The sequence below is a fragment of the Harpia harpyja genome, chromosome Z, assembly GCF_026419915.1.
Source record: "Harpia harpyja isolate bHarHar1 chromosome Z, bHarHar1 primary haplotype, whole genome shotgun sequence".
NCBI lineage: Eukaryota > Metazoa > Chordata > Aves > Accipitriformes > Accipitridae > Harpia > Harpia harpyja.
The window spans coordinates 33,280,897-33,352,985 of record NC_068969.1 but is presented as its reverse complement, the minus strand read 5'-3'; positions in this window follow the sequence as shown (position 1 = coordinate 33,352,985).

The window sequence follows — 72,089 nt, the reverse complement described above, 5'->3', positions numbered from 1 at the left end:
GGAATCTGCTCCGGCACCTGGAGCACCTCCTCCCCCTCCTTCTTCACTGACCTGGGGGTCTGTAGGGTTGTTTCTCTTACATGTTCTCACTCCTGTCTCTGGCTGCTGTTTCTGTCTATCCCGCAACTTTTTTTCCTTCTTAAAAATGTTCTCCCAGAGGCACTACCACCATCGTTGATGGGCTCGGCCTTGGCCAGCGGCGGGTCCGTCTTAGAGCCTGTTTGCATTGGCTCTGACAGACACAGGGGAAGCTTCCAGCAGCTTCTTACAGAAGCCACCCCTAACCCCCCCGGCTACGCAAACCTTGCCACACAAAGCCAATACACACATATTAAGATTTAAGTATTAGTAGGAAACACATGAATAAATATTTCTAATAATATCAAGCTTATATATTGATTCTTTCACAGCACAAAGATGCTGTAAATCTGGCAACTGGAAGTCTCCTATCTAGATGTTTTCATCTTGCTCAATACCCCAGACACTCCTACACCCTTCCAAAATGTGGCCAGTTTACTTCAAAGTCCAAATCCTTTGAAACTTAGGTTAGTTTAAGAAATAAATAAAAATCCCCAAACAAGACTTATGGTCTTGGGAGATTTTAGAGGTATCTCAAAATATGTGAAATGTTTCACAGTTTTTTCTGGGTGTGAGCATTTCTTTGATTATTTTATATACACATTTCTGTTGAACTTTTCTCTAGTGTGGGGCTTTTCTAGTCCCTGCAGTCCTTTAATAATAAGATTCAAGATACTTCCATTTCTATACTCTTCAGCCCAGTTGTCTGTCAACAAGAACTTGTACAAAAAAACTTTTCCATGCTCGTTGCAGTCCATGTTAGCTCTTCAATTTTCAGTTGCCATCTGGGTCATCTAGGGTGCTATGTAAACCTGTAGTTTTAAGCCTATATCCATACACCTTAAGAGCTTATGGAGATATACTTGCAGAAATACTCCTTTCATACTATTTAGCACATGTATTTCTAAAAAGCTAGTAACTCCATAGAGATTTTTTTGTTGACATTACAGTTGTTTTACTTCTGTTCCCTCCCCAGCATAGAAAGTGGATTTTCAGCTTTCTTATTGTTACATTGTCAAAATTAACAGTAAAAGCCATTTTCATAGAAGTTAACAACTTAAGCATGAGTTGGATTCAGTTTGAACCTGTCACATGCTGTGCCTTTTTCTACTGACTTGCTTTTAGCTTCATGCAGCTTCACTGTGCCATAAGTTTTTGCACATATCCTGTAAAATTGCATATTTAAAAAATGCCAAATAAAATACCTTCTAGTGTCCATGTTATCCAGAGCAGTGGACATGCCCCAGTGAACTTCTTGCTTCTGCAGATGTTTCCAGTTTTGAGAAGGTGGACACCCAGATCCCACCATGAAATTTGGGGAGGCTAAGGTGTGCATCTACAGTTGGCAAGTGTCTCAAGGTTCCGAGTTCAGCCATACTAAGACCAAGTGGTGGAGTGAGAAACTCTTAGGTATGGGTAAAAGTGACAGAATCAATACATGAAAGCAGTTGCAACATTCAAGCATTTTGTGAAACAATGCTTTCAAATCCATACAGACAAACAAAACACACACCCACGTGCACATATGTAGATATCCTTTCTGATAGGTAATCATGATAATTTCTAATTGTATCATTTGAAAATGCACCTCTGTATATATTTCCTGTGTAATTTTACATGTGGCTATATATTAATTTGTGACACCTTACATTGTCCTACTCAATTCTTAATCAGTCAGATATTGCCAGATATCTAGAAAAACCCTCTGTGGACTGAATTTCTGGTAGATTGGCATTCACCTTGACACTTGTCATATACTAAAAGAAAGAGAACGAAAACTTTATACCTTGTGAAATAGAGATTAGAGAGAACAATGATACTGAGGTACTACTGGAAGGACAGAGGTAGTTGTTATTCCAGAGCTGTGAGGATCAAGACTATATTTCCTGCCATATAATTTACTATAATTTGCAAGTCTTTTGTATTTCATACCCATTCTTATTTACAGGTATGCTGATCAGCAGTTTAATTTCTTTCCACTGAACTTTTTATTTTATAGAAGTGAAATATGGTTTCCTGAATCTAGTTCTAGTAGTTTTGGGGGAAAAAAATATTCAGCAAGAAAGGCAGCAAGGGAAATTAGACTGTATGCATAAATTAACTTAATGGTATTTATTTTTACCTACAAAAACATATGTGAAAACTGAAAATATTGGGATAATATTTTCCTGATGTGTGAAAACACATGCATCTAATTCTTGTTAGGAATAATTATTGTAGCATAGGAGTAAGCTCTGTTGCACCATAGCTACTACTACTAGACCGTAAGTCAGTTAGTTTAAAAGTAGCTAAGATAGTGCTATATTACCCTGCAGTCAGAGGCACTTTTTAAGTTGTCTTATGTATCAAGTTCTTTGAACTTATATTTGTAAACTATTTCTGTAGTAGGAAGGACTTTTTCAAGGAACTAACTAGTTCAAGGGACAAGGACAGGCATGCAGGTTTTTCCAGTCCTGGGATCCTGGTTCAAGATACAGAAGTGGTGACTGGCACCTGGCAGACCCAGCTCCTCCTGGGAAATCAATCTGATATATATATATATATTATATATAATATTAAATTGCCTTACTCTCCATACTTGTGCCAGCAGAGACTCTAGAAAGCTGTAAGCTACTAACATCCCATGCAGCTTCTAAATGATTTTTACTTCATTTGGTAAAAAGAGCTGTGACCCATTTAACCATGCCTTAACTTACAGAAATGACAGGTTAGAATTGCTTAGGCAATCTGGGTATTATTTTGAAAAGGCACTTTATTATGTGAAATTGGCTTAGTTACCCTTAACAAAATTTTCTCTGGAAAGTTCTTATATCTGAGCAAATGTAAAATTAACCAATAATTCTAGCCCTTAGCACTGAGCTGTAAAAATGACAAGAGAAGGTCATTATTTAAGTAATATATCTACAGAAATCTGAGCTCGTTACACCCAGTAACAAGCTAAACATGTACTGGCTCAAGCTTTTTCAAATAAATTATATTTCATTATGAAGATAATGTATTTTTACTAGTCCATTCTATGGGACCGGTGCAATTACCTGTTTGAAAAGACCCATAGGAAAATAAGGGTTCCAGATCTGTAGAAAACTACGCTAAGCTACAGATTTTATTTCTTTAATGTTTAAGAACATTTTAAGACAGATTTTGTATATGTGTCTCTCTATATATAAATGTGGAAATTAATTCTTTATCTTAATTTACTCAATCGTCAAAAAAAGTTGTTATTCTTAAGATGAAACCTTAGGCAGATGATAAAAGGGATGGGGGTGTTTTTAAAAAAATTCTAGAATTCAGTCCTTATCTCACTAAGATGTCTGGAGACTCATGCAAAGGTTCAAGTGGAAATTTTGAAAGAGCTTGTCTAGATTCCATGAAGAATAGTATCACTCATTTTATATCTCTTTAAGAAAAGAGGAGGAGAAGGTAGCAGAGCAGTTCTTAACAATGGTGAATATTTACAAGAAATACAATATTAAACTTTTTATGTTTCAGAAAGCTTCTCTGGTTTTGCATTTCATTTTATACCCACACATACATATAAATACACATATACAATACATACCCATCTATAAGTATATATGTGTATGAAAGCACTTCTTTTTATTACAAGTCTTCTTTATACTATTAATATAGGTTCATTAGGTTAGTATATAGGGTTAATTAAAAACCATTGACTTTTGGAGACATGTTTGAGTATTAACAGCTTTAGAATACCTTTTGCTAAACTGTCTCCCTAATAGAGTACTTAATTTGCAATAATAATTCTATTTATTATTTGTTAATATTTACTTTATGCTAAAATTGTTTCATAGTCAATGCTTACCACAGTTAGAAAACGTAAACATATTCACAGATACTTAAAGCTTGTGCATATAACCCTATGTTCTTGAGGCTCCTTGTGAGACTTTTATGAGATTTATGAAAAACAAAAAGGAAAATATTAGTTTTCTCATATTCTGGAGAACTTATTCCGCATTATAACACACTTCTGTTGCTTTATAATCAGTCATTCAGACCTAAGCCGTGAGCAATAGCATTCAAGACTGGACTTCAGCTAAGGAACAAAGGTCAAAAGAGGCATATAAGAGAAGCAGGAATTATAACTTCTTCGTTTATGTTATATTATATATCTAAATATCAGTATCAGCATCCTTTATACCATATTTTCTGAGAACATATTCTTATGCAAACCCTTTTGAGATCCCCTGTGAGGATATTTAACCTCATGATGGCTACTTGCTTCTGATGCTATAATGGTCCTGAACCAGCACTGTATTTTCCCTGTTTAGGGGAACCAGAGAGTTTGCTATCTCTAACCTTTCCTGATCAAATATTGGAAACAGCTCCATTCACTTAAATTCTGAACTACGGGTGTGAACTGGGCATAGATAACTTTGATTAAGCTGATGAACTACACAATTTGTACAGGTAGTGAATATATTTTTAAGAATGTAAGAATGTATGTAATGTGGAATTCAGTTTCTGTAAAGGGTTAAGGAAGTAAATAATACACCAATAAGTTATAAATGTAAATCATGTTTTTAAAGAGGGAAAAAAAAAAAGGAAGGATTTTTTGCCATTAGTTACAGACATTGTTATCTTAATTTTGGAAGCAACATGACTTAAGCATGGCGTTATCTCAGTCTACGAGGCACCCAGCTTTGGCAATGTTAAGTCCTGTGGCTGGGCACTAGATGGAGGTGTACAGAGGGGTTCCCGGAGCCAAGGAAACCCAAGGAAGAGCAGAGAGCCCCAACAGCAGCTGGTAGCTCTCGCAAGAGAGGCTGATGTGGCTTGGGTGGTGTCAGGAGCAACCACAGGAGATTTGAAGAGCCCTGGGGAGTGCTAGCGACCAGGAGCGCTGCGTCCAGGGCCAGCAAACAGGCATTGAGAAGGCAGAGTGGTTCGTGTTGCTGTTCGTGCTGCAGTTTGTTTGAGAAGGGCCATGCAGCCTGCAAGCAGGCTGACAGTCCAGGGAAGTGCTCTAGGTCTCTGCCAGGATGGTGGGCACTCACCTCAGAGTTACAACCAGTGTTTCTATCAAGAAAGCCCCTGAGATATCTGATGCTTCCACCCAGATGGAACTGGTAAGGAAGGAGACTTCAGTATAGATGGTAGGTTGCAACCAGTGCCCTGACCCTTCTCCTGGAGAAAAGGTAAGTACCTGCGAAAGACTTGCACAGGTTGATGACCTGTTGCACCAGGTGGCCCATTTGCAAGAAACAGTTAAAAGGCTGCCCTGTATTAGAGGGGCCAAGACAGAGATAGATAAGTGGTTTCAGAACCATTCTCCTGTGGTGGACACCGCAGAGAATGAGGTACCTTGGACCCTAGTGACCCACAAAAGCAGGACTCTGCTTCAGTCCCCACCCTCCAGCAGTACAACCAAAACCAGACATGAAGCTTTAACAGCTGTAGACACCCACGAGCAAGGTCTGCAAGGAGAAACTGTACCAGCAGCACACAGCGGATACCGCAAAAAGCAGCATTGACTGCTCGTAGTGGGTGACTCTCTGTTAAGGGGCACTGAGGTGCCCGTCTGCCGGCCTGACAGGGAGTCACGAGAGGTGTGCGGCCTTCCCAGAGCTCAGGTCCGAGATGTTGCCGAGAGAGTGCCACGACTTGTCAAGAGCACAGACTGCTATCCACGGCTACTCCTTCACGTGGGCGTGAATGACACCGCAGGCCAGAACCTGGGCAGAACCAAGGACGACTACAAAGCCCTGGGGGTGCAAGTGAAAAGTGTTGGTGCCCAAGTTACCTTTTCTTCCGTGGTACCAGTTAGAGGAAAGGGTGCAGCCAGAAACAGATGTACAATGCAAATCAACTTGTAGCTTTGTGGCTGGTGCCATCGTGAGGGTTTTGGCTTCTATGACAACAGGACATCCTTCGATGACTATAGCCTGTTAGCGAGGGATGGGATCCACCAGTCTTGAAGAGGCAAAGGAGTCTTTGGTGGCAGGCTGGCCAACTTGGTGAGGTGGGCCTTAAACTGAAGGACACGGGGGCGGGGTCCAAAGTGGCAACCCTCATGCCATTGCAACCAACTGGGGGATAAGCCAGGCCAACCAGAGCAGTGACAAGTGTTCCTTAGCTGCCTCCCAAGATGAGAACCAGAAGACCAACCACCTCAAGTGTATGTATACCAATGCACACAGCCTGGGGAACAAACAGGAGGAACTGGAGCTCTGTGCCCAGTCAGGAAGTTACGATATCACAGGAATAACTGAAACATGGTGGGACAACTCGCATGACTGGAGGATTGCGATGGATGGCTATAGGATGTTTTGTAAAGAGAAGCAGGGAAGAAGAGGAGGAGAAGGAGTCGGGCTCTATGTCAAGGAGAGCCTTGAATGCGTAGAAGTCAAGTATGGCGATTGTGGAAGCCCTGTCGAATGTCTCTGGGTCAAGATCAGAGGGGTCATCTCCGAGGGGGACCTTACAGTAGGCATCTGCTACCAACTTCCAAACCAAGACAATAAGGCCAACGAAGCAATATTTGGGTCACTTAAGCAAGCTTTGGGTGAACAGAACCTGGTTCTTATGGGTGACTTGAACTACCCAGACGTTTGTTGGAAGGACAATACAGCAGCTCACATGTCATCCATCAAGTTCCTGGAATGTATAGAGGACTGCTTCCTCATACAAACGTTAGATGTGCCAACCAGGAATGAGGCACTGCTGGACTTGCTACTCACAAACCAAGAAAATCTGCTGTGTCACATCTTGGTCAGTGAGAGCCTTGGCTGCAGTGATCACAATATTGTGGAGTTTGGGATCCTGCTGAGCATGTTGAAGGAAGTACTAAGGCAAAGGTTTTAGATTTTAGAAGAGCAAACTTCAGCTCACTCAGAGCTCAGCTGGGAGGGGTTCTGTGGGAAGCTTCCATGGAGGATAAAGGAGATAGTGAGTGCTGGGAGTTTTTCAAGAACACTCTCCTGGAAGCACAAAACCAGTTCACCCCCTTTAAAGAAAAGGGAAGCAGGTGAAGCAAGAGACCCCCTTGGCTTAACTGCCAGCTTCTGAGTCTGCTTAAAACCAAGAGAGAAGCATACCAGAGATGGACAAGCAGACAAGTACCCACTGAGAACTACAAGGGCATTGCAGTGTGTGCAGAGATGCAGTTAGAAAATCAAAACGTCAACTCGCATTGAAATTGGCCAGAGATGTCAAAAACTACAAGAAAGGGTTCTTCAGGTACATAAACAATAAGCAGAAACAAAAGGAAAATATTGGCCCGCTGTTAAACAGGAGAGGTGATTTAGTCACTAACAATGCTGAAAAGGCAGAAGTTCTCAGCACTTTCTTTACCTCTGTCTTTACCAGCACCGTTGGGCCGAGGCCTTGGGAGCAAAAATCCAGGTTGATACAAACACAGACCCACCGTCAGTGAAAGAAGACTTGGTATGTGAACACTTACAGGAGCTTGAGCCCTACAAATCAATGGGCCCTGACATGACCCACCTGAGGGTGTTGAGAGAGCTGGCTGACGTCGTTGCGAGGCCACTCTCCCTAATCTTTGAGAAGTCATGGAGATCGGGAGACATCCCAGAAGACTGGAAGAAGGCTAACATCACCCCCATCTACAAGAAGGGCTTAAAGGAGGATCCAGGAAATTATAGGCCCATCAGTCTTCAGTCCCTGGGAAAGTTATGGAAAAAATGTTCCTGGGGGCTATCGCAAGTCAAAAGAAACGATTGATTGGGAAAAGCCAGCACGGATTCACCAAGGGCAAATTGTGCTTGACAAACCTGATCTCCTTCTACGACAAAGTAACCTGCTCGGTTGATGTGGGGCGAGCAGTGGACATTGTCTACCGGGATTTCTCCAAGGCTTTTGAAATGGCTTCCCACAGCCTCCTCCTGGAGAAACTGATGCGTTACGGTCTAGACAAGTGGTCTGTGCGGTGGGTGGGGAATACCCCAGGCCACCCCCAGAGGGTGGTGGTAAGTAGCTCCTTTTCAAACTGGCGACCTGTCACAAGTGGGGACCCCCAGGGATCGATACTGGGCCCAACGCTGTTTAATATCTTCATAAGTGATCTGGATGATGGGGTCAAGTGTACCCTGATGAAGTTTGCTGATGATACCAAACTGAGTGGGGCAGTGGACACTTGGGAAGGGAGAGCCACCCTGCAGGAAGACCTGGATAGGCTGGAAGAGCGGGCTAACAAGAACCTTAGGAAGTTCAAGAAGGACAAGTGTTAGGTCTTGCACCTGGGAAAACATAACGCAGGAGTGCAGCACAGGCTGGGAGCTACCTGGCTGGGGAGCAGCTCTGTGGAAAGGGACCTGGGGGTCCTGGTGGACAGCAAGCTCAGCAGCACGCTCAACAGCGTGCTGCTGCGGCAAAGCAAGCCAACAGGATGCTGGGTTGCATCAACAAGGACATCACCAGCAGAGAGAAAGAAGTCATTATCCCACTCTACTCAGCGCTTGTCAGGCCACACCTGCAATACAGTGTTCATTTTGCTCCCTGCTATGCAAAAAGGATGTGGACAGGCTGGAGAGGGTCCAGAGAAGGGCCACAAAGATGAGCAAAGGACTGGGAAGCCTGCCATATGAGGAAAGGCTGAGAGAACTGGGTTTGTTCAGCCTTGAGAAAAGAAGGCTTAGGGGAGACCTTATTGTCATGTTCCAATATTTAAAGGGTGTCTACAAAGAAGTCGGAGACTCCCTTTTTACAAGGTGACACATGGAAAAGATGAGGGGTAATGGGTACAAGTTACCCTGGGGACATTCCGACTGGACACAAAAGGAAAATTTTTCACAATGAAGACAATCAGCCATTGGAACAATCTTTGCAGGGAAGTGGTGGATTCCCCAACATTGGACAATTTTAAGATTCAGACGTACGGGGTGCTGGGCCATCTTGACTAGATCATGTTTTGCCAAGAAAGGTTGGACCAGATGATCCTTGAGGTCCCTTCCAGCCTGGTGTTCTGTGATTCTGTGATTGATTATTGTGGTGGGTTGACCTTGGCTGAACGCCAGATGTCCAACAAGCTGCTCCCCTCCTCAGCAGGTCAGCGGTGGAGATAATAATATGGAAAAAAAAAAGTTATGGGTCAAGATAAAGGCAGTTTAATAAAGCAAAAACAAAGGTCATGAATGGAAGCAAAGGAAAATAAAATTTATTTATTTCCATCAGCAGGTGATGTCCAGCCACTTCCCAAGAAGTAGGGCTTCAGTATGCTTAGTAGTTTCTCTGGAACACAAATATTGTAATAACTAATGCCCTCCGTCCTCCTCCTTTCTCTTTGCTTTTATTGCTGAGCAGATGTCTTATAGTATGAAATATCCCTTTGGTCAGTTTGGGTCAGCTGTCCTGGCTATGTCCCCGCCCAAGATCTTGCCCACCCCCAGCCTACTTGTTGGGGGGGAAATGTTGGAGAGACAGCCTTGATGCTGTGTCAGCACTGCTCAGCAGTAGCCAAAACACTGGTGTGTTATAAACGCCTTTCTAACTACCAATACAAAGCACAGCACTACGAGGGCTGCTATGGGGAAAATTAACTCCATCTCAGCCAGACTCATTATGATCATTCAAATATAAAATGATTGAAATGAAATCCAAATATCTCTATTTGTTAATCAAGTTTCAGAGTTTTCTGTGTAAAGAGATTTTTTTTCCCCACCTACAGTTCAAACTGAACTTAAGGGAAAAAAAAGGGTATTATAAACTTTGAAAAAGCAAAGTTTCATTATTTAGACTGTGGGATATCTATTTCCTACATTTACAAAATGAAAAACTAAAAAAAGCCCAAAATAAATGGGGTACTTGAATTTTGGGTTTGTAAGTAATTTTCATGTCACAACATTAATGTAGTAGCCAGACATAAATCCTGAATTCCTGGCAGCCATTTCCATTTGATAAGTACATCAAAACTATTTCTTCTCTGAAGAGATAAAATAAATAAATAAATTCTAAAAAATTGCAATGGTGTTACTTCATAAAATTAAGGTCTCTGATCAACCTCCTCAATAGCTGAATTATTAATAATGGTTTCAGAGGATATGCACAAGGTGGGCTTTTCCTGGTGCTCAGTGTGGACAAGGTATGCTCTGCCCAGTGCTCATCCCAGGACTGAAGCTGGGGGGTTGTTCCTCTGCAAGCAATTTCCCCCTGTCCCCTATTCCCACCAGCAGGAAGGTGCTTCTCTCCCAGGATGACACTGCCACCAGCTCAGAAGTTGTTTGGTGGGACTGAGAGCCAATGTCACCACTTCTGGTGGACATAGAAATCCCCTGCTTTTGTTGTACCTGCTCCATGCCTGGAGCAATCCCAAAATTGCTCGTCCCCTACCCCTGGCTGCAGTTCAAACACACACCTGTGCCCAGTCCCATCCCATTTCTTATTCCCGGCGGTATTTCTCAGGATGACTCCTTGTGCCATTTTAGGAACTGATGCACTTGGTGGCAGTGGAAAGAAACTCTTTCTCTCCACAAACCAGCTTATCTACTTAGGGCATCCAGCTTACTCTTTAAGATATTAGTATGAACTATGTATAATATCATTCATGGCCTTAAAATAACAATCTTGATAATCCTATTAGATATGAAAAGTAATTCATAAACTATTTTAGATCTATTTAATCTACATCTATTGAGCACTATGAAGCATACATTGCATTTCAGTCTTATGGGTTGTCCTTAAATTGCTCCCTTCAAATATATGCTGTCTGGAATTGTTAACTGCAGATTTGCTACCTCAAGTGACACTGTTTGTATCCAAGGACTAAATGATTATAACATTTTAATCTGGAGATGAATGGTAAATAATGAAAATTGTACTTTTAGTGTAAGCTGTTGGACAGATAATAATTTATGACATAATTCATAAGGCCTGAAGTATTTGTGAATATTTTCATAAACAACCCAAGATGGACTAAAAAGTATGGCTATAAAGCAAGCTGTACTTCACATATTTCCAGAATATTAAAAATTACTCTGTCAACTCTATCACTCTTGTCATCCATTAACGCCCAGTCCATGCTGTTTGGGAAGTGCATATGCACTCCTCCCTACCTTGAGGTACCTTTGACATCTCGCTAAACAGGGCAAAGCTATTGGTAAGGATTTTGAGGGGAAGAAGGACAATACAGCATATTGCTAAAACACTGTAGCCTGCAATGGTCCCTTCTGATTCCTTCTAATGGCAGCTGCAGGGAAAGGAAAGGGTCTGTATATCCATATATGTAGGGTGTCACGTATGACTGACCCCTTCCATAACTTAGTGCAAAGTATCATGTGGTGACATTCCCATCTGCTCTTCATCGTTTTGAGGGAGATATATTCACAACTCATAGAGGCTCTATCCTGAATGAAGGACTGTTCTTGCACTTTTTGTATACAGGAAAGTTTTTTGCATCCTATCTATCAGAATGAATGGAAAAAAGTGTCTTATCTTTAGCAATATATAGAGACGTGTTGATAACTAGTGTGATTTTAATGTACATCACTAACATAATTGATTTTGTATCCTCTTTATATGGGAATGAAAGTAGTAAAAACCCTGCATTTTTTCATATTTGACTAATGATATAACACATTATTAGATATGTCAGTTTTAGCACTAACATGATTTGAAGGTTACTAATGCTTCATGACTTTGGTTTTCTACCTGGGCCTTCATAAAAGATGAAGATATTTCATTCCCACTGGCACATATGAAAGCTTTAATTTATCCATAAAACCTTAAAACACTGAATTCTTACAGATAATAGTTTCCAACTATTTATTGACATTCAATTATTACATAAGAAGAAGATGCTAATATGGTGCATAAGGTCACTAAGTTTACGTAAGAATATTGTTACTTTTTGGAAAGTATAGCAAAAACATATGCATATGAGCAAGTTTAATTTTGTTATGGGGAGGATAAAATTGTCACTAAATAGCCACTGCTATAGCCAGTAATAATCACAAAAAAGATATTCTGCCATTATAATATAGGCTGTGAGGTTATTCCAGGATCATGTATTTGAGATATTTGGGTCAGAGGTGTAAATTAATACAGGGAAAACACAGTAACTTTACAAAATGAAGACAGTGAGATTAATCTTTTCAAAATCTAAATATAAGAGTGTACAATATCTGCTAAAATCTTAAAAGAATTTATATTATATTTGTGATTTAGAAAACCCGAAATATCAAAGGGTGGTATCCAAAGTTCTTCCCTTCTCTATTGGTTTAGAGCTACCCAGATGGGGCAAAAATATTATTAATATGTTTTTAAATCTCTTTCTTTGGGCTACATATTCTTTGCAACATTTTTCAACCAGCTGAGGGCTACAGCTGATGAGATATAATGATGCTGGTCAAGTTAGCAAATAGTTGATATTCTAAAAAACTTTTTATTTTCAATTTGATTTGACTTAGTCACACATTTATTACTGACAGATATCTGATGAGTTGGAGACTCTATTCAAATATCCTTGACACTTAGCTTGTTAGCAAGTCTAATGGCAGTTCTCTAAGCAATGATGAATAAACTATTTGACCTCTTTAGCTGAAGTGGGCAAGACAGGGACATGAGATTGTTGTTCAGGAGTACACAGTTCAATTAAAGAGTCCATCTTGCGCTGAGCCAGGCCCTCCGCACAGTTTAAGACAATATCACATTTGCAGCTGTATAAATTGCCTTCTGAGGACTGCTACACCAGCCAAAACCCTTCTGGGTGTGGGAAGCTGCTGTGAACGCTCCCACTCCAAACTCCTGAAATCCAGTCTCAGCAGTAGAGGGTGAAAAATGTGGGAATCTGGGAACCATTAAATCAGTGCTGCTGCAAAATAATTAGCCTTCAGTGGTCTAATCCTGACTTTTTGTTCCACCAGTCAAGTGTAACAAATCTGTAATAACAGAGTCAATAGGGATAGAGCTCCACTGAACTTAGGCATTTTACTAGCTTATAACTGCTAAAGATGTGCTGTAATAATTGCAGGTGAGGTACATCACCTTGCAAAGACATTTTATCCATCATCGTTTTCCTTCTTTCTGCCTAATTTTGGATAAGCTAGCTACTGCTACATGATTTGTGAAGGATCACTGATATGCTAGCAAATGAAGATGCTATGTGGATTATTTTCATATCAGCTGTTCAATTTCCAGATTAATATTGCTCATTAGGTGGATAAACATAATGAAGTAAATGCAGTATTAATGCTTTGAGGGGATCCACAGTGGGGGTTCAGCAAAGATACCTTATATTTTGGGGAGGGACAGAAGATTGAGTCTTGCTTTCATGACACGTGATATCCTGTATTCCAAAATCTAATCCTTCATTTAAAACTAAGAACAAATCACTCAGTGTTGTAAATCCTATCATTACTGATTTCAGCAAGGGTATCCCAGCTCATAGCTACTGAATTCATAGTCATGAAGTCAACCTTTGTGTTATGTATGGGAGAAGAAAAGGGCTCATTGGTATTTGCCTGAGCAAGCAGTCAGAAGCAGTCACTGCAAGGTGTGAATACTCCCATTCATCTTATTAATGTCATTAACTCTGGATCTCAATTATGCCAGCTGATCTGTTAAATACAGCTATCTCTTTGATGACCAAGCATATGTAGAAACAGAAAAATTACCCTAGCTGATAGCATGGTATTCAGTGCATTAAGGTAAGGAATAATATGTCATAAAGATCTGTACACTTCAGTGCATATTTCATTATATTAGTGATATATTATGCTGACATCCTGAATGACACAAGGCTTATGAGTGAGCCCGGTTGGTTAGAAATGCCAGAAAAAACACCCTTTCCTTTTTTTTCCACTCTACATTTGACACCTGGTGCCAGACACAGTGAGTCACAGGAATTAACTGTCTGCCAAGTTCCAGCTGGTATGTTTCTGCTTCTGTGGCTGCTGAAACTTTTCACTTTTGCGAAAACGTGAAGTGTTTGCGCCAGAGGCTAACCAATAAAGAAAGATTTTGAACCTAAGCATGTCAATCACTCTTTATTGACTTGGCATATTTTTCATCTGACTACCAAATAATATTTATTGTTTTCTGTCTTTGTTCTTTAGTGCATGATGAGAGTGGGAGCAGATCTTATGTTCATTTTTCAGTTTCAAGCATTGGTGTTTTTAATATAATTCATTAATCCAGTCTGGTAGTTTTATTTATTTAATTTTGCTCCACAAAAATATCTGGCAACATATGGATGTATACCTAGGTTTTTTCAACTCTCAATCATTTAATTTGTGAGGTAGATTTCACCCCTAAGAAGACCTGATTGCATGTGGGATGGATGTTTCTCAGAAACAAAGCTGACTAATCAGAAAAAGCAGCAACTTCCAGTGATGTCATTCTCACTATAGACAAAGTAATAATGATTGGAACTGGCTCTTGTAAATTAGTCATAAAATGAGATATTTGATTTCCTTCACCACTGTTGCCACAGAATGTGAAAAACAAAATTGCATTTCTTTCTCATCCTGACTGAGCTTTGTGCCTGCAGCAGAGATGCGTTATAACTTACTTTTCTTATAATCTACAAAATTAATGTGAGGAAGCTGAAGAGACTGGGACTGTGGAGGAGTTGCTTGTTTCTGTTGGTAAATTAATTTTGTAATAGCTTGTTGCTCTGGACAGATCTCTTCTTCATCTGCACAGAAGATTAGAACTTCAGAATTTTTTCACTGTCTTGTGAAATGTCACTGAACAGATGGTGCTTTTCACTGTTTTCTTGATTAGAACCCAATCTGTCAAAGTGCTTACACACATGCTTAACTTAAGCACAGCAGCACTCCCATTTGTATCAGTTTTATAATCAATGTTTTGTAGATTTTGGGTTTTAAATAATCCTACTAGCTGAGGAAAATTTTCCTTAAAATTTAGCACTCAGTTACATGTTAGTTAACTAAAAAACTTATTTAAACCTCTGACTGCAAAGGGGCCATTGTCAGAATCCCTCATTTGTGAATGTACTTCAGTGTGGATGGCTGCATATACCAGCAACAGGTGAACATGATAAAGTAAGTAAGAACTGCATGAAATACAAATTAATAATAACAGCAGTCTCTCCATCAGAAATAATGAAGTTTTAATAGGAGTATATAACTAGATTTTTTAAAAAACCCATAGTGTTTGGGGTTGTATTCTCAGATAACTCTCACCAGCTCACATACACAAAGCCTTAAGTACATCACTTTTAAACAGGACATTTCCTAGCTCTCTTTAGCAGAAGACATTAAGCACTAGAAATCTCTTCCTGCTACAGGATTTGAAGTGGTGATTCCATCATTTGTGAGTATGCAAAGAATGAAAAAGTATTTGTAGTTTCTTTTAAAACTTATGAGAAAAAAGAAATTGCAGCTTGATGGGAAGGTCAGCATCTGAATCCCCTTACCTGAGCCTACAGGTTCTAAGCCATACTTCCTATTTTTTAAGGGCTTGTTCATTGCACCAACCTATAAGCTAACTATCTCTGCTAAACCTGTGCTACTGAACAATTCAATTTAAGGGTGGAGAAAGAAAACATTGTAGTTAGCGTGACTTTTCAGGTAGGACACTGTCATTGTACTTTTCCCAAAAACAATAATATAGATTTCACTAAATGCTTTTGGATGAAATATCATTTTCTGCAGGTGAGCAATGAACAAGCACAAACAGCACACAGTCATCCTTCTATTAGTTTGTGTCATGTGAGATTGCTTTGAATTTTTGCAAATACCATCCTATCTGTTTCTTGAATTTCTGGCTAGAGCAAGCATTCCTTTCTGATGTTTTTGTTCCGTTTGTTTCTTCAGGTTTTGTTGTTTGTTTGTTTGTTTTTTTAATACATCCAAGGCTGCACTCTTAGGACATCATTTGAAACAAACACATTAGGGTATGAAGCCACAGGTCTCACTGTGGAGCAGTAACTTCATGTTATTACATACAAAGACAATGCTCAGCTGAAACATGAAATCAGCTTCTAAAATCAGGAAGGACACATATTCTAACATCTATTTTCATAACAGCTATGAAAATAAACTTTAACTTTACCTCAACCTAACTTTGCCTTAAACCTTTGTCTCATTTTTTTCTTCACCGTAATCACTGTTTTCAGTCTATCATAGTATCTTGGAATTTAAATTGTGTGCTCCAACACTACTTTCCTTTTCTTCAATATATTATTTCTTTTTTCTTCCTTCTGATTACACCACTTGGAAAGAAAAATTGTTTATGATGAAAAAAAATCCATTTACAGCAGTAAGAAACAGTCACAGATCCATCGTTCATGAAAAAACAAAAGTAATGTAGTATTGAAATTATTTTACTTCAGGGCAGAAGATTTATCAGACTATTTCTTTGCATTGGATGCCAGTTCGTTCATTATAATGTATATATTATTTGCTGGATTGTTTCATTACACAAAATTAATTGTCTCTTATCTGGTGTTAGCCAAAACATCATGAAACACTGAATGTACTCATGGCCACAATATATTATAATAGATGTGTGTTCAAATTATGTCTGTGATTTTAACAAAATAAACAGATTTCAGGTGTTCTGTTCCAGGCCCTTCCACAACAGTTATTTCATCATAATCACTTCATTGCCATTTTATCCTTCATGTCATACTCCCTATTTGTTTTTCAATCCATTGTCTGTAGCCATACATTTTGAGTGCAAGCTTGATGAGGTAAGGAATATGCTATTATTGTACTTCTTCGTTACAAGTATAAAGTGCCTAGTACGTTGTAGCTCACATCTCTGCAGAGGTACAAATGAAATATGAACGATTGTTAGATGAAATAACAAAAGCGACTACATGCAGAAAATGTGCAAAAATGCTGTTTTAGTTGCACTAACAGTCATAATTTGAAAAAGCCCAAACTGCTGTTGTTCAGTCCTTATTCTTGAATATGGCATGGTGTAGGATTGTATTTAATGTACACCTAAAAAGGACTTCCGACAGGCACTTAGAATGATGGCACAGGATTTCAAGAAAATGTTCATTTTTTAGTTTTAGTTGCACTAACAGTCATAATTTGAAAAAGCCCAAACTGCTGTTGTTCAGTCCTTATTCTTGAATATGGCATGGTGTAGGATTGTATTTAATGTACACCTAAAAAGGACTTCCGACAGGCACTTAGAATGATGGCACAGGATTTCAAGAAAATGCTGAGGTTTTGACAATTTCTACTAATCAAATCTGACAAACACTGGATCCTATTTTTCCTGGGAGCAGACGTAAATATACTCAAATTCGTTAGCATAAACGATTTTTAATCGTGATTTTTAATAGCCAAATGCTTCAGAAATTTCCTTCCGTTCTTACTCCTTCGAGTTTTTCCATACACTCATGCTACACACTTGAAGAATCCCTGCCTGTTTTTTTCTGAATCAACTCTGTCAGGTGGGTGCTATGTTCATATGCGAACTGTATGTATGTGAAATGTAAAATTCCCTAACATCCATAACTCTGCAGAAAGGAAAACCATAGTAGAAAGTATTCAGCTTAGACTAACTGACCCTATATTTGGATTACATGAGAATTTTTCTGTCAAAAGGGTATGTCTTTACTAAGTACTTACCATCTTCAATGAATGAAAGAATTATGTTAGACGAAGTAGGAATGGATTTTGGTGGTGAATTATCAAGATCTACTTCAGATTTCTCTGCCCAGATTCAGTACGTGCTCCAGGCATGGTAATGTTGAAATTTTTCACTAAAATGACTAAAGTAATTTTACAAATTAACAGAAAGAGTGATTTTTCTCTTAAATTTATTTTCAGAAACATTGAAACTTGTGAAAAGTAATAGTAATGATAATAAAAAATAAAATCAGATGGAATTGTAATGAATAAAATTTCAACAATCAGAAGTTTGCAGCCATTGAGAACAGGAGCTGGCACAGTTTTTTACTTCTCCATCTTGACTGCAGCCAGCATGGACTCTCACTGATTAGATGATGCAGCCCTTTATAGAAGACATTTACTGAGGAATCTTATGCGAGTCATAACAAAACATGACAAAAGACAACAAGTAAATGTGAGCTCACTATTTTCAGTAGGTGCAAGCAAGCCTTGCCCAAAACAGCCAGGTGTCAGCTTTTGGCATAACAAGTAGAGTCCATTTCATTATGATGCTTGCTATGGTTATATAGGTTCTGCTGATGATTGGTTTACCTTAAGAACCCATTTGAGCTCCTGTGAGCCGGAATATAAGGTACTGCTAGCTCATATTGGCCTGAAAAATAGTGTGTAGTCACACCCAGTAAAGAAGTGATTACAGGGAAGAACTTTTTAGAGGATTAGGCCTCAGATTGCCTAGACTTCTTTGCTAGCATCTTGTTCTATGCAGTTTTTAAGTAGCATAAAGCCTTCAGCTTTTTTGCCTGAATAATCTTCTCATCCCTCATCAGAAGAGATTTTTACCAAGTGTCTGAAATAACATAATATCAATACTATGTTTTTTCAATTTTTTTTTTTTTTTCAAATGAGGGCGCCATTAATAAGTATTGTACCTCTCTTTTACACCAATAAAATTTTAGTAAATTCAACAAATGAGTCTTATTTTAACTCATGGGAGGGTAGAATCTGTTGACGTAATTCTCCACAGATACAACCTAATCTTCAACTAGATTAATATAATATCACATTAAAGTTATAATTGTACACATTGTATTTGAATGGTTGGTAAACTAGGCTTTGAGATGGTAAAATGTGAGTGGTGCAATGGAGTCCACATAAAATGAACTGTTGTATCTAACAGGTCAGCTGCCTATGTAGAAAAAGCCAGGACAGACCACAAATCTTAGAAGGGAGGACAAAGTGAGAAAGTTTTACAAATTTAGATTTCTTCAGTAGATTCCAATCTGACCAATTAATATCAGTAGAAAGAAAAACACTTTTAATGGAAGCTGAACTGAAAGTCATACTTTATCCCCAGAGACAAAGCAGACCTCTGTCAAGTATTTCTTCTTTCTACCTGTGCTTAATGATATGCTGATATATTCATACACATGCTTGAAGATCTGGCTAGTGATGAACAGACATGACATCAAGATATGCATTAAGCAAAAGAAAGAAACTTAATGCTCTTTTTCTATGATAAAATTACAAGCATAGAACATGTATATTCAGTTCAATTCTTCCAGACGTGGAAGAATCAAAAATCGACTACAGACCTGCATTGAGAACAGCTAGTGAATAATCTGGAAGAGCATTGAATGCAGTGAGAAACATGGTTAACACAAGGGATTCTGTTAATTTTTATAGTCTTTAAGGTAGCATGTCAGTTACCATTCCACCTCACCAGCCAAAATAATCTTTCCTCACACTAAGGCTCTCTGGGGAAGGGTTAGAATTGCCTAATAGAGTCTTATGACTTAATGATAACTTCATCTGTTTTTAAGGAACACTGTGTTGTCAGATTCCTTCCCTGAAGATGTTTGTGAGTGCTGAACGAGAAAGGAACACCTCTGAGGAGCAGAAGCCTGTAGCTGCCGCTACCTGAAGGCTATAAACTCACTCTCGCATGCACTTCACTGAATCTAAACCTTTCTTCTTGCTAAGAGTTGACAGAACTACTACATCAGAAAATTGCCATGAGGAGATTGTACCATCATTTATGAATAAAATATCTATACTGAGCAACATTTAAAACAGGGTAGCTTAAACCTCCCCCTGCTATTATTTTAGTATGTCATCCTACACTTTCGCCTGAAATATATGTCCTGTAGACAATTATAAATAAAAACTGTCTTATAAATAATGTTTTACAGCTTATTGCAACCAGTAAAGAACAGCACAGAATGTTTTGATGTCTTCCAAAAATGAACTGTGGCACATTAACATGAAATCTATTTTTTTCATTTGCCATTCTAAAAGTTTACACACAGTTCTTTTTTCTCGCCCTTCAGTTAAACCTAAAGATTTTGCATCATTTTTGTTTCTGCTAGAGATTTATCCAGGCATATAGTCATTGTACCATAGCCATCCAAGTAACAGTAAAACACAAATCTGAGCAATATTGACATTTCACTACCCAGTATCTCAGTTATTTTGATATTGACTGTACAAGTGTAACACTGCTTATGAAATGCATTTTTGGTATTTAACAGTAGGCTGTGATTTCTACTTTAATCCATAGTTAATTGATCTACTAATCATGATCCAAAGGTGCAGAAAACATAATGTACTTGTGAGTTACTTCTGTAACTAGAGAAAGCTAAATATACAAAGTAGTAAAAGATATGGTGCTATGATTTTCAACAACTCTAAATGGCTGCATTTTGCTTTGTTTCACAATTATTTTGGAATAATAGAAATATCATAGTGTATATAATCACATACCTACCAGAATATTTTTTGCCCTGAACACCTGCAAGAAAATACTCCTTTGCAGACTTTCTGGGATTTTTTTTACTGAATGGTTTCATTAACATCTTTTGAACAGAATATTTTTAGTAGAATGTTCTAAATGAAAGGATTAGAAAACTCACAGGAAATGAATTCTGATTTTAGAATTTCAAGAAACCAAAACAGAAGTCTGACACAGGATAGACTTTAATCTTCTAATTGTTGAAGGAAAAAAATCCTTAAAAAAGGAAAAACCCTGGTAAGTCATTAATTTACAAATTATCTGCAGATGCAGAATAATTTTTAGAGATTATTTTGATAAAAATTTTAAATAACTAATAAACTTAAAAATTGTCTTGCAAATTCAATTTTCTTTATGACATAATGTTTTCTTTTCTACTGTAAGGCAGTAATGAATTTCCCCCCTCCCCTTAATATAGAAAAACAGAGTTATATGATTTAGTTACCTGATTTTTTTAAATCTTCATGTTAATATTTACAACACATGCAGATATATCAAGGTCACTCTAGCTCTGAAGCTTTCTGCAGTTTTGGGAGATCCACAGCAATTATTATAAGCTTATCCAGTGTCTTCTTTTCCCCTACATGTAACAATTTGTTTCCATTTTTTCTCCATTTCTCTTGCAGATATGGACACTGTATTATGCTCCTGATAAATGTTTCAAAGCATTTAGACATTTTGTGGTTTTGGTTATTTGTTTGACATAAAAAGCCTGAAAATGTGTTCAAAAGCTGGAAGAACAGAAAAAAAAAAAAATAACCAACAGATAGATCTAATTCAAAGGTTACTTTTCAAAGTATGTTGAACTCTTGAATTATCCATCTTCTTTTTTTTTTTTTATTTTTAAATAGTCATGTTTAGATCAATCTTACTTTATCATTGCCAGTTCAGAGGTTTTCCTGTGATCTTCTTTTTTGATATTATTCAAGGCTAGAACCTTTTCAGTATATTTTGGATTTTAGTACCCTTTTTTCCTAAATTGTAAATTATAGCCAAATAGAAGACAAATGCCCTGTGGGCTTTTTATGTGATCATCCTATTGTGTTATGCCTTCAAAGGAGCAATTTGAGAGGTGGCTACTGCTTCATTTACGTGCACAAATCCATATATTGACCCCTTTAAATTATTATACTTTGTAAACTACCAGCAGTTTCTTTCTTGTTCCTCTTTCTACTGCTTCTCTCTGCTGAAGCAAGCCTACTTATCTTCTTAATATCCAGGGTGAAGTTAACAAGCTGCACTTGCATCAGTTAGTCAGGAGAAACAAATTACAAGGTCCCTACAGGGTTCCCAGATATGCCAAGAGAAGTTCAATCCAGTCAGCCTGCAAGTGCTGTTTATTAAGTCCCACAAAACCATCCTCTGCTCTCTACTGCTTTTCTCTTTATGGTGACACCAATAGTCTCCAAGAAGGAATGAGCCTCCATATGTAGGACACTCCACAATCTCAGAGTAAACCAGAGCCTTTGCCCTGGAGATCTCAGAACACAAATCCAGGAAGTATCACCATTATTTTTAGGAAATGATAGAGAACTGAAATGTGGATGAGGCAAGATAAATTTCCTGGGCTGTGCAGGAAGGCTGGCCTGAAACTAAGCCCAATTCATTTTGGTTCTCCAACTAATTTATGAGTTTTATTTTTAAACTGGATCCAGTTTTCCACTGGACCCAATGAATAACCTGTTTATTTGTAGAAAGTTGATCAAGGTAACAGGTGACTGATTATCACTCCTGCAGAGGAAAGAGCTGGGTTTCTGTTGTCGGACAGGCAAACTTCAACTCCTACCTTCCCCGTGAACCCTCCAGCCTCTGGTGTTGCTCTGGCTATCCTGGTGCAGTCTCTTTCTTTCCAGCTCTGGGGAAGTGCCAGTTTTCTATAATAGTGAATATGAAAAGTTAAGAACTCATGTTATTGGTACTAGACCTGAGGCATGGTCAAAGTGGGAGGAGGGGGCACCCAGAACACCCAAGTTTCTCTCTGGCATCCATGGTGTCTTTGCACAGAGAAGATGAAGTTGTCTCCTACCATGTCACATCTCTGAGTGTAGCTGCTACTGCTGTGGAAATACATATTCACAAAAAGAGGGGGCATGCCCTCTTAGTTTTCTTTAGAAGTCAATCTATGGAATATTCATTCTTTTCCACAAAGAAAAACCTTGATAAACAGCCAATGTTTTGCTTTTCTATGCAGTTTCCTTCTTCTTTTTTTTTTCTTTTCTTTCCCTCAAACACAGCATATGGTATACAAGTGTGGGTTTTTAGTTCAATATAAAGTGAAAATGTAAGTTAAACCTTTTCAGAAATCCTCATGCTGCTTTGATTAGAAGATGTTCTTATGGCAAAACAACTTTTATCTTCATAAAAACAAAACCTGAAGTCTTTATGCTGTGCAGGTTGTGATTTTTCCTTATGTTTTAATACGTTGCTCAAGGTTAAAGTGTAGGTCAAGAAACTTAAACCCAATTATTTTTATTGTTGTCTTATGCAAAAAAAATAAAGTTTTTCCCCAAAACAGGAACAAAACAGCTCTGCTGTTTTTATTTTGCCATAATTTGTCTTTTGCGGGATATCACCTCAGGACCATGATAAGATACCCCAGACGAAACCAATCATGTTCTGATGCACTACTGTCCTCTCTCCAAGACCGAAAATTGAACATCATGATATGATCATTAGAGGAATTTTCCATTAATAATTGCTTTATGTCCTGAAGTGAAATAATGTCATTCCTCTTAAAAATATAAACTAATCACTGTTTAAGGTAGCTGTTCTAATACCCGATACAACTAAAAAATATTTTATTTAAAATTTGTAATTTAAAATTTAAATAATAGTAAATTAAATTTTTATAATATAGTTTATTTGAATCAACTTATAAAATATCCTTTTGTGAACTATATATAATATTCATAAGAATTTATCTTGTGCCAGGAAATACTACAGTTTAATGGTAGAGTAAGTGTTTTTTCCAGACAAGTTCCTTCTTATTAGTGATTTTATATTTCTGGACTTTAAATTTTGCTGAATGAGTTGTTGCTTTTTTGTTATGAACAGAATGGTCTAGATGACCTTTTGACTGCTGTACGTGATTCATCAAGCGAAAAGGGTTTTTATCAGATCACTTCTGAATCTCAAAAAAGATTTAAAAAAGACCTTGTTGGAATTGTACATATGGGCTAAATGTGAGAAGGTCTGTGTTTTATCTAATGGCATTCCAGACTTTACAAGGATATGTTTACAGAAATATTTGACTAGACAAATTCTAAGGCAATATGTAAACTTTCTTGAGTATTATAGTTTAGAAAAGAAATTCTGATAGACCACCAAGCTAAGGGAAGCAGATGACAACTTTCTATAACTATAAAATACAGGCATTTGTTTATTTCTATTTAGCATTTCCATTGCAGACTGCATAGTGATGATGTGAATTGGATGGATAGATGTTGACTAATCTGTAAACACTCTAATTGGCTTCTGAAATGTAGCAGAATTGTATGCCAGGGTTTTATCCACAATTAAGTCAAGTTTTATGAACTTAATTCCTCACTATTGTTTGCTGCCAAAATAAAATTATCAAAGCCTTTGCTCATTGACATGCCGCAAACAATTCTGGGGTTGTTTATGAACACTGGTTTGGAATTTTGTGATGAAACAGCCTCTGCTGAAGGGGCTGGCTTGCAGCATCACACTGCATTTTGACAGCATTTTCTTTGGGAAAGTGTCTTAGGTTTGAGATGTAATTTGGAAACGTGAAGAGGCAGAAAGCTGTGCATGCACAGAGAAATGTGTGAGGGCCCTGTGTGTGCCCCCAAAAGAGGTCACCTACCATATCCTGCACTCGACTGACCAGCAATATATTGATTACATTGTAAGTGTATAATTTTACTGAATTTCTCTCATTTTGAGAAGCAAGTGTGAAAGTCTAAAGTCTAAGGAAGTGAAAGATTATGAGAGGTTTCCTTGTACTTTCTCTCTGCTGTACAGAATCACAGTACAGATGCAGACAGTGTCTTTCTCATACTGCTCTATATGCACCTGGTAGTGGGTTTTATTACATCCATTGCAAGATGAACAGCAATCTCCATTCTGATACATGCTTTAAGTTTTGTAGAGGTCTGGTTTTGTTAGTTACATCTCAGTGAGTTACAAAACAATTTGCCCAATGTCCAATGAGATTCGCTTTTAAAATTAAATTTGGTGAGGCAGGCTCCTGGTCAAGCTGATAATATGTTCATAGGTGCAATTACTTAGGTATGACATTTAGTTAAAAATAGTAGGTTTGCATTAATATGGCAACCTAAGACAACTGTAGTGAAATAAGGAGGGAAAAAATTAGGCTTACAAGAGTAGGCATCTGCCTCTTTCAACATCCATCCATCCCTCCTCCAGATCGTTATTGCCATTTTGCCATATGTTCCCTTCTATTTTCTGTTTGCCTTACAAGGATGGCTAGTTTACAGGAGATAAAGTAATCTACAAAGTTTATTTTGAAGAAAACAGCTAAATAATCAAAGGAATTCTATGCTGATTTTGATTTTATTATAAGAAAGTTAAATTGAAGACAAATTGACTTTTATAATAATTTTTGTGTTAGAAGCGCTTTTTTTCAAAGATATCAAGCTTGACAACTATTGCTAAAGATAACACAGAAACTTTGCCATTGATACTCGATAGCCAATTGGTCTGAATAAACACACTGAATGTGCTTCACATATATGTCTTACCTATAGTCATTTATATTCCCAATCTTTTAAATATATTTTAATTCTGTATGCATACTAATATATATATTTATATACATACTTTGGATTATTAATTTTTTTGACAGGAGAAAATATCAGAAACATTATTTAGGTGAAGTAAAGTATATTAATAACATAGACATCTTTCTTTACATTAGCCAAAAAGAAAAAAAAATTGTACGCTAATATGAGTTTAAGGAAAAGGGGAAAGTGCATATGCAATATTCACTTTTTCTGCATTATTTCTTATTACCTATAATGTCCACAGGAAATCTTTTCTACCCAGCATGCTACTTTTGCTTTCTGAAGTAATAGTTTTGTTTATCACTTGCATGAATTTAAATGTGTTGTATTTGAAAAAGTGCAATTCTATGAAAAAAAAGAATATTTCAACACTAATTTTCAATCTTTCTAGACATTTGGCAGCATTTTGCAAGCCTTTTAGGATGATTTGATGTTTTTCCATATTTTTCCATTTTCTTTTTTTTCCCATCTATTGGTTTGTCTTGCCATTTTTTTTTTTTTTTTTTTTCTTCAGCTCCCTATTCTTAGTCTATTCTGTTCCCTGCCTGGACATTAATTTAACTCCTAACAAGTTCCTATTATGTCTTGACTTCTCTAGTTCCTTGTTAAGAGACATCTGAGTGAAGACACTGAAATTTTTAAGTACTAAATGGCAAAGTTTCAAATCTTTTAGGAAAAAATGCCCCCATACTTTTGAACAGACCAAATTTCTTACAGGAAAAATGCTTCTTAAAGTAGTTCTTGCTTATCTTAGAACGCATTATAGCAGCAAGAGCTGGCTAAATACTGCCCTCCCCTCCCCCTGCCCCACGTCTATCATAGAGCTTTTCTGTGTAAGACAAGAGAGAGAGATATTTTTTCATCCTTCCAATGTCCCTTTTGTACAGATCCAGGTATTGCTCTCTGTTGGGATATAGTGGATGATGGATATAAGGCCCCAAAACAAGGAGAGACTGTCTTGAGCTTCCAATTGCACAATGAATTGCTACATTTTTCTCAGACCACCTATCACTTATAAAATAACCTCATCCCTAAAATTTGAGAATTACTTTATTTCAGGTTAGTGTAATGGTCCCTCTTTGAAGAATTCCAGGCTTTTTTGTTCTAAACATAACAAAAGTGGCCACTGATTTTTCAACCTTTTTTTTTCTATTGGCTAAAACATGATTCTTGCTAAAGCGCATTCTAAATCCTTACAAAACTGCACTACATCAAAATCTCCTCTATTATTAAGCTCTGTCTCCCAGTGAGCTGCCTAAAATTAGTATAGATTTATTTGTGAGGCTAATTATCCTTGTAAGGGACTTGTTTGAATTGCAACACCTCTTTATCCCTAACCAGCCTGAAAGAGACAGCTCGATGCTAGAGAGTGGAAGTGTTCAAAGTATGAGTTAATTATACATAGGTCCTGCTCCCTCCCACAAAGCCCATGTCTCTGGTATTTGCTAATTTATGCAGGAACATTAAAGACTTGTATTTTTAAGCTCTGGCTGTGGCTCACCAGAAATCCAGTGCATGGGCACTGGTGCAAATGTAGCTGTTTAGTGCAGCATCTGACCTGTCACTGTGCATGCCCAGTGCTGGCTGTTGAGTCCCTAACTCTGTTTGGATGTTTTATTCAGCTTCTGCAGTAGCATTTTGTTTTACCATAGTACTGTTCTTGGGCAGAATACAAGGATATAGAAATACTCAAGGCAACATTCATTATGGTTAGTATTGCATGGGAAATGAAGCAGCTAATAAAGATTTTCCATATATTATCTAGTGTTGCTGTTTTAATTTTGTATTTTCTAGCAATAGACTTAATTAACCATGGAGGAAGACTGGTTTAGGTGCTCTAGAAGTTAATTTGGTTCTGTGTACTAGTTGGTGCTATACAATGTATATATACTTGTGCACATAAGTATGTCTTGCATACTTTTAATTAATTTTTATACATACTTATGCATATGTCTTATGATGACTAGTTCAGGCAGTACATAATAGCACTCTTTTTCCTATTTTACAGCAAATCTCAGCTTTGTAATTAACATTTGACAGTTCAAGTTATGAAAAATTTGTCTTTAAGTTTTTTAAAATATTTAGTGTGCATACTTAACAAAAACAGTTACAAGCAGTGTAAATATTCATTCAATGTACCAAAAAGTAAAGGCTAGCACATATTTAAGCCAAAGATAACTGATATTTGCATAGAAGATAAACTGAGTATATTGCATAAGTGATTTGGGGGCTTGAGTTCTGTGGAAGGTTAATGAAAGTGCCATGGAGAATCCCATCTTCCAGATATCACTGATCATTGCAGGGCTGCTTAAATAGCATGTGAATTTTAAAGTTAATGAAAATAAACAGAAACTAGGAGCAAATTGGAGAAGAACAAAAGAACATCTTGTATATTTCAGTAGTTATGTGGATTTAGAGATGATAAATGAAGTAGGAGTAGGCTGAGGGAAATGCTAACACTCAAGGGCTTCAGGAGGATATGAATTATGGTCCTAAAGGTGCCAGTTTTCAGTGTCCTGTTCATAACTGCTACTTGATGGGGCAAACTGAAGCATGGCAGTTTATAGAGCAGCCAGCACTCTCCTCCCTGTGCTTACAAGAATGACAAAGTACTTCTTCTCCCAGATGGCCACATCTCTTACTGGTCTTCTTCTGTGCACCTTTGAACCTGATGGAATTATGCCTTCTTTTTTTTTTTTTTTTCATTTTTCAAAAAACCCACCTCCTTGCTTTGAATTTTATGTTAACTTTACAGGTACCCCCAAAAAACATCTAACTTGAAGCCAGCTTGTAGTCTTTTGTCTGTTATGATTTCTTTGCTTGCTTCTCTTTCTTACTCTTTTGAAGATTTTCAACCGTAACAAGGAAGCTTTACCATTCCATCCTGTAGCTCTTCCAGTCCCTTAAAGGTTAGGACCCTTGGAATGGCTTTCTCCATTTAAATAAACAAGAGAACACGTTTGGGATATTTGTACTTTTAGCATAGCTGTTTTCAAAAGTAATAGTTAAATAAACTCTCTAAATGTGAATTCTTGTAACCATAAAATATTGTCTATATTAATAGAAAACAATTCTCTCTTGATTTTGAAATACAAGTAAAAAATATACCAGATGTACATTTTACTTATTGTATAAGGGAACAAACATGGATTTAAATCACTTCGTACATTATAAGATAGAACTCTGAATCATGTTATATCTGTGTTTGTAATTAGAGGACAGAACAGAGGGTGGAGTCTTAGTTTAAAGCTATATGTCTATTAAGTAACGCATGCTGCCAAGTAATTGTTCTAAATCACGAAATGTCCATTCACCATTTTTTTATAAGAAACTGGCAGTCTGAGAGACAGCTACTTCTTGGGGAGAGTTTAACCAAAAAAAAAAAGAAGTAAACAAGGCATTTTGACAATAGGTTGCTAATAAAATCCAAAATTAGGAATAGTAACTATTTTTCATAAAACAAACACAAAATTAGTAAATCAAGATTTTTCTTAGATACAAACAGAACTCTTGCATGGTCTGGGCAGTGAGAAAATACAAAATATGTACATCTTCATTTTAAATAGACATACTCGTGCATGTGAGCAATGTTAATAAGTTCTAAGAATGTTTTTATAACACTGATCTGTGAAAACATAGCCTTTTATTTCCTTGAGACTCATATTGAGACTCCAAAAGATTGCATGCAATTTTTACATTTTCTATAACTTTCTCTTGCACCTATATTTGCATCTAAGACTGCTGGATGTTTTCCTGCTTTAGGAACAGTTCTCAGCACAATTTTCTCCTCATAATTTGAAGTCATCATCATAGTGGCTGAAGAGAAGAGACGGAGAGGTGTTGATGGTAGTCAGGTGTAGAAGGTACACTTAATTTCATCCTTTTTATCAGATTATCTTTTGCAGACCGTACACAGACTGTACACAGCTAAGTACGCTGCAGTAAGCCATTGTCAGGCACATAATCAACGAGATGTAACATGTTCAAGTGTTTTCTTCACTCTTCAAGATCATCAAAGAAGTTTTTTATAGAAACTTTGCTAGGGTTTTCGGGAAAGATTAATCTATTTTCATCTATTGTTTCTAGTGTTAACAAATATATGCTCTCTGACAGAGCCAGATTTTTTATTTTGTTTTTATTTTTCCTAGGAAAATAACATGTAGATTTTTCTTGAAAAAACAAACAAACAAATAAAAAAACCACAGAAAAAGCTGTTTAAAACTACCTGACATTTAAAATCTTTTTAGAATATGTTAATGAAGTTAAAATGAACACCTTAGATCTTTAAATTCAAATTAATAAAAGCTTGTTATGTCATAAGCTTCAAAATGGTTTTATTGCTTTTGACAGTACAATTCAGAATGTGATTGCACTCTCTTATTTCTAAATATTCTCATCTACAATGAGCTCTGAAGATTATAGTTTCACAGATGATCTTGAATGTTATCCAGGTAAAGTGGCTGGTAAAAAGCGGTTATGCCCAAAAGAAAGCTTGCTCAGTCAGGGACAAGGAATACATTAGATACTGGTGTTAATTTACTATAGTTCATGATTCTTGTTATTCAGCAAGACCTCAGATCCTAGATTGAAATTTGCTTGTCATTTTTAATCCAGCTTGGCAGACAGCCTTTTCTTACTTGATGACATATTTTTGTTTCCTAGGACTCCTGCTTTATTCATGTGCAGGGGGGGGATGAATAAGACAAATGGAAGAAAAAAGAATGTTTATGTTTAAACTCTGGATTGCAGCCTTTGATAGATGAGCTGTTTTCCCAGATCCGACAGACTTCCAACCAAGCTAAAAATTGTAAAACAATTGTATCTCTAGTACTTAAAAGATGTTTGCCTCTGATTCTCCAAATTTAACTTAAGACACCTTTAATTCTGAATATAGATAGTTCTCTCCTGAGTGTTTATATATAATATATCTCCTATTAGTACTTTTTTCATAAAAGTGCAACTATAAAATGATATCCCATTGCTCTCTTACAAAAACCCTAAAATACCCTTGAGAAAATCACAAAGCAGAATTGTAGAAACAATTGTAACACATCTTCAAAAGAAGATAAAATGTCTATAAACGCTTGAAACAGCAGAAGCAGCCAGATTCTTGCTAATGTGTTTAAAAATAGCAAATTAAAGCCTTTCATGGCTTTTAATATGCATTTTTCTTTCCTATTCTTGCAGTCCAACATTTGTCAGAGAGATAAAAACTCTGATTAGGAGTAAGTGTGCATTTGAAATGCTAGCTTTCCCACATAATTATGCTTAAAATTTTCATTATTATGAATACCTGAGAGAAGAAAATTTACTAAAACCAGGATGATGTTTAGGCTGAAGACTGTCACTAGAAATTTAGTTGTGATCTTGGATCAGATCTTAAAATAGAAGCTAAATTCCTACTACAAGATTCAGCAGAATTGCAGATTCTCAATTCTTAAACTGCTGTTAAAAACCTATTGATTGCCGTTCACTTAATCCTGGAAATAAACGACTCATAAGATATCTTCAGGTATGACCTAGCTTTTTTGAAGACCAAGAACTAACTCAGACTGGGGTTAGGTATCAGCAAAAAACCACTGTCCAGATATATCTAGCAAACGAAACATCAAGAAGGGGTTTTTGAGTGTACACATTCTTGCCTTGAGCTCTTAAACACAAAAGATCCTTTGTAGTCAAGCCTTTGGCCAAAAGAGAAAACCTGATTGAAACAAACATATTTAAGTACCCTAAAGTAGATAATATATTCTTTCTAAAGCACAGCTCAATAAGAAAAAATTTACAACTGGAACCTGATCTTCTATGTAAGGCAAAAGGACAAACAGAAATTTTAATATTTTAGAGGTTTTTTTGAGTAGAAAATCAATACATTAAGTCTCCAAACCTCTGTGGCCAAGTTTTCCCAAGTAATAAACACCAATTTTTTTCCTACTCTGCAATGCAGATACACACAGATACATGTATTATTCCTACAGTAAGAACCACCTCTGAGGTCTTCGAGAAATTTTCAAAGTATTAAATGCTGTGGTGTGTTGACCCTGGCTGGACACCAGGTGCCCACCAAAGCTGTTCTATCACTCCCCCCCCTGCCTCAGCTGGACAGGGGAGAGAAAATATAACAAAGGGCTTGTGGGTCGAGATAAGGACAGGAGAGATCATCACCAGTTACCGTCACGGGCAAAACAGACTCTACTGGGGGAAATTAGTTTCATTTATTACCAATCAAATCAGAGTAGGGTAATGAGAAATAAAACCAAATCTTAAAACACCTTCCCTCCACCCCTCCCTTCTTCCCAGGCTCAGCTTCAGGCCCGGATTCTCTACCTCCCCCCGAAGCGGCACAGGGGGACGGGGAATGGGGGTTGGGGTCAGCTCATCACACGTTGTCTCTGCTGCTCCTTCCTCCTCAGGGGCAGGACTCATCACGCTCTTCCCCTGCTCCACTGTGGGGTCCCTCCCACGGGAGACAGTCCTCCATGAACTTCTCCAATGGGGGTCCTTCCCATGGGCTGCAGTTCTTCACGAACTGCTCCAGCGTGGGTCCCTCCCACATGCTGCAGTCCTTCAGGCACAGACTGCTCCAGCGTGGGTCCACCACACCATCACAAGTCCTGCCAGCAAACCTGCTCCAGCGTGGGCTCCTCTCTGCACAGGGCCACAGGTCCTGCCAGGAGCCTGCTCCAGCACGGGGTTCCCACGGGGTCACAGCCTCCTTCGGGCATCCCCCTGCTCCAGTGTGGGGTCCTCCCTGGGCTGCAGGTGGATATCTGGTCCCCCGTGGACCTCCCTGGGCTGCAGGGGGACAGCCTGCCTCACCATGGTCTTCCCCACGGGCTGCAAGGGAATCTGTGCTCCGGCGCCTGGAGCACCTCCTCCCCCTCCTTCTTCACTGACCTGGGGGTCTGCAGGGTTGTTTCTCCTACATGTTCTCACTCCTCTCTCTGACTGCCATTTCTGTGTGCTCTGCAACTTTTTTTTCCTTATTAAATGTGTTATCCCACAGGCGCTACCACTGTCGCTGATGGGCTCGGCCTTGGCCAGTGGCGGGTCTGTCTTAGAGCTGGCTGGAATTGGCTCTGTCGGACATGGGGGAAGCTTCCAGCAGCTTCTCACAGAAGCCACCCCTGTAATCTCCCCCTCTACCAAAACCTTGCCACACAAAGCCAATACAAATGCACAGACCACTGTCTTGGAAAGAATTTGGATCCTTAGCTGTTCTTAGCCTCTTTCTTTGAAATTTCATACTGCTACAAATTAAATACTTATCTATTTCCATAATTTTAAAAAAAATCCTATAACAAAAATGGCACTGTAGAGTTGGACTGAAAGTTAAAGGCCTGTTTACCTTTCTCTTCCCCTCCCTGCAGGAAAGGACTTCTTTTGGAACAGATGGGGTGTTGAGTGTTTTCGCACCTGAGATTCCCTGTCACCAGCATAAATATGCAGGGAATTATGCACATCATTTACTATGCATCTCATTTCCCTAAGCTGTGTTCAGCTGGACCCTGTACTCTCTGCCCTTCACTTTCATGGACAATAAAATCTTGTACATATGCTGGGGAGAAAAGGTTTAACCTGTAGAAAAAACCAAACCCCTTGATCTATCAATGCAGATAATTCATCTTAAGCATTTCTAATTCAAAGAACACCTTCCTTGAAAACTTTGTGTCCGAGGTGATTGTATCTGTCTTGCTTAACCCCACACTAGGAACACTTAGGAAAATAAATCACTTTATAATGAACAGTGTCCCTGCTTATATTTAAACAAATACTTGGCTAAATCTCTCTTTCAATATCTATTCTGTCACTGAGGTCGCATGCCATTAAATCCCTTGAGGGTAGTAGGCATTGCTGCATACTGTCACCAGTAAGCCAGAAGCCTGAAATTGTCATGTTGCCAGTATAACCTCTAGGAAGGTGATTTGATTTTTGCATTCCCTTGGAGTAACTGCTGTCCTTGATATCGATTACTGAGGAAAGACATTTCCTGCCTGACATAACAAAATCATGTATGATCATTTCATTCCTTCCAGAGTTCATGCTCAGTGATAAGTGAACTTGCTTTGAAAGACCAACAGGTTAAACAGTGACAACATTAAGATGGATCATTGCCCTGCTGTTCTGTGTCTATTGCCCTGACTAGAGATTTCTAAAACTTTTTCAGTACTGTTTTTTTTTCACTAAAACATTTAATTTCGTTTTGCTTCTATTTCTGTTTACAAGTTAGCAAAGGCTAAACCTATATCATTAAGTACCTTGCATGTATAAAAGGTAGATTACTTGTCAGACCAAAGAAAAGACTTTTCAGTGCATAAACTCTTCTTTTTTTGCCATTGCATCCATGTCATCTGTTAGTATTACTACTTTATACATGATTTTACAGACTTTAATGCTCTTCCTATCTGTCAAAAAGTACACATGGCTGGTCTAAAAAAAACCCCCCAATTTATTTTGATTTTCTGAAGTGCATAAACATGAATACCTGTCCTGGTTTCAACTGGGATAGAGTTAATTGTCTTCCTAGTAGCTGGTATAGTGCTATGTTTTTGAGTTCAGCATGAGAAGAATGTTGATAACACTGATGTTTTCAGTTGTTGCTAAGTAGTGTTTAGTCTAAAGTCACGGATTTTTCAGCTTCTGATGCCCAGCCAGCAAGAAGGCTGGAGGGGCACAAGAACTTGGGAGGGGACACAGCCAGGGCAGCTGACCCAAACTGGCCAGTGAGGTATTCCATACCATAGCATGTCATGCCCAGTATATAAACTGGGAGGAGTGGGGACAGGGGGTGTTGCTGCTTGGGGACTAACTGGGCATCGATCAGCAGGTGGGGAGCAATTGCATTGTGCATCACTTGTATATTCCAATCCTTTTATTTTTACTATTGTCATTTCATTAGTGTTATCATTATCATTATTAGTTTCTTCTTTTCTGTTCTATTAAACCGTTCTTATCTCAACCCACGAGTTTTACTTCTTTTCCTGATTTTCTCCCCCATTCCACTGGGTGGGGGAGGGGGAAGTGAGTGAACATCTCTGGTGCTTAGCTGCTGGCTGGAGTTAAACCACAATACCTGAGGTTCAAACTCAGATCAAACTTGTTCTGTCTCCTGCAGATGTTTTTTTGCACTAGCTCCCACTTACTTATATTGTCTTTTTAAAAATTAATAGCAAAGCTCCCATTTGCTTCAACACATTTATAGTTTACCCATTGAGGTTAATGGGACCACTAAATTATGCAGATATTTTTCTGACATTTAAGATTCTGAAGGATCTTTATTTGAATCCAAAGCCATAACCTTTGATTTTCAGCCTATGAAGTCCTTTCGGCAAACTGCTTTTGAAAAAGAAGATAAAAAGGGCTTACAACTCCGAAAATGTCTGCATGAGTCCAAAACATTATATTTATTTATACTTACAGGTGTATTTGTTTTTACTCTGAATGGGTTTTTGTAGTTTGTTGCCACAAGTTCTTTGCAGGAATAAGAAATTCCTTTTCTAAAAGCTAGGTTCATCAGATGTCAGAAGCAATTGGAAGCAGTATGTCCCTCTTAAAGAAAACTCCTTGAGGAATAGAGTGAAAGAAATGTTTGTAGCATCTACATCTGTTGTAGAAAAATATTGTATAGGAACATAAAAACATAGATCCATGAATAAATATTCTGAGTAAGACTGTTCTCAACCTCAGCCTGACTCTAAACAATGGGGAAAGTAGCACCTGGCACTCCCTGTGAGGAAACAGCTTGATATACATGACTTTTGTCATCAATTACACTCATTGTCTTTACAACAAGGTACTTAAAAGGATTGCTCTTGTTACTGAGTTGCTTGACTGAGAGGAAACTGTAGTGGCTTAAACTCAGGGCTATACATCAGTAAAATGACTGTACAGAACTATTATACTCTGTTTTTACCAGACAGCACCTGAAGTGGTGCAGGGAAGTCATGAGGACAAATCATACAGTTCACAGTACAATCTTGTACTTTCAGCTACAGGTTCAGCACTACCATCATTCATTATCCGCAGTTGTCATGGCTATTATTGCATTATCAAACAGATATTTACTTTTTTGGTTTTTTCCTTGCAGCTGTGTCAAGATTTTTATCAGACATCCAATCCCTACTAAACAAGTATTTTCAAGCCTACAATCTTCAAGGGATGTTACTGTCACAGAACAAAGCTGTTTATCCTCCAAGTTCACAACAAAAGTAGTGTTACTCACCTTTTTGATACTCAAACACCAGTGAATTTTTGTGTTTCCCCCAGCATGGGATCTAATAGTAAATGCAATAAATATTAAGTAAGATTTTTTTAATCTCATTTGGCCATGTTAATGAACTATTGTGGCTCCCTTTCTTTTTGTTTCATCCCTAGGGATAGCAGAACAACAGCAATGTGAGGCATAACAGTAAGCCTGGCTGAAATAGATGTGAAATCACTGATTAAAAAGTAATTCTATTGTGTGCACATCCTGGAAGAACATGACATTAATTAATAGCCTACCTAATCAATGAGAGATAAGTAATCAGGATCACAATTACCTTTTCCTTGCATACCTGGACAGTGCTGTGTTATAATACAAATAAGTAACAATAATAATTAATAATAGTAAAATTTTGTTCTAATTCTGGTCTCATAAACATTACTAGTATTTCCATGAATAACTTTGTTGCGCATTGGTGAGATTTTCTAAAAAGTCGAGAAAATCCCATCTTGTACAAACCATGTAATTCACATTGTATTGAGATGGGGGGGGCTAGAAATTTTAGGAGAAATATATCAGCATGGTTACTTATTTTAGATATAGGTAAGGGTTTAATGATTATCTAACTTGTAATAGAGTTTTAATGGCAATAGACATAGTTCAAAGGGATAAGGGACAATGATTAATGTGTATGTTGTTGTAACCAACTGAAGCAAGGGATAGTTCCTGATGAGAAGCAGGAGTCGACCCCAAGAACCAGTCAAGATTGGCCAGGCGATTTGCACAAAAGCCAAAGGGCGACTGAGACTGCACAGGAGCAAGAGGTAAAGAGTTCATCTCGAGGAAGACATACAGCCTTCATCTTTATGACCACCACAAGGAGGCATTGCACAGACTCAGTTAGGAGGGACTTAGGGAAATGACTTCTTGGAACTAGTTTTAATATGAAGCGGGGATAGGACATGCATATGTATAGGCGTCTTGGGAAATCTTATGTATATGTAACACTTGACTGTTTAAATTTGAAATAAGTTGCCGCGTCAGGTGCGCACGACTTTGGTGGGACTACCCCCATGCTGCCCAGTGCTGAATAAACATACCTACTTTACAGTCTCACTGATTGTAGAGTCTGTTTCCGCACGTCAGTATGATTTGCTTGGTATTTTCAGAGATAAAGAAGCTTTCCAAGCAGAGGTATTCTGCAGAAGTGCATTCACTCACTGAAGTTCTGTGTCCCTCATGTTTTTTCCTTTTGAAAGTCCCAGGCCACCAAACTGGCTGTGTAAAGCAAATGGAAGGTGGGAGCTCTTTTAAGTAACACAATCATGTTGTAAATTTTCAGTTTCAGATTTGTATCACTTCCTTCTTCCTACCAAATAGCTGATTCAAAAATGTGACTTCTGAACTTTGCCTGATTCTTAGGTACAAAATGCACTGAATAACTTACACATTTTTGACTGAGGGCAGAGGGCAAGTGCTTATACTACTTTGATCTTTTGACTCTCCCATCCTTGAGGCCTTCTATGATAGCAGGAAGGGATGCCCAAAACAGTCTTTTCTAACTTATTATACTCAGTCCCAGCCCTGCCAAGGAATACACACTCATAGCCTGAGAAATACAGAACACATTGTTTTGTTCAGTGCACATGTTGATTAATACAGATGTGCCTCTTCACCATTAGCCATAATCTACCGGTCTGCTACTGCCAGATTTTCTGCAAAGATGCTCTATAATTTCTGTGTCAACATCACAAAAACTTGTGTTCCTTGGCAGTGAATTACGTGACATAATCCAATCAATGGGTGACATCATTTTATGCCTGTCTGCCAATGTGTCATAGCTCAGATGTGTGTTTACCTCTGAAGGGCTTAGAAGTAAAAGACTCTTCCTCTCTCCAGCATCCCTTAAATATTAGCCTCTGTCCAAAGCTAAGAACGCCAAACTACCATAGCTAGTTTACAGATTTTTCAGGAATGTGTCTGAAGGTCTAAGGCTCAGGTGAACAGAAGTCTGTAGCAACATATGCAGATGTTGAAAAATGATCTGTGATTTGATAATAAAAAAGAAGCACTTGTTCATGTTAATGGGAGTTTTTCATGTAATATTTGTTAAGTAACAATTTGTTTCTGAAATATTCAGTTATTAGCTATTGGGTAGTCATTATTTCTGTTGTCTGGAGGCAGAAACCTAATTTATAGTGAAATTTTATTAAAGGGAAGCCACTACATAAACCAGGTAGGTTAATGTTTTTTTTTCTGTTCCTAGGCATGTGACTCAACATATCAAAAACCAGAAAATATTTGGGAGTGGGGAAATAAATTTTAGCACTTTTACATGGGTAATAAGTATTGTTTCTTTTCTGTACTTCTGAATAGTGATTAATATGTGTGGTAAGGCCATGCCCTTTTTCTTACAGACTTTGGACTCCTGAACTACACTATGGTGCCTTCACTCATTGGTTACAATTTAAGGTATGAAGTATTCCATTGGTCAGAAAAAAATTGTATATTTTCTCCAATTTTGCAGTTAGAAGCCTGATCTGATTTAGGAGCCACCAAAGTTTTAGAGTGTCTGGAGAGATATGTGGGTTTTGCACAAAGCTGCAAAGATCAGTGTGAGAAATAGCAATGTGAAGTGCCAAAGTTTGGGAACAACTTCTTCCTGCCCAAACAATAAGCCACCTATAAGAACTTTCTTATAGCTTAGGGCAACCCCAGAACACCACCATTGTTGCACAGATAAGACTTAAAAAATTGTCCATTTTATTCTAAACACTGCAGAAAGGAAAAACAGGAGAAATAAACAGTGAAATACTGCTGTGTGCCAAAAAGAGACATGCTGAATTTTGTGCCAAAAAAGATTGCTTTGCTTGGATTTTTCTTTTTTCTTTCAAGCATCGCAGGGATTGCACCAGCTAATTAAGACTCCTCCCCTTAAGCTTAATTGATCTTTGCAACTTTTTATTTTCTTTTTCAAGAAGTAATAGGTCACCAGCTAGCACTTCCATAAATCTCAGAGTTCTAGTTTTTGCAGTCATCCCAAATCTGTTTACTACTAATCTTCAAAAAAGAAAAAAAAAAAAAAAAGAAAGAGAAGAAAAAACTAGAGCCCTTTAATGACTACTGTCCAAATTCAAACTGATTGAAACTGAAGGAATTATTTTTTATGTTACATCAGCTAGATGTGGTCAAATAACTGCTTTTATGATGTTTTTTGGGGATCACAATTGTACAAGAAAACCCAAAAGTATATGGAGGACTTTTTATGTTATCTTTGTATTCAAACTGTTCCTATGTAATTTTTTCTATACATATCATCTATATGCAGACTATGACAAATCTTTTGAAGAGCTACAGGTTCAGAACATTAAATCATCCTATGCCTAAAACCCCAGCGAGGCTTGTAACTATAGGAACTTCAAAGATTTCTCATGATCTAAAAGGTGATTTCAGCAGATGAAACCAACAAAAAAAGTTTTTTCTTGTTTTCAGAAGTGCAGCTCAGCACTTAAGCATTAGTCAACAAGTAGAATAACATATGATTAACATGAAGAAATTTTAAAATGACATTTTGGTTTCTAAAAATGGTCAGACATCTCTTTTAATAGTAGAAGTTATGGGATTTTTTGTTTATAAATAGAAAGAACATTATTTTGGTTAGTGAATTCTGTTTCCTGAAATATTATCAACTTAATTTTTTTGTTATAAAATGTGCCTTGTCTGTGAAATCTTTCAATTAAATTTAAAAAATTTTTAAAAATTTAAAAAATTTAAATTACAACTGTTATTCTTTCAAATTTGAAAGCTACTTGTATCAAAGAGTTCTAAGATTTCTCTTGTCAAGTCTCTGGTCCTGATGTATAGGCAGAACATGTATTTTCATACTAGAAAAAATCCAAACAATTTTTACCTGTGCAGGTCATGTGAAAGCTGGTCTTTAAACGGCTCCCACAAAAGCCGCGAAACATAAATTAAAGATGTATAAACACTATGCAAATTCAAATTTGTGAAAAAAATGACAGGCTTGGTCATAAAGGTGAGAAAGATAGATAATCTAGTTCACATATATATTATCACATCACTGAATAATCTATTAAATCTTTATTTTTTTTCTGTTCTTTGAATCTTTCTTCATTTTTCTGGGGCAAGCACGTTTGTTTAGGCTGCCTTTTCTGGTTCCCTGTTTAACTTCAGCTTAACTTTGCATTTCTAAAGTGATCTTTGCTGTGATATGTCAAAATCTGGGTCATCATCGTAACTGCAGGAGTCTATGCGAATTCCTGCCCCTCTACTTGAGGCAAACTGGGAGTCCTGATCCAGATAAGCAGCCAATGTAAATCAAGCTCAGACCAGGCTTTAATCGAGAAGCCAGGAAGTGTTACACTTAGTAATGAATAACAGCTGTTCTTACTCATACTGTGGTACAACTTGGGCATTTGGTGGACTCTTTGTGGAGTATAAAAGTCACCTTACAAGCCTTAATTTTACTTTTAGGAATCAACCCTGTATCCTACTGTGGTGTAGACATCTACAAGTATATAAATCTTCACAGATGTGTCTTTTAGCCTTTATGGTCACCTCAAGTTATGCAAGCCAAACTTGTCTTTATCAGGTCTAAATCTATAATTCTTTCTAAGCTAACTGTGCCCAAGACCTAACAACCAAGCTGAGGACATCTACAACAGCTGTGTCAATTCAGTCCCAGTTTTTCCCCAATCTCAGTGAATTCACTGACAGCCAAAGTTGCTCAAAACCACTACATAAAATAGTGACAAATAAAGCAAATTATTAAGTATGTCAAAGTGTTTGCCATATCCTGTAAAAGAACTGCACCAGTTGTATGAAAATAAAGAGTCAAACTTCTCACTATCCTTCAGATGCCCACCAGACTTTCGTTCTCCTCAGCTATATCTTTTACATGGAGTCACTACATAGAAACTACTTGATCCCATCAGTGCAACTGCTGGTTATCCCCCTGCTTCATTCATTCATTGCCAGGTGTCTGGTCTTCTTGAATACATCATCCATTCTGCTGGCAAAGGACATTATATGCAAGATTTGTTGCTTTCTCTGATTCAGTCTCCTGCTTCTGGCTGCATTGACAGAGCATGTTATCCATGTGGTACTTCAGATCGCTGTTAGCTTGCATATCAAGAGACAGATCAACATAATGAAACCCTGCAACTTAGTTGAAGTTTGCTATTAATACCTGTGGGTCGGGATTTCACCTCCTGAGACAAAAAGCCCTTTTGGTCATAGGATACACAACAGCTAGATTGAAAGTTAGATTTTGAATTTATGTTCTGTGCTTATACTCCAAGGTTTGATAGATTTTTATATTTTAAAATAAAGTCTTATAAAGAAATGAAATTGAAACACAAAAATACATATTTCAAAACAATGCCAGAAGAGCCATTTAAAGTGCATAAAATCAGATTGTGCCTCTTTCTGAAATTACTCTTTATATATATATATTTTCTCACAATAGTAACATTATGTATTTGCTAGAGCAGACATGGTGTACATAGTTTAAGTCAGAATTTATTTTTGTAAATTAAACTCAAAATTTGGTAGTTTTATGTCTCCCTGTGTCTGTCTTGAAAATGATATAAAGCCATTCTTAGTATCCAATAATGAGAAAAAATGGTTCTGTTTCGTAGACTGCTTAATCACACAGTATCTGAATGTGTATTGGATGGCAGATAACAGGTAATATTTAGCGATGCTTTAGTTCTTTATGGAAGGTAGAGCTGAATGATATGATATCCTACGATATAATAGGAAGCTCACATAAAAGGATAGCACCGCAGAAACATTGCAAATGTGTAGCTTTAATGTGTTATGGTACGAATACTCCCCTTTCTATTACCAGCAGCATAAGAATGTAAGATTACCCCCTGCAACCCAAAACTTTTGGCTGAGTGAACTGTTTCTGAAGAATTACATGTAATACAGAAAAAAATCAGATTTAGCAAATAGTGGCAATTTGAATATTCAATACATTAACATCGTAACCTGTGAAGGGTATAATGCCAGGAGATAGGCTTAAGATCTGAACGCCACGGTGCTGTGAAAAAAGGAGATGAAGAAAGTGGAGAAGAATTGTTTATTCATGCATGAAGGGGTGATAGTGACTCAGACTTCTGACATGCTCTATTTTCAGGTCCAGTTTCTAATCCCAGAAGAACTGCAAAACTGCAAGCTGAAGAAAACCTGCTACTCAGCTTGTGTGCATAAGGAGATTTTAATTTTTCATGGACTTACAGGAATAGCAGATACATCTAAAATTAAGAAACTGTCCCTTGGACTCTTTCGAAGACACACTTGTAACTACTGCTACATATGTAGGGGTTCTGCAGATTCCTGGAGTTTATTTGCCTAGTCTTAAAATCACTGTTAGTAGCTAACTTAACTAAACAAAATGCATTCTTATTAATTTTCCCTGCTATCCCCCCAATCTGTTTAACATCTTAGCAGAATTAATGTCATGTGTTTATCCAGCAACTAGAATCTGTATGGCTATTGACTTAACAGTATCTTCTATGAAAGACTGGTGCAAAAATAAATACTTACTAAAGCAAATATTAAAGTATATTTATAGTAGCCACTGTAAAATCTAATTAGCAGCCAAGTTAGGCTCTTGTTGAGCAAAACGTCATGCTGCACATCAAGAATGAGAAGTCCTATATGAAACACCTGAACTGTTACAGTAAGAAGCCAAAGGTTAAAATTCACCAGAAGGAGAAGGCTGTAATCCTAACAGGGTGGTTTACAGCAGCCCCATGGTAGGCAGGTGTCACTGATGACACTGGGGCTATGACCACAGCTCCCTGCCCGCCCAGTCACTGGCCAGGGACCTTCAAGGAGGAATTAAAGTAGGAAAGTGATGGCTATGCCTATTTACTTTTCTCTATCAGCTATATGTGGGAATACTTGGAAATGAACTCTTTTGCCTCCAGTCACACCTGTGTTGTGACTGACTCTCTGAGGTGTCTTTTAAAATATATTTAATATGCAAGTGATGATGTACAAATGTAGCCCAAATGTGTAACCTGAAAACTGAAAAGTAAGGGGGGCGAAAATATATTCTGTTGATATATGACAGAGAGGACATAGATGTTTGCAGAATTTTGAAACCATTAGGCTTAGGATCTGCAATGATCTTTTTGGATGATCCTGCATAAATGCATCTTTCCATCTCTTCTGTAGATATGGGATATCGTTGCACCAATGATTTATATGACTATTTAGTGGGAGGGAGAAAAAAGGCACATTGGCTATCTGTCAAAAGTATTCTAAGAAACAAAAAAACCAAACCCAAAACCACAAACATTTTCATCCTTCCACTTTTGTTGTTGTTTTCACTGAAGACCTGCAGAGCTCCATTGAGTTAATATAATTTTATCAGTCCAATTTAAAAATGGAAGCCATTCCTCAGTCTAGATTTAGTTGCCTGTCTCATTTATTTTGAGGTGATGAGAAAAGGCGGCTGTTGCTGCCCTTGTGGCCAGGAGTAACAGCTGGTATTTTCTCCTCTTGAAAGGATTGCCAAGGACAGAAATACATGGAGCTCTAGTGGCGCAAAAGACTCAGAAATCTGTCTGAGCAGCTGTCACTGCGATGAACATAGTGCAAATATGCAAAATGTTACTTTGGGTTGCCAAAATCTTCCATGGTTTTGGCACGTCTTAGCTGTAAAACTGGATGTTCTGTGGATGGTGATGGTAATAGCAATGTCAGGCACCTCTCTGCAGTAAATACGAAGACTCAAGGTCTTTTGTTGCATGTTTACTAGAGATGCTGCCAATGGGGTGGCAGAGGCGAGACAGACATCAGTATGCTTCGGTGACTTCATGTATGGATTGTTCTTTAATTTAATTTAGTTTCACAGTCAATCAAATATGAAGTAACCAGTTAGCATTTTTAACAGTAAGGTGGCAAGAAAGAGATGTGCTAAGGAGCAAGTCTTCAGCTCCAGAAAGAGACAAAGAACTCAGAAGAGAGGTTTAGGAAAAGAGGAGGGGAAAGGCAAGAAAATCTGTGGTTTGCACAGTTGTTGTGTGTTTCTATATAAAATAAGTTAATATTTGGAAATGTGCCACTCTAGAAACAGGGATTCTTTTTTCTTTCAATTTCATGTGAGTACAGCTTTCATAAAGAAAATTCCTTGCAAAATCGTGACACCTAAAGTTTTGCTATTATCCTTAATAGGATAATATTCCCTTAAGTGCATTGCAGGCAACTCATTCAGTTTGGATAATCCATTTTAGAGTGGGAAAGTATTACTTCTGCCTTGTCCTCTACCTCACATGCTGAAATGGAAGGGACAATCTCATGTGATTGTTTCATAACAGTCTGCTTCATCTTGTTGGGACTAGAGCAATCATTTCAAGGTCCTGGTAATAGAGTAGCTAATGCATGGCCCAGATGGATTTCTCTGCTACAGGACATGAACTAAATATCAATTACTTTTTATTTTTGAAGTCCATGTCATTAGTCACCAACTAATATTCGAACTCCATTGACAGGTGGTCTGTGTGGGAAAGCTTTGCACATTTTCCTTTTTGACTGCTGTGTACCAGGTTTACCCAAAGGCATACAAAAGGAAGAGAAACTTCTAGGACACACATCCTTTTTAAAATGCAGTTGTTGGACAAAGTACAATTCATTATTATTAGGCACCTAAGCACAATGGGACACAAAACAAAATATAAAGTACATCCATTAAAATAAGAATCCAGAAGAAAAACAAATACTAAAGAGTTTGCTTTGGTTTTTGTTTGAATATAACTAATTAAAAATAAGAAGGTAAAGAGGCACTAGATTCTAGCAACAGTTATATAAAATTATATTCTTTACTCCATATTGTTCTGGAGACAAGAAAGAACAATACCACCAACAACAAAAAGTGAGATATACACTGCAGGAATATCGAGAAGGAATAATAAAGTGAACCTGATATTGTGAGAGAAACTCTCTAATGGTCCAGGACTGGCACCATTGTCTGGGAAATGTACAGCAACAGTAAAACCAAATAAACAAAAGGTAATGATGCATAAGGAACAGGGTGGGGAAAACAGCAGAAAATATAATGTCACAAGATGAATCAGTGACTTTCCCTCATCTGGAATATCATCTGGATACATCAGAAAAGAGTAAGCCGTCCAGAGGAAGATGACTAGAATGACTTAATACACAAAAACACTTTTCTGAAGAGAGATTGAAAAGATATGGCTGGTTCATTTTAAAGAGAACATAAAGAGAGATACAATAAAAGTATATTCCAGTAATTTGCATAAGAACTACAGTACAGAGGATCAAACAGCATCATATCAGTTGTCATCACTTTTCCAATTTTCCATTTCAGGGAAAAAGCATCACTGAAAACAGATACAATACAGAGGTCATATTCTTTATATTTCAAAAGAAAACTTACCATAAAGACAAACAATTTGCTGATGCTTTAGCAGGAAGATACTTTTACATAGGGAAGTGTAAAGATGGTTTTATGCCTATATGGCACAAAGCTTGGAGGTGGAAACCGCCCCAAAATAATTGTCACAATTGCAAAGCCACACAGTCATACCACCAGATGCAAGAACAAATGTCAATATGTGTCAGTGAGGATAAAGTAAAAACTGATGAATATCAAACAAGTCATAGGATCATTGGTTTTGATTTTGCAATGAATTTTGCTGTAATCATGGGCAAGTGAGCTACTACAATGTTTTTAAAGCTGTTCTGATTTTTAATGTTGTTCTTAAAGTACGAAAATTTAGAAATTTATTTTTGTAAACAGTTTGTGCTACTGTTTCCTTATCATTTAAATGGAGATATAAATCTTTCCAGCAGGACTGTTTAGGAGGCTTACAGAATTTGCAAAATGTTCTATGAAACCTGAACAGAAGTGGTGTGCAAAATTAAAAAGTTCTATTATCCTAATAGGATTTTTGTAAACACACATAGAAAAGCTATATAGTTTCATCTGGTTTCTAAAACTTTAGCAGGTTTGGCTTGTCCTCCCAAGAAATCTGCCTGAAATATTCTGCATTCACAGACTTTCAATAAAATGGGCAATATATAACCCCACAGAGATCTTCTATCTCTCTCAATAATGCACATACGATGCATTAGTGTAATGAGAATTAAGCTCTTCTCACAGCCAGACTCTACTTTTTGTTCTCTACTTTCCATTTTTGAGAGACATTTTCAGTTTGCATCTCATTACAAATCTTACAACAAATTGCTGTGCTGAAAACCAAAAACAATCATTAAAAACAAATTTGTCCTCAAAAGACAATGGTCCATATTACCTATTTTGAGGACATAATTTGTTTTTAATGTGCACTTGAAAGAGTGAGAGTTGTTTTGTTTTTGTATGTATAAGTGTATGACTTTTTTTTCACATTGGTAATGATGTTACCAGATTTCAATTAAAATTTAATTTTCAAGTCCTTGGTATAAAGAGTCTTGCATAAATTTAAGCTCTCTTTATGTAAACCAGACTACCATAAAGAAATAAAGTGTTTGCCTTTAACCACTTATAAAGGATAACTTTCAGGCCATTGGCCTACCTGAAATTAAGTCTTTAACTTTCTCAAGTACTGCTTAATGTACTACATATTCTTCTTCCCCTTCCCTGCTTCTTTTCTCAGCATATTTTAATTTTTACATGCTATTATAATTTTGCATTATACAAAGTCTACCCCTCTTTTTTCATTTCTAGAATAGAAAAAACATGGTTGACTGCAATACCTGATGGCTATTAACTACTCCCAAGAAGGTCTCCTATACCTACAAATTGGAAAAATGACTAAGAAGAATTAAGAATTTGGAGATTTTCCCCTAGTCTCCAGAAAATAAGAACAATAATAATCTTGGGGCATGGCAAAGGTTACTCCAAGTGGCAAAATGTCAAGTTGTGAATAAGGACAGAGATATATCTTAAGAGGATAATGAAATATGGAGGGAGTGAGGAAAGTGCTCCTACTGGAAAAAACAGTTATGGTTATTTTAAGTGTGATGTCCGATAAGTGCATTATGCACACAAGTAATCAGGGACCTGCGTTCTCAGACCACATGCTAGAAGAATGTGTTGCTAAGACATCTTGTAGAAGCAACTCATAGTCATACATCTGAAAAAAGGTTTAATATTTTGAGTTTTATTAAACACATTTGATGAGCAGGTATGATGAACACACCCTCTAAGTGATAAATAACCATTTGTCTTTCTGAGAAAAGGCCTATTGGGTGTCATTTTTAAAACATGCTCAGAAATTCATTTGACCTACAAAAACGTGGGAATTCACCAGATGATGTAAAAAAGCTTGTCTGTCCATAATTTCTATGACCTTAAAATCAGTTTCATTCATTTTTAGAGCTTTGTTACTGTTCTGAAATTAAGTAAATCATACTCTAGCCAACACAAATTTTACATGGAAACTAAAACTGAATGTCATATGTAAGGCCAAGAAAGAAAGACAAGACAGCTAATTAGTAACCACAGGGAAAACATGGTAAAATATACAAGACAGAAGACTCTGACTTAAGAAATTCAAATGAGATAAAAAACTTTACAACGGAAATATTGACTGAGGGTATAAGGCAAATAAAAACAAATGTTCAGTAGAGTTCATGGCAGAAACTACAGAATTTCTATCCAATGCCAAAGCAAAGTAAGAATTCCTTAAGCAGCAGTAAGTTGGAAAAATATTGTTCAAAGAAAGGAAAAACACTGGATGGGAAATTTTCTCATTATCTGTTTACTAAATGTGAACAGAATACGATAAAATGTGGGAGCCTTGATTTTATTTCTTTTTTTGCTTTTATTCTTTTACATTGCTCTTACTACACAGCTGAAGGAGAAGAGCTTTGAATATGTATCAGGAAAAAGGGAGGAGGGGAAGCCCTTGTAAACCCTACTAACATTAATTATTCAACACATGGTCATATTTATTGCAATAATTATCTCCTGTGCTTACAGGCCATGTGTGTCTTATGCCTTGATATTATTTCTGGAACCTAAAAATCAGAAATATCTTGTCTGGATTTTTGCCTTTTTGAACAAGATTATGCAATTTCCCACAATCACTAAAATGGATGATGAACGCACTCTTTACTTAAATATGCTAAATAGATGGAATTATCATAAAGGCATTAACTTTGTCTTTTGGAAATATAAAAAGCTGTTGGAAAAGTCATGTTTTAGTGAGCTACTTGATATTCAGGCTCCTGGTGTAGTCAATTTAACTAGAATATTTTACTTTGTTGGCAAAAAACTGGAATATTTCCACCTTAACATTCTTCCCGCTTTCTGTAAGATGATTACAGGTCACAGCTTTATTTGCACTGGTGGTGGTTTGAATTCTAATATTTTTATATTTGGCAGAAAAAGGTGATTATGGAATAGGCTAGAGATATAGAAATTTGAACTCAATTTCTCTTTTGTCTTTCCTAGTAAATAGCATAGGTACTTATTGAATGAGTGATTTATTTTTTATTCCACACACATCTTTGTTTTATATCTTCCTGACAAAAATGTGGTGTTTCATACAATTGCAAGTGAAGAGTTATGACATGACTGTCATATCATTTACTAAGCAGAGATGGGAGATAAGTTCATTAAATCATGAGCAGTTATTGCTGAATATTTGGAGGGATGAAACAGCCTTCTTCTTCTTCTTCTTCTTCTTCTTCTTCTTCTTCTTCTTCTTCTTCTTCCTTTTCTTCTTATTCTATTTTTTTTCCCAATATATTTCCCATTCATATGGTATTGAAATTCTTCATTTATATGAAAGTCTAACCATAGATCTATAAAGTGAACCCACCTTATCCCATGTCTGTAAAAGAGAGTGAAAGCATCTGACCATTAACTTTTAGGTTCTCTGCAATCAGTTACTTTCCATTCTTATTCTCACAATTATTTCAGGAACACTTTGGAAGGAAGCTTAAGTGCACTAATGAAAGTTTGCCATTCCAGGAAAGTCTAAGGAAAATGGAATACCTACTTTGAGATGTGTCTTTATTAAAAAGGCACGCATTTATATTGTTATAAACATGCGCTAACACTGAGCAGCGTCTCATTGTTAGATGGCTGAAAGCAACTGGAAATTTGTCATTAAGTGCTGGTCCTTTCCCACTTGGGCAGCAGCACAAAGGTATTGGTCTATCAGATCCTTTACATGGAGTCTACCGTAATGTTTCTCACAGTTAAGCAATAGTTTTTTTGAGGAGGTTCTTATCTAACAATACACAGCAGAAAAAATGTAGGTAAGTAGTTGACAGTCAGAGTTAGGCTGTGTACTTTGTGCAGTTTTAAATCCTCAGCCAGGGGCATGAAAGGCCACACCACCTCAGCAGCTGAAAAGCCTCAATGTACTACCTCCTGTCCCCAACTCCTTTCAGCTATTTGCCACAGTAAAGAGGAAGAATTGATTTCAATATTTTCCTGGTTGACTGTACATGATTAAAGCATAGTGACTTGAATTTTTTTTAAAAAATATGGTTTTTAAGTATTTAAATGCTCAACTCTGATACCAGCCAAAACTACTAAAAGCAATACAGAGAGACAGTTCTGTATGAGCAGTGTTTGTATGAAAGCAGAATTAACCCTTAAGAATTCCATTGTTTGGCTTCATCAGCTCTAGTGAGTCTGGAAAGAGGGATGTAACATTTTTCACTACACAAATCTCCCTTTAAAGGTACTAACTAAACTCAGTGTCTTGTGCCATTTATTTTAATAATATTTATTTTTTAATGAAAAATTTAAAATTAAATTGAAAAACAATCAATAAAGCCACTTTATTTTGTGAGCTTTTTCCTAGAACAAAAGAAACATTCTAAAATGCACAGATTTGTAGGTTTGTTACTTTAAAGGAATACCAAATAGTTAAAGAAAAGTCAATGAAATGTGCTCAAAAGTAATAAACTTTGCAAAGATGTTACAGCAGGTGTACTACCGATAAGCTACAGCTTAAAGTCTTAAAAGGTCATTTGCAATTCATACAGAAACCTATATCTGTGCTGCATGTACTTTAAAAGGTTGTGTGCAACAGAGCAGAAAAAGAAATTATTTTAATCTGCTAAATATTGTTCTGATACAACCTTCTGAGACAAAAATGTTAATTTAGAACCTGCGGCATTCAGAACGTTCTGTTCTTGCAATTATTTGCCTATTTTACATGGTCATGTGACAGTCTATTTAAAATACATATTATCATCAACAATAGTCTTTTATGGTAGAGGAAAGTCCTATAGAAAAACCAGGTAATTTGAATTTCTAATGAAAATGTCTGCAGAGATACGTTCTACTATTCTGTTGAAAATGAGTGCACTTTAAGCAAACTAATATACTGCTCTTTTTCAGAGAGTCAATGGATGCAAAAGTCATAAATATCTAGATAATAATGTGAGAAAATTATTTGGACACCCTAAACTAGAGTCATTGCAGAGTGAGAGAGAGAGGCAGAAATAGAGCCTGAAGTCATGCAAGAGCTGGTCCCGCTCCCAGCATGAAACCATCCAGCTTCCAAACTGTGGTTATTGATGCAGTGGCATCTGAGTTGTAAGATGCCATTCTGGCAGCTTATAATAGCAGAATGGAAAACAGATTCCTTTCCACCATAAATGTTTCCTTTACTGGGATGTGAGACTAGCAGTGGTAGAAAGATTTTGTGCTGGCTCTCCACGCCATAATTTGCCATTAAGAAATGTAATCTTAAGTAGACAGCTAGGCTTTGTTCAGCTGCTTTAGCAGTGGGTAGAAATTTCCTGTTAGAAGATGCAAACTACTAAAATGTTGCTTAAATTAAAAAAAAAAACAAAACTGTCATACACCAGCAAGTTTTAAAGAATGAAAATTTGCAACCTCAGCGAAAATGCATGTCATATTTATTTTAATATAATGTGGTTTCATCACTTTTTAATTGAATTATACTTACCTAATACTTGACAAGTAAGACTCCTTATTTTATAGGAAACCATTTCACAATGCAAGAAGTCTTAAGTGATTGACTAATTGAAGGAGCTTTCTGAATGTCAAGCATTATGCAAATGAAACTGCTAGCCTATTTAACCTGCTCTTCTAATGTAATTTTGTGAACTGTGTCCACAGAGTGTAGTAAAGTATGCTGAGTAACTGCGGTAATACAAAGAATAAGATTTCTGCAATGAGCATTCTTTTGTTCTTTCTTCTACTTTTAGTGTTTGATACATTATCTTTGAAAGTCATTAAAAAAAGCAGTGTTCTACACCAGTTTGAAAACTGTATTTACAATTTTAGTTTATTCAGTGGAATTTCTCTTTATACAAAGGAAACTATCCTATAAAACTTACAAATGTGTGAATCTGATCATGTTGCTATTTCAGTAGCATTAAAATTCCCACTTGGACTCCCTGCAATCTGGACCACTAAGGATTGTGTCGTGTCTTTCTGTCATTTTTCACAAGTCTGCCTTTCAGCTAAGAGCTCTCTACACTTTGTTCATAAATATATATTGTACTACATGGACTGCTGAGAGCAGATGAGTGTCCAAGGTGGAGTCAGGTACTCCAGAACCTTTCCTGGCAGATGCCTTTAACTTGGTTTTAAGAATTTCCATTAGCAGGGGTTTTATGGCACCTCCCCAGACAACTCATTTCAGTGCTGTACTAGACTTTCAGTCACAACATTCTTCTCTTAGTGACTTTGGCTGTAACTTACCTCCATTTCTACTTGTTTTATCCCTGGTGAAAAGGGGGAAGAGTTTGAAAGCCATTACCCCATTTATCTTCAGTCTTCAGCAGGAAAAAAACACTAATTCTTGCAGCTGTGTTTTTCAGGTCTCTTTTTTTGCTCTCTTCTACATGTCCTGTAGCTGGTCCCCAAGCGGACCTGCCTTCATTTGATCACTGTGAGATGGATGCAGAGCAGTGTGAAACCTCACAGCTTCAGCACCAGTGGATATTGGCAAGTTCAGGCAAGTGAGTCCCAACTGGACATTGCCTCCTTAGAAACAGAGACATCTAATATTCTGTATATCCTGTGTTGGGGAACTTATGTGCTCAAATACAATGCACTAGATGGAGTCCTACCACCATAAGCCAATCTGTAAGATGTGGCACGAGCCAAGTCCTTATATACACTTGCACCAGCACCAATCACATCAGCATTGACATCAGGCACATCAGCCTGGTGTTGCGTTCATCCCCCAGCATTCTCTGCTGACAAAAGGTGGTCCCTGAGTATTCACATGGCATGGTTGACTGCTACAAGAAAACACAATGGCATTTCTTATCTCACCAACAAACTTCACTGTCTTTCAGGGAGTTGTTCTGTTCCTGGCATCCCTGCTTCCAGCCAGTTTAAGCCCTTCTGCAGTCAGACCTTCTTGCCATCCATGCCAGATCACTCTTGGTCATGAATTACCACTGCTGAGTGGTTACAGTTTGAATTTTCCCTCCACCAGGCAAAGAACGACTCCAAATCCACAGTGTTATGGAGAAGCCTTTTGTGAAAAGTAAAACTGAAATATTGCAGAACGTCTACCATTTAACAATAAAGTAACAAACTCATTCTTTGCTATGTCTATTTTTCAGTTGCATGTTTAATCCAATTATTCATGTTCGCAAGTATACATTCATAAAGTGTGCCCTTGAGAAGTAGTTTATTAATATTATAATCACAGGTTAATTACATTACATAAGATTTCCTTTCTAAGTGGGGCCCTAATTTTAAGACCCTAGATCTTTCTTTTTAAAGGTACTTACAGGAGTGGCCTGTTTTTTTCTAAAATGTTAAGTATTTGGTTGTTTCCAGCAGTTCAGGAAAGAATTTAAGAGTTTAAGTGCTCATTTATTAAAAAAAAAAAAAAAAAAAAAAAAAAAAAAGCCTGCTGTGGCTATAAAAGCAGTAAATGCCTGATTATTCAGCTATAAAAGGCAGCTACAGCTCCCATTGCCTTTAACTAGAGTGGAATATTTTCTGCACCTTAAAAAGTCAGACTCTAATGTATGTCCAGGACATTTTACTTCATGAAATCAGTAGGCAGCCACAGGATATCAGCATCTGAAATCCAGCTTTCTCTGTACAGTCTAAGCCTTCTCTGTCTGGTTGACTCAAGCTTTGATTTACATGACTTAATGTGACAAAATCAATAATTTTATTGCCCTTTTTACCTAATTGTCTACAAAGATCAATACCTTCTCCCATCCCTTATATCCCCCAGGTTTTGGCCACATTTCTCAGGAGTTCTTTTCTCTGAACGCCTCTGTTCACCTCTGAACATACGTGTAAGGGAAAACCTGAAGATTTGTATTCCTGTGACTCCAATATAGTCATCTGTTTAGTCTCAGCAAGGTTAACATGTGAAAGTTGAATCATAAAGGAGCTGAAGCTTAAATTGTACACATACACAAAATTCATGTAAACACAATATACTCATTACCAACCCATAATCAGCAGTCACAAAAGGGTTTTTTTGACACAAGTAACATGTAGGTCTAAAGTTTGTCCTTCTCCTTGTTCCCGTGTCAATGTAATACAATACAGTAATGAGATTACTTCTCCCTCTGTAAACATTTAAGGGAATAAATTTGCTTTTACAAATGTTCTAAATTTCTTTGGCTCCAGAATATTCAGCATCAAATGTTGAAGATAACTTTAAATTGAATTTCCAGTTTACAATGAAATATAAAAAGATTTGTGGACTTGGAACAGAGACAATACAGTCCTTAATTGTAAAAGGATAAGCTATCCAGTAAGGTAACATTTTCTGGCAGGTTTCTTTCACATGAATTTCTGGAGAAAGAAAATCCTGAAACCACCACAAAACTCTGCTCCATAGGAGGTGACTCCTTACCCAGATTCTTAGAGGTGTGGGTGGGAAATATTTGGGAAGAGAAGAACATGCTGCTTCTGCCAAGAGGAGTGTAAGATTTATGCTGTCGCACTGAAGCACAGAAATTTCTTTTAAATGATGGTAATGTCTTGAAGAACAAAACCCAATGGTATGAAAAGCTATTCTCATCAAATATTCTTCCTACCTTTTCACTGCCATGAAGTCATATTTTAGTGTTGAAAACATGATAAGACTAGCCCTTAAATGAAAACGTATTGAGAGGTATACACATATTAACAGGAACTAAAAATTTTCCTGTCTAAATTAAAAATATTGAAAGCTGAAACCACATGGTTTATGATGGAAAGTGTTACACCATATTAAACACCAAAAAGCTACTGCTTCAACATCATGAACTTTTGGTCATTTATTTATTACAGACTGAAATGGAATAATCTAATACTTGTTAATATTCAAATTTGGTGAAGAGTTACTTCATTTGTCGAGGTTACCTCTCCTAAAATCTGTTTCTCATTCCAGTGTTTGTAGCAACCTATCCAGCAGACTTGTTTGAACTATTAAACAATAAGACTTTGCAGTAAAAATTAAACTGCCTAATGTGCTAGCACTCAGCACTTCAGGAAGCAGTTTGTATGTTAATATTTTGGAATTGTCATATCTTTCAGCTGCACTGAGAAGAATGAACTGCAATCTCGTGCTGGATTTCAGAGTATCCATTAGAGACTCATTAAGTATTACACCATTTTCTTTTAGCAGCAGTCTGGTGTGTGACCACCCAGTTCTTCAAATACTAAAGACCAATAGTAATACAAGAAATTTTTAATCTCTTTTTTTGTATGGGAGACTGACATACGGATAACAATCAATCATTTCTTTAAATGGGTGTAAAAACGTGATATGCATCAAGATGAATTGATTTAAACTAGTAACTCAAAGTATTCTGGTGCACTGCTGTACGAAGGGAACTGGATTTATAAGTGAGCTAAGGATGGACCTTTGCTCTTTGCAGGGTCTGACATTCAGAACCAATAAAGCTGATGGCAGTTGTGCCTTAGGCAGAAAAAAGTTCCACTTCCAAGGGAAGTCCTCTGCATGAAGAGATTAAGCAGAAGAGGAGGGATGCAATGAGTGAACAGTGGAGTTCAATTTATTTTATATAGAAACTAGCTATGTTTTAAAATTTCAGTTTATCATTACTTTACTCTTCTCTTTTTTTTTTTTCTTTCCGAGGGGGTGGCAGAGAGAGGGGAATAAAGGGAACTTGTCTTTTACTCATCTATATTTTATTTTTAATTTCTGCTTTTTTTTTGTAGTAGCTTGTTATTGAATGAGAGTTGAAAGTAATTTCCTTCTAACCATATTGATGTTTTCTGGCTGACAAGAACATACTTAAAGGAGATATCAAAATAACTTAGGCGACACAAATTTGAGTAGTAATTTCTGTGGGTCATTAGTGGATTAATATATAATCCACTGAGCACTGTGTGTAATTGTTGCTATTTGTAACAAATTATGCTTTAGACTATGTTGCCTACATATTATTTAAACTATATGCAGGTATTTATAGTAGCTGCATATGCAGATGACTATTTCCAAACAATGTGTGAACAAGAATTATGAATAATTATTTACTGATGTTTCATCTACTCCCCAAAATTTCCCAATGATATGGTGTCTATTTTGTGAAAAACTGCTCAGTTCCTTTTATTTCTGATCCTGACTCATTTGACATTAGTAGTGCAGAACAGGAATAACAGTCTAATGATACAAACCCCACTGATTTCACTGTGAACCTGCAGTTAAACGCAGCATATGATTCAGATTAGTAGTAATTATTAAGATTTAGTGATCTTTAAGTGATTCTGAGGAATACACTCATTTTGGTTTAAAAAGAATAAGAACAAAAGAGAGTGCTCTGGTTTGACAATATGAAGTTGATAAGGAAAAAAAAAAACCTGGACAAAGCTGCTTTCACACTACCATTACTGGTTGCCATAACTATCAAAAGAGAGTACATCATAACCGTGAAGATGAAGGAAGAACTGCTAACCAAAATAAAACGTTGGAACCCTCTTTCCACAAGATAAAGATGAATCTAAAGAAAAAAGAAGAAAGGTGTCATCTTTCCATTATATGTATGACATTTAGAAATATGCACAAAATCAGGCAAAACCAATCTTGTTTATGGTAAACACCTAAGTTAATGAGAGATAAAATAAACCCCTATATAAATGTATATACATGCTTATATATATGGTCACACATGGACTATTTGGGTAGGCTTATTCCCTGGGGAATCTTTCTGGTCCTCAGTCTTACTGGAAGACAGCTGACCCTTCTCAGTTTTTTAGTATTTTAATACTATGGAGAATTTCATATGATTTTATATTGTCTTTTACAGGAACTTGAAAGTCATGGAAAATTTGCTTTCAAAGCAAATTGCCTGTAGCTGTTCAATATTTACCTGTTGTACCTGCCAGGTTAAGGTGGTGTTAAGGCCTCAAGCTCTAGCGCTGTTAATTATTGAAGCAGATGATACATTAAAAGTATGGCTTAAAGAAAGCTGGTAATTGATTGTGATGAACACATTACTTTAATGCTGGTCTTTGCATGAGAATTCAAAATATGCAGTAACTACAACTTAGTTAAATGTTCAATGAATATCATATTAATTACACCACATAGTTCTTCAGTATCATAAAACTTGAATGCTCACATGCATTTGAAAGACAAGTCTCAATGTCCTCACATTCTTTTATTTCCCAACATGTGATTTTTTTCCCCATCTTTGGGCACTTTCATTCCCTCTCTCAGCCAAGGGACTTTCTTCAACACTTGGTAGTACTAAGGGGTTCTGGACCTTGTTACCCATTTTATTTTTGGTTTTGATGTTTGGTGCAATTATGGGGTAAAGCTGCAAAGTGAGAGATGACTGGATGCAGCTGACGAAATAACATTTTGTCATGCAGTGTCAGCTGATAAACATATGCCACAAAACTTTGCTTTTAGGGATAAAAAAATATTCTGAAATATGAATTATTTTCTATGTTTAAATAGTTTAAGCATTCCACACTGCTATCGCTCAGACTTGCCTGTTGGTCACCTAATGCACTGTTCAATCTCAGCACAGCTTGCCTTTCTTGGTAAACAGGGAGAAATAGCGAAATGTCATTAAGAAAAATTTGTGTCACAAGTGTATTATTCAGCCTTGAACCTCCCCCTGCTCCAAGTTTCAGATTTTGGTCCACAGAAGCAATGAAAAAAGATTCACAAGAAGTTCTTATCTTGACCCAAGTAATTTGCTTGATGTGACACAAAATGCAATCAACTTTAATACATAACTTGAAAGGTCAGCTTGAAGGATTAGAGCAGTTTGATTGTGAAGTGTGCCCAGAAATCATGATCTGAAAGAGGATGATGAATTTCTTCAAATTATTACTGGAGCAATAAAAAGCACAAGGTTGAAATGTTCGAAAATTAGGTGTGCTCACATAATTTCCAACTCATTGGTTTCCCATCTAGAAAGGGAGAAAATGGCCTGGGGAATTCTTTGAGGATGTGAATCATGAAAAACCCGCATCTAAAGGCTGCTATAGGTTCAGGTCTCTGCAGAAATGGTTGTTAAAGTCCCCTGAGGAAATCCAAAGGCAGCTGTAGCGCTGCAGGATATGCTTTTGGCTGGCAGGAAAAGTTCATCCAAGTTGGTGAATTCCCACACAAACTGAACTTTTCTCTTCCCCTGGATGCTTGTGCAGTCTTTGGTGCTGTGATGCAGGGCAATGGAGGACTCTTGAGAATATGGCACTAGTAGAGCATCCTTTCTATTCAGTATAAAGCGTGAAGCTGGGAAACGCTTACTGGCCGCAGTGAGAAGCAATTCTCTTGATGGCTGTCTGCAAAACATTCATCTCTTCAAGGCAGAGGAAGGAAGTCAAATGACCCATTAGCAGAATCGTCTCATAATTTCTTTTTAACATTTTATAACTACTTGATTCTGTCTAAAACCAGCACTGCCTGTCTTGGATCTAAATATAAAAATGTCAGAGACGACACTGATGAGTATTGGCCAAAACCCTGTCCTATTTTCAATCTAATTTGATCTTCTGCAAAAATTTTATGGTTCAAATATCTAGTTATGTTTTCTTAAAACCTCAAAAGTGAAAGGTTAATTTTAATAAGAATGTATTCTCTTTAATGAGAATATTTATCTATGTATTTTTTGCACCTACTATAATAGTGACATTTTTTTTCCTGCTTATACCAGCAGGTTCTGCAATAGAAGTCATGCTATGGATCTTCCAAAACTGCAATGAAAGTCTGATGTTGAGAGTCTCACTACAACTCATTTTACCACAAAGAGAAGGTGAGCTACATGATGTTCTTTTTTTTTTTTTTTCAGATATGAAGTAGCTGTACACCAAGCTAAAACTATGGTAGCTCTTCTCTCCTACACATTTGCAACAGACTTGAAAAATTAAATAGGTGAAGCAAGGAAAAGAAACTCTTGCAGAAATTAAGATAAGATTAAATTTTCCTTTCAGACTGTGTGAATATTTTGTTCTCACTGGGGCTTCTTATCTGATGCTTAGCATTACAGTTTAACCTCAACATTGCTGACAGATGAAAGCAGCCAGGTGAGGAGTCATGTTCAGCCAACTGCTTCCCTGAACAAAATATTTTGGGGTACTGTTAGACACAATTCACAAACAAGAGAGAGAAATTTTACCACTATCCATTCAGTCAATAATCTGACAAAGAGGGTGAAAAAATACTTGTGCCCTATGCATAATCTTGTTTACAACCAATTGAATAGAATTCATTTCCCAGAAAGTGAGGGGCAGTAATATTTCCTTTCATCCTCCAAAGTACCCCTAGTAACAGTTAAAGTTAATAACTGTAAGCTAATAGCCGTACTTCTTGAAAAATTGTGTCCCTAGCAGGTTGACAGGGCACATTCAATGTACAGAGCGAGGAACCCGAAGTGTAATACTTAGCCTTTGTAAACAGGAAGAATAATTTGTCTACTTGTAGTGATTATTATCAAATACCATGATATGTTTCAGATACTGAAACTGATTTTCTGATGAAATAGTTTCAGCTAATGGCTAATGATATGTATCTGATGAACTGTGAAGACTTTGTAAGTCCTTTGGATTTCCAAAAGCAAATACATGAAATCAGCAGATTCTATTACCACGGACTAAAGGATTACCCAGGAAGGAAAAAAAAAAAAATGCAAATAACTAATCTGCTAGGAAGTAAGACAAAAATAGTAACTTCCTGCTATGTCTACCATCCATAGAGCTGTGGAATTTCAAATGAACTTATGTTAATGAACATAAGGCTCAACTGAGAGAGACTTGAGTTAAAAATCTTGGGGCTGCCATTCACAATGAAAAAAATGAATCTGAACAAAGAGGCAAATTGTGTTATACGTCAGAATAGCAAAATTCTTTCTTTGCTTTTACAGTATAACAATACGGAGCTTCCTTAGCACCAGTCAATCTGTCAAACAGCTCAAGGTCACATGTAATATGGAATAGATGTCATTTTTTTTAAAGCAACAGAATTTTGAGCATGGTACAATCACAGCTCTTGGAAATATGATCTATGATGTAGAAACTGCAAGCCTGAAGAACCTTGTGCTTTTATAAGTCTTAGACTTACCTGTCAGCTAGAGAAAAGGAGAAAAGGAAAATTCAATAATGGTCACACACTTATCAAATGCATGCATGCTTTTAATTTTGAAGAAGAACCAGAGATACAGGATATTTGAACTTAGAGTGAAAGATTACTCTATGTGCTAGTTATGCTATTAAGTTGCAAGAACTGCATAGAAATTTCCAGATGTCTTTGGTTTACACAGGTATGTTTTGTATCAGAATAGCTGTTTTCAACTTTTTGATTGGCAGACCACTGCAACTTAGAGTGGAAGTACAAGCAGACCTCTGTCTGCTGAAGTTAAATCAAGGGAAAGTAATATGAACAACTTTGTCAAAAATCACAACAGCTTAGACTTTTCACAGGAATAAAAATCCACACATAATGGTGGAAATCAAGCAAGACATTAGAAATTGAAAATTGCCCTTATTGTTAAAAACAGGCATTTAACATCACCTGCCTTTCCCTGGTGGATTGAATTGCTTTGCTTAGTTCTTGCACATCATGTATGCCCTTCACCTGTCTTTTTCTGCTTATCCTAGGATATCCCATCCTTTCACTTAACTACTGCAATTTAGCAGTAAGTAGTTTTCACTCAGTTCCCCCTTTCCCTCACTTCTTCCTTTCAGGTTCTTTTAAGAAACAGGCTTATGGGACCTGTGTACAAGTGCCAAAGATTAGAAAATGGTGTGAGAGCTTGTGCATATTGCCTATTTGCCCTATGAAAGTACATCATGTTCAAAGACCCTGACTTGCTAGGCTTATACGGAGACACAAAACATGTAAGGTGACTAAAAATCTACCTAGTATGTATTTGCAGTCAACCATAGCTTATCATCTGTGTAAGGCAAAACTGCTCTATATCCATACCATTCCAGCCTTGAGATGATGGTTCTCTTCACCACTCTTGCAACCTGGTGCAAGTGCAGTAGAAGATCCAAAGAAGTCTAAAAAGATGCTAGTGGCTGGTGGTTCAGTGGCTGAATAAATACGGCAATTGAATATGGCTGTCTGCAAAAAGTCTAAATTTAATCTTCTTATGTGTTTGACATTACAAGAACATTCTTGTTAGGATGTTGCTTTTATAAATATAAAAATTTCTTTAAAACGTATTCATGACATTTGTCTGTATGATTGCAACATTCATCTAGCTCAGTGTACAGAGGTTTATGTGTAAAAAATATGTCTGTGTCACAGACATTTACTTCTGCAGGAGTTAATTATGTGGCATGTGTAGTTCTGAAGATTATGTTATTGAATTGCATGTTTTGTGTGTTTAAACTTGATTTAGTTAGATTTACAGGTGTTTATGTTCCATATATTGAACAAAATCTGTCAAAATATATGCACTATATATCCCTTTACAGACAAAAAAAAATAATTTTCATTAATAACATATCTATCTGGTCGTTATCAAGAAAGTTGCATGGACTCTTACAGCTATGTTTACTATATACATGTGATATAGTTTATACCTTATTTATAGAATTCAGAATCTCAATGTCTGTCTCTTATCCTTTCCTTCTCAGGACATTTCTTTTTATTTGTTATTTCTACTTCTTTATCTCTTATAGTAATTACTAGATCCTGAAAAGGACAGGTCGTATGGTAAAAAGCTGTTTATAAACCTTAAATAGATCTAATTAAGTATTGGCAAATAGGTGTCACCTAATTTAGAACTTTGAACTGTAAGTGTTAAAAAATAAAAGTGAAGTTTTTGTTAGTCTCTTACCTAGTCACAAAAGGTGGAAATACAAAATGTTAGGTAAGTGAAAATAAAATGCCAAAAAAAGGGAACAACAACAACAAAAAGAGAACAAAGGAATGAGAACAGACTTTTAAGTTATCATATAAAAATTAATCTAATCTAACATTCCATGCAAATGATCCCTTACGGATATTCTGTCTTTTGCCTTTGTCCTTTCAGCCACAATATTTGCTCTTTGACCTGAAAGCAGTACTACCTTGATGCCTACAGATCATGGAAGATCTCTGGGAATCCAGAGCCATATATATGACGACATTTGGCTCTCTACATTGACTCTGCTCCCAATTAACCTCCAACCCAGCTTCACGTGGAGCCACTGAGTAATCAAGATTTCCATCGAAGCTGCAACCCTCATGAAACATGACAGGGGAGATAAGATCCGTATGTCTAGTTAATAAGGTTAAGTCCACACAGGCTTCTCCAAATAGTTTCCCACATATTCTTATATGTAAAAATCATGTTCTTCCTCAGCTTCAGTTCATGCCTTTAGGTTCTGCTTTTATATCCCAAGGGATTTCTCAGGGCCAGAGGGACAATAACACTCCATGAGTGAGGACAACCTGTGTATACACAAAGATGCTCTCTCAAATGAAAGAAGATCTACTAATAGTGATAAATCATATGGGGAGAATTTCCACTGAATTTAATTCCATTCATCTTACTTAGTGCTGATTTAGTTTCTTCATCCTAGTTTTAGTTATTTGTTTTTATCAATGAATAGCGGTAGCAGGGGTTGAAGAACAGTAGCCTTTCTTCAGGTAAAGGTGCTTAAATCCTCCCATAAGAATCTTTTTTTGGGGTATAAACATGGTGTGGCTGTGGAGGAGGAGAGGATGTGCTTGAGACCTGAAACAGTAGTTTTAAATTAAGTTGAAAAGAAGTAATTCACTAAATTAGAAGGAATCCAGACCTTTAACTTCTCAAAACAAAAAGACCTAATGCTAGTCTATCAAATAAAAACTTTCCCACACAATCCTTTAAAAGAAAGTGACCCACTTTTCACAGAATGGAGTGGTATATGTGTTCAAGCCTTCTGTAGACCACTTTGTAAATTCCAAGTGGGAGTAAGGAGAATCTCCTAGACATGAGTACAGACACCCACCTTTCTGCTCTGCTGAAAACTAGGCAATAAGAAATGTCTTCCAAGTGTAATTTCCAGAGAGGGTGTCAAAGAGTGTGGCAGAGCATGTGAAGAACTCTTAGATTTCTCTCCACATAATTTTGGACAAAGACATAGGTGCCTATGCTATGAAACACAATTGCAGTAAATCTGGGAGTGAGACCTACTTTACATGAGCTAAACAGATGGCCAGCATATGTAGGTATTAGTTTTACAAGGCAGACATAATAATTGTTTGGACGTCAGGAACATTGGAGCCTGTGGACGTGATGCTCCGCTGAGGTGATTGAGCAGGGTGCCCATTGCATTGGGCTTCTCAGTATTATAGACTGCTCCAATTTCTGCATTTTCAAACCCCAGAAAGATAACAGGGAGGGCTAAAGCAGAGGCTTTCAACACTTCCTTCCTCTGCTAGAAACCACCCTCCTGATACCTCTGCAGGAGCCTCAGCATTTCCTTAGCCAGCCATTTCAGCAGTTGATCACTAATAGATGCCACTCTGAGGTACCTAGCTCCACCTTGTTAACTCTTGCTATACAAAGAGTCAGCAACCCAAATTAATTCTGAATCTCTGTTGTACCCATTTTCTATATCATAGAACCTGACTCCTGAGGCGTTTCTTCCTCTTGTAGTTGGCTGCCCAGTCTGCTGTTTAGATGTTACTTTCAAGCTAGTACCTAATTTCCAAATAATTTATTGCTGTACAGAGTATCTTTTTTCTTAGAAGGCATTATGTTATAGAAAAGTTTGCTGCTTTTTTTAGACTTAATTCCCTATAATGTCTGTGACTGTATTTATTGATGCTTGAAGACCAACAATTCTGAGTTTAGTTTAACAAGATTAAAGCAGTATTAATTCAGTCTCCAGAAACAAGTGTTCTCATATAGTCACACGATTCCAGACTGCAAAATTTTAGAGAAATGATAGTAATTTTTGTGAAAGATACAGAAATAGAACGCTTTGTGTTAGTGGTAAGAATGGCTGTTTTGTTTGCAAGATACTGTAATTTTAATTCATTTTATAACAGCTGTATATAAGTTAAAAAGAAAAAAAAAGTTTTATTAAGAACATATATTTATTTATGACTTCCTTTTCTCATAGGATAAGGAAACATTCAAACAGCAAGAAAAGACAATAGAAGTCCAGAGAGATAATGTAGTGCAGGATTGTAATGCTCAACAATATTCTAGCAATGAACAGAGAAAAAACCAACACCCTTCAAAAGACTTACGAAGGGACATTTCCTGTTTATGCAAATTAGGATCATGTAAGGAATGATCAAACTAGCTTTCCTACAGAGTGCCAATTTGTTAAATGGAACAGATTGAAAATAACAGGGCATTTCACATGGGTATAGGGCATGCAGACCTTTTCCAAGCTAAACGGGATCACAAACAGTAATTTGAAAATAGCATGTCATATATTTTGTCACCCTGGCGTATACACACATAAGCAAGGTAGTGGGTGTGTTAACCTCATGTAAAAGCTCTCAATTTTCCTGCTTAATACAGACTATTTTATATTGCTAGAAAAAAGAGGTCTTTATTTCCAAGCACCAGAAAAGTTGTCACATAATTTGGAAAGCTTGCAGCACTTTGTAATGATGCCAATTTGGTAGAAAAAGAATAAATTGCACCATGTGTTATTTACAAAAATAATTCCAACTACGTCTGGATTCTTTTCTGAACCAGGTTTAGTGCCTCAGGAAAATAACTGAAGTAAAATCAAATTGACTATGTAAAATTTATCAGAGAGAAATGTTCTTTATAAATGAAAAAGTTCTGAATCTTCATCCTCCAGAGAGAGTAGCTTGCTGCAGTCATCTACCAGCTGGAAGGGGCTCTTTGTTGAAAGACTCACAGTAGGGTGCAAAGAAAACCATGCCTACTCCCTGTGTCCTTTGAGCTGTTTCCTATGATGTATTTTGATTAACAGGGCAAAGATATGACACATCAAGCAAATGTTGCTAACACTGAGCTTGTCAGTTACTCTTTTTGGTTTTACTTTCTGTTTGCAGAAAAGCATTTTTTAATTGCTCGTACACCTTTGAGCATAGCGAGAAATCTCTCTGTGTCCAGTCCCCAAACCGTTGATGAGTTTCTGTATAACTCTCCTCTTCTCTTTTCCACTGTGAGGATAAGCCGCCCATGTGTCCTCACCCTGGGGTCAAGCACTTTGTTCAGAGTTGGCAGAAATTTGCAGCCTCATTATGGCCACACCCTATGGCCAACTGTTTGGTATCCAAGAGGGTTTCTACCATCTCAGAAACTGTCTCTGCTCTCCCACAAAAGAAGTACTCAGAAGATGAGCTCTTGCTGTAAATCTATTCCTTCAAAAAGTATTACTCGGGGAGTAAGCAGAGCCTTATACAGGGCCACAACAGCCTGTGAACTCTGATTTCTTCCTCTTTGATTCTTAAAATGTGCATTTTCAGGCAATGACAAAGAAGATGAATAGAAAAAAGTTCTAAACTAATAAAATGGCTGAATAAAAATGGGTCACTGAAAGTATTCAAACAATAGAAATTTGTGGTCTTTTACAGGGTCACTGTGGCCCATGTTCTATACGGTGCTGAGAGAAAGGTGTGGGGTAGGGATAGTTCTTTTGTGGGCCCAATATGAGTTTGTGAAACTGAGTAGAAGGCCTTTGTTAGGAGCAGTGGTCTTTAGGAAACATGTAGGGCATTTGATGAACCTGTTCTCACTAAATCAGTAGGATTGTTCTGAGCTTTTGTCCTAACCTTTAACTGAACCAGAGCCTGAAAACTTACAAAACCACAGAAATTATACACATAGATGGACAGAAAGGCTCTGTGAGCCTTTAAAGTAGCTCCTTTGGGACTAGCTAGGCTCACATGACCTAGTCAAAGTGTCAGGCACAGCACCAGCAATCCTGGGGCCTAGACACCTGGATGATGACTATGCATACTGGGGTTGTTTCATGTACTGGGAAGCTGAGGGCTTTCCTTTAGGAGCAGCTGAGCTTCCTTCTCCATTGGTGTCTCTGCAACTAGCTGCCAACGAACATGGCTTGGCAGCTCTGGAGCTGGGTAAGGAGTCTCTTACAGCAGTGTGGGTTCTGCCAGTTTCCCAGAGCCTCCTGCTCCTCAGCCTTTGCTGGATGGGTATCTTGGTTAGCCCAGGACTGCTGCTAGCCCTCTTGAACATCCTGGGGGAGCCTTTTGACAACAGCCACAACAACCCTGTTCCCTTCCCCCTCCTCTCCTGGAAATGCCACCTTGTCCTGAGATGCTGCTTCTTCCTCTCCAGAGGAACCTTGCACAGCAAACTCTACTCTGCCTGCACAAAGGTAGGATCAATGGGTGAGGGCAACTGCCACCATGTTCCCTCCTGCGGTGAAATCACAGACTATCCCATGTGGAGATACCAGAGGCAGAAGCCCAAAAGCCAAACAAGAAGCTGACTCAGTAGTGTGCATCTGTCTGAAACTCTCTACAGTAAGTGTAGGTCTGTCATGCTTCCTCTAAAACAGTTGTTGCTCTAGTTCAGGATCACCACCTTCATGATGTCAGGTTTTATAAAGCATTCCCATGAAACACAAGAGAACCACCACCAGCAGCAACAACCTTAAAAATTTCCTGATGCTGCTATCAACACATTCCCCTGCCTAAAATCTTCTAGTTCTCTCACAGTAGAGATTAGTGAATGGTGTTACCTTTTGGGTCTTCAGGCAGCATCTCTGAATCTTTGCTTTCTGCAAAGGGATGAAGGGATAATGCAGGGATAACTAATGCCAGTGCATAAGGGTAAGGTTAGAAGGAGGAAAAGGAAAAATAAAGGACCAATAATCCATTTATCTTTCAATAAGGGACATAAGGGCTTCTGAAAAGCAGGGCAGCAATAGAGGTAGAATAAGAAAAGAAGACCAGAAGCCTAGATGGAAGATGAAGAAGCAGGAGAAAGCTGCAAGAGCAATTTAAATGCTCATAGTAACTAGTGGCGAGGGAGATGTACACAACATTTGAGCCTTCATGTTGCATGAGAACAATTGCAGGATGACATGGGAGATTTGGATGAGACTCTTCTGTTGGTTCATGCTGTTGGATATATACTGGAGGGCATAGCTGTCTTAAGACTAACATGTCAAGCTGTAAGCAGCGTCTCCACTAAACACTTGATGAGCTTCTGGAGCAAAGCTGTTGGCTGAGTACCTTCCAAAATGAACACTGTTCACATGCACTAAACACTGAGGCCCAAAACACCATTTAATGAATGGAATCAGTAAGATGACTTGTTTAAAGTTGCACTGCTGCTCTAAAACAAACCTAACTAGTAGAAACAGTCAAATAAGACTAATGCTATTTCAATCTATGATTTTTTTGTTGAGAAATACAAAACTTCCTTCCTCACTTCATTCATCTGTTATTCACTACATTACACCCTTGGGCACAGTCTATTATTAAAGTTATGGGAATGCATGATGACCTTCTATCTCACATGACACTTCCTACAGAGATGTCCAGCCTCATGAGAAATGAATGTGAAAAGAGGTAAAAAAAAATCTAGGAGATGACATTTCAGACCTTCCAGATTGAGAAGATTGGAGTGGGGGAGAGAAAAACCCTGTTACCTCTGCACAACACGAGCATTTGTGAGTTTTGATCAAAGTAATTTTCCTCATTCAAATTAGAATTTTGTGGGCATCTGATGTACAGAGGATTACCTATGCGCTCAAGCCTGTTCAGCTTTCTGTCTGCAAGTGAAGTGCATGATGAGCCGTCTTGAATAACTGTGAAAAGAGATAAAACTTTATTACCTCACATCTAAAGTTAGTTAGGAAAGTGTCATATCAAACACAGAGGAAGACCAAAGTTAACGAGCTGCTTTCAGTGTGACAGGTTTCTTTGGAAGAAGCTGTGTTTCCACAGTGATACCATTGAAGAAAAACTATCACAGAATCAGTGAGAGGCTCCATAATTAATACGGCGCAAGAGCACAATGCCGCTTAATGTAACATCACAATTCTGAATTTAGACAGGGTCAGCATGGGCCTTCATATAAAGACTCATTCACCATTCCTGGAAAATCAGAAGTTATCAGTCTCATCAGAACCTGAAATGATACACACATGGAATTACTTCATTATTAGGCAGTTAGGAAAGCAATGCTTTGTTATTGTTTGTGGCTACACTCTGCCCTTTCAATTACTTTAAGATTAATTGCATTGATGCATTTGTTTGGTACACCAAGTTGGAACAAGACACCTATAGCAGTTGGCCAAATATTCAGCACAAAAGTAAGGCTTAAAGGCATCCCAAATGTTAAAATGGATTGAAGTTATAGTTTGTATACTCCAAGCAAGCAGGAGGGGAGACAAGTTTGGTTGAGAAACTGCTTTGAAACAGCAAGTGCTTTATTTGCTGTTTTATTTCGTCTTATATGCTGATGTCTGCACCCAATCGTTTTAGTAGACTGAACAGTTATTCAGAGAATAACAGATTTCCTGAAGGAAAGAAGCAGCATATTAAAACCATTAATTAAAGAGATGTTCTTTTCAAGTCTAGAAATAGCAGCCTTTTCATTATACATATGTGAAATAAAGTAATAAAAAGAGACTGCAAGCCTGAATGCTCAAAGATGCAAAACCTTATTGTTTCACCCACAGAAAATGAAGGAATAACTTGTGTTCTCTCCATTTCACACCTTTTACCACCGTAATACCAGCTTGAAGTCTGAAGAGGTAAGTCTAAAGAGGTAACTGAAGAGGTAATTCTAAAGAAGTAACTCAGGCTTTAATATTGAATTAACTTTGTGTGGACTCATTCAAAAAGGATTTTAACTCCAGGTACATCTGAGAAGACAGAAGTTCTGAAGAGTTTCAGAAAATGGCTTGAATAAAAAGTTAAAGATTTGGCTTAAATACTGTGGTATTTTCTGTAACATGAGCAAGGACAATTAGAAATATTCTGTGTACACATTAAATAGCATATCTGAGATCTAAAGACATTAGCAAGATCCACCTATGGAGATATTACATCAATAAAAAGATGAAAAAAAGTAATTGTAAAACCACCCAAGCAAAACATATTTTAAACCTTTCATAAGATATCGAAGAGGTATGAAAACAAGATTGTTCCCTTCCTAGTCCTAGTCTTAAATTTCTCAAACACTCTTCCTATTTCTGTAAATAAACAGCAAACAGAAATGAACAAATGTATTACATAGAGGCAACAAGCCTCTAATTCAGAAGACATTAAGAATAGTAACACACAAGTATTGGTGGCATACTGGAACAGTGACAAAATCAAATTCATGGGCTACTTATTTTATAGGTAGCTTGTGACTTAACATTAGGAAACGTAAATTAAAGGTCAGAAAACTGAAACCCTTTACTGTGACCTGACATTTAAAACCTTCTCTCCAGCACTTTCTCTTCAGTTTAGAAGTTGGGGCAGAGCCTTGCAAAAAACCTGTGGTTTTGACACAGCACTTCTCTTCTCCTGAAATATCTGCTACTAAAATTATAAAAACTCAAATTCTGATATTGTTGAAGTTAGGAGCTGCATTGTGTGTGTCACAGGCAGTCTCCAAATGACTAACTGTATCTTTGGAATTGATGCTGGAAACTTTTTTACCTTGTTCTTATCTTGACCTGATTGAGAAAAAAACCAAACTAAACAAACTTACCTGAATCCTTTCCTTTCTGAATGTCTCTGCTTACAACAAATTCTTGGCTTTGTACAAGAAGTTTGCCTGACTGACATCAATGAATCTAAAGGCTCAGATCCTGAAAAAGAGATCTGAATAGGACCCCTGTAGTCAAAGGTAAAATCCGCAGACCTTGTGTTCAAATAAAACATAATCTTTTAACTACTGAATTCTGAAGATTAGTTTACTAATGTAATGAAAAATTGGCTTTGGGTAAATCTAGAAACATGCCCAATTTGATATTTACTGTGCTGAAAGTCTTAAATAGGCATTAAATATTTCTTTCCCTGAACTGTTTTTTGAAGTTCTTAGTTTTTTCCAGGGATTGATTGCACATATTAAACTTTAATAGAAGGTAAGATTTAATCAAAACCCCTAAACTGTTTTAGAGAAAAGAAAGTTAAGTGTGAAGTAAAGCTTTATATACTTCCATGTTCTGTTGGAAGAGTTTAATGTTGTCAGGCATTTCTTTAGAGCCCAACAAAAGGAATTCTTATTAAAAAGATTTGGAAAGTATTTTATACATTGTGAATTTTCAAATAAACCTAAATTTATTACATACAGTACTTGAGAATAATAACTAACATTTAATAAAGGCAGTGCTATATTACTTTATTTTTTAGATAGCAGCATAATGAAATTTATAACCATCTTTACCTTAATAAAATGCATAGGTAAAAAACTTAATCCAAGACTTTCAAGGTGTAAGGGATTATTCGTTATTTCGTGATGATGAAAAAGTTCTTCTCCCCCTTCCCTCGAACACCCATACTCCTCAAGTCCCTTTTCCCCTTCCCTACACACTACCACTTCTTTTATTCTGGACTCTCAATTAAGAAACATGAAACTCATGCATTAAATATTTGATAGTATTCCACAGTATTGCTTTAACATTCTTTAACATCTTTATCATTTAAAAATAATAATAATAATAAAAAAATTTGTAGAAATTTCAAAAATGGTGCAAATCAGCATTGCAATAAAACATAGAACAGTTACATTAGAAAACACCTCTCTTTCTGGGAAAAAAAAATCAAAGTTGCATCCTCAAAGAATTTAATTGTTTTCTGATTATAAATAATTCTTATCAGCTATGGCCTATCATTTCAAAACAATTCCTACTTATAATAACGACATCATACATGACTACATTTTCTTATGAAACTATAACTGAAATTATAATTTCAGAATAAAGGCTCTTAATTCAGTCATTTTTGTCATTCAGCATTAATAGTAATGTAAACATATTTTATGTTTATTGACACAAGTAAGTATTAAATAGGAGATGTAATTTTTTATTAGCTAACTGTAGACTTTAAGGCATGCAGAGTGGTTTCTGTAAAAATAGTTCCATATTCATTTTACATAAGTCTATTAAATTATGAATAGAAATTCATTACATCAGTCTAACAATCTGTATAAGTAATTCTGCTGTGCATATGTAATACTGTGTTAAACTACTACTAACTAATTCCTTGTAGTTTATAAGGTTTGAACAGGCTGCAGCAGACTTTGCACAATAAAAGTCTGGGAGATTTCTATTCCCTTTTCCAGCTACTGTTGTCAGAAACGTTATGACAGCAACCTTTTTTGTAGCATTTATTCTTCTAGCTTCATCCAGGACATAGTGGGGTACAGTCAGAAGAACAGAGACAGAGGAAAAATGCTGTCTGAACTCAGACATAAATACAATGTAGATGAATTTTTCAAAATGCTTGCTTTGATTTAAACCTTAGCCATGGAGATACAAAGAAGACAAATTATATTTCTTAACACTACTTCCTTTCTTAGTCTGGATTCTAGTGAAAGGAACAATAACATATTTACTTCAGTGTAAGCAGCATTTTGTCCAAATTATAACAAAATCGAATAAATACTTACATATGCTTTCCCTCACCAGACTTTCAACCATTTTTTTCTGAACTGCTTGACTTGCTTAAACAAACAAAGCAAGGCAAATGGTTGTGTTTGCAGACCTAATCCTATTGCAATCAGTGTCAAAGCTAAAAACAGTTCAGAAACATGACCACCAGAAAATGGTTTAGCCTTGGAAGTTGATACAAAACTGAAATCTATGAGGTTTCCAGTGATATGGACCACATTTCACTGAACCTTCAAGAATGCACAGACTCTGTAAGCAGACTTTGGGTGAAGGCAGGAGAAGCCAGCTCTAGACCACATGGTGTCCTTAGAACTTTGGTCTCTTTGGATGGTGGAAGGGGTAAAAGATCCTGTAACTCAGTGTAAACCATCCTAGCCCTAAATCTAGTTTAGTTTGGCCAGAATCAAGAAATACCTTCCTTGGTCCTCCTCCCTCTTCACTTTATTATCCCCTCTTTTTGTCTTGCATGGACATTTTCAAGGTTTCACAAATGGTGATTTGTCTTCATCTTCAATTATTCATGCAGCATTTGTATTCGCGCTCTGTCCACTTTCTTCCCCAAGAAGACATTTGACCAATCTCCAGCTTTTTACTACCTACATTTTCCTTAATTTTACTATTCCTCTGAACACTGTTCCTCAATACCCAAATGCACATTTCCCTGTGGCATACACAATTATAGAAGGTTCAGGCCTATCCATTTACTGGCTTAATTGATCAGAAATGCAAATTACTCTGATAAAAATTCAGTGCCTACTTTGTTTCCTGCTGACTTATTCATGAAGTCACTATTCTTTTCCATTATATACTATGCACAGCTATCTTACACTCGTATCATCTATTTAAGAGGATTTTTGCTCAGCAAGTATAACTATCATTGAGTTATAGAATGATATGATGACATTTTGAAATACAAGCATATCTTGAAACAGATTGGTTTGCAAAAACTCCAGAAAAAATGATTGCTTGGGATCCTTTAGTGTTATTTTGTAACAGAAATAATTAAAAATCATAATTTTTTGATGGGGGTAACTGATCCAGGGCTTTTCTAGCTATGAATGAGAAAGTGCACACAGACCTACCTTCCAGAAAGAGAGGAGATTTCTTTATTGGTAAAAGTGAACAGAGTAGTTTATTTATATATTCTCTTTGATAGTGAAAGTATGAATTCAGATTTGGCCAAACAGGATCCTGATGTTCAGATTTTTTTAAAAAAAGTCTACATTGATTATTCACCTGCAACCAGAACTGGGAGAGTTGAAGTCTACTCTACTCCACCCTGCTTTGCCAGAAAAAGGTTACTTGAGTCTGTTTCTGACCAAAGTTCCTTCTGACTGAGACAGAAACTGCGAGAGTACTCCTACGCTTGGAGGAAACAGCTAAGTCAACACACAATTATACACAGTCAACAGGGTTAAAAGATGGTAAAAGTTTTGAGCCAAAAGCTCTTATTTGACTTGATAAGCCTAGAGGATAGCATTGTATGAGATTACTCAAGTGACACTAAAGTGACTTTCATAGTGAATGAACTGAAAAAGTTTCATATAAGGGTAAAAATACTTGTGAATTTTAAATATATTTATTTTAAGTATTCTAGAGTACACCTATGCTTATTTGAATTTCGTCCATAGGTTTTGGAGTAGTTCCATCAGACTCTTCGCAAAAAATATGAACCCCTTGAAGGTGAATGTGCTATATCCAGGCTGGCAAACAGACGTAACCTATTATATTATTCATACATCTGACAACTCCCTAGGTTCTGGTCAGCTTGACTTTCGTTGCTGGTATTTACTCT